This window comes from Solanum dulcamara, chromosome 10 (assembly GCF_947179165.1).
Source record: "Solanum dulcamara chromosome 10, daSolDulc1.2, whole genome shotgun sequence".
NCBI classification, from domain to species: Eukaryota; Viridiplantae; Streptophyta; class Magnoliopsida; order Solanales; family Solanaceae; genus Solanum; species Solanum dulcamara.
Window position 1 is genome coordinate 63669471 of NC_077246.1, and position 72089 is coordinate 63741559.

At 33.6% G+C, this 72089-nt stretch overlaps 3 protein-coding genes across 3 annotated transcripts; all 3 read right to left on the bottom strand.

Moving 5' to 3' along the window:
- Positions 1 to 20704: 20704 nt before the first annotated feature.
- Positions 20705 to 25150, bottom strand: LOC129871389 (uncharacterized). The gene is made up of 5 exons (XM_055946296.1): positions 24669 to 25150; positions 22828 to 22921; positions 21863 to 21900; positions 21651 to 21786; positions 20705 to 21206 (listed from the first exon to the last, which is right to left on the bottom strand). The coding sequence occupies exons 1-5, from the start codon at positions 25020 to 25022 to the stop codon at positions 20791 to 20793; spliced, it is 1038 nt and encodes a 345-aa protein (XP_055802271.1). The 5' UTR covers positions 25023 to 25150; the 3' UTR covers positions 20705 to 20790.
- Positions 25151 to 29465: 4315 nt separating this feature from the next.
- Positions 29466 to 44014, bottom strand: LOC129869989 (ubiquitin receptor RAD23c-like). The gene is made up of 12 exons (XM_055944544.1): positions 43855 to 44014; positions 40182 to 40343; positions 39081 to 39134; positions 34662 to 34732; positions 33795 to 33884; positions 33527 to 33704; positions 30717 to 30869; positions 30552 to 30620; positions 30413 to 30460; positions 30197 to 30306; positions 30033 to 30114; positions 29466 to 29932 (listed from the first exon to the last, which is right to left on the bottom strand). Exons 1-12 carry the CDS (start codon positions 43918 to 43920, stop codon positions 29816 to 29818), a joined length of 1200 nt encoding a protein of 399 aa, XP_055800519.1. The 5' UTR covers positions 43921 to 44014; the 3' UTR covers positions 29466 to 29815.
- A 22055-nt stretch (positions 44015 to 66069) lies between these two features.
- Positions 66070 to 66769, bottom strand: LOC129870388 (uncharacterized). Its single transcript, XM_055945160.1, has one exon. The coding sequence runs from the start codon at positions 66709 to 66711 to the stop codon at positions 66175 to 66177; it is 537 nt and encodes a 178-aa protein (XP_055801135.1). The 5' UTR covers positions 66712 to 66769; the 3' UTR covers positions 66070 to 66174.
- Between the last annotated feature and the right edge of the window lie 5320 nt (positions 66770 to 72089).

Consider the following 72089-nt stretch of genomic DNA (forward strand, 5'->3'; position numbering starts at 1 on the left):
TTGCCTTTTTGCATTAAGACACAACCTAAACCAATCTTTGAAGCATCACAATAAACTACAAATCCTTCTAATCCTTCTGGGAGAGTCAAAATAGGAGCAGAGGTAAGTCGATCTTTTAAGGTCTGGAAACTCTTCTCACACTCATCTGTCCATATGAATTTGGATTTCTTTTGGGTCAATTTTGTCATAGGAGATGAGATGGAAGAAAAGCCTTTGACGAACCGTCTATAGTACCCGGCTAGACCTAAGAAGCTCCTAATGTCTGAAGGAGATAATGGTCTAGGCCAATTTTTGACTGCCTCTATTTTCTTAGGATCAACCTTGATTCCATCACCGGACACTACGTGACCAAGAAATGCTACCTCCTTTAACCAAAATTCACACTTACTAAATTTTGCAAATAATTGTTTATCCCTCAATGTTTGAAGCACAACTCTCAAGTGATTTTTATGTTCTTCCTCACCCCGAGAGTAAATTAAAATATCATCAATGAAGGCTACTACAAAGGTATCAAGGTAAGGTTTGAACACCCTATTCATCAAGTCCATAAACACCGCTGGTGCATTCGTCAACCCAAAACTCATCACCACAAACTCATAGTGACCATACCTTGTTCGGAAGGCTGTTTTGGGAATGTCACACTCCCTTACCCGTAGTTGGTGGTAGCCGGACCGAAGGTCGATCTTGGAGAAGTGACTTGCCCCTTGTAATTAATCAAACAAGTCATCTATTCTAGGGAGTGGGTACTTGTTCTTAATGGTCATCTTATTTAATTGCCGATAGTCTATGCACATTCGAAGTGACCCATCCTTCTTTCTTACAAATAGAACGGGAGCACCCCATGGCGAAATACTTGGTCTTATGAACCCCTTCTCTAACAAGTCCTTTAATTGTTCCTTCAGCTCTTTCAATTCTGCTGGGGCCATGCGGTAAGGAGGAATAGAGATAGGTTGGGTATCGGGGAGGATATCAATACCAAAATCAACTTCCCTTTCGAGAGGGATACCGGGAAGGTCATCAGGAAAGACATCGGGGAATTCATTGACTATAGGAACTGACTCAAGAGAAGGACTTTTGGAGTCGACATCCCTAACCCTCACAATATGGTAAATACATCCCTTAGAAATCATTTTGCGAGCCTTAAGATAAGAAATAAACTGACCCTTAACCACCGAATCACGACCCTGCCATTCAATAACAGGCTCATTTGGAAATTGGAACTTGACTCGACGATTCCTACAATCTATGGAAGCATAAGATGCATGTAACCAATCCATCCCAAGAATGACATCGAAATCTACCATATCTAGCTCAATGAGATCACAAGGAATAACTTTATGCAAGATAGACACAAGGCAATCCCTATAGACCTTTCTAGCAATAACTGACTCACCAACGGGGGTAGACACCAAATAGGGCTCTAATAACATTTCAGGTAAAACATCAAATCTATTAGCAAGGAATGGAGTAACAAAAGATAAATTTGCACCCGGATCTAATAGTGCATACACATCAAAAGAAAAGACCTTTAACATACCGGTAATGACATTGGGTGCATACTCAACCTCTTGTCTCCCATGCAAGGCGTAAAAGCGGTTGGTGCGTTGGACACCTCCTTGGACTTGTTGACCATGAGCAATTTGGCCTTGAGTCCTACCACCACCATCTCTACAATCCTTAGCATGGTGGCCCAGCTTGCCACACTTAAAGCATGCATTGGAACCAGCTAAGCATTCCCCTTTGTGAGTCCTTCCATACTTCTTGCAAGCAGGGAAAGTTTGAGTAGCAACATTCTCTCTTGGAATCATTGGTTTACCACTCTTGTCCTTGTTGAACCTTGGAGGAGGAGTATTGGTGGAACCTTGTCCCACAAATCGTTGCCCACCTTGACCTTTGCCATTGTTACCATAATCGGACCTTTGAGGGTTAAACCCTCCACCATCCACTCTAGCCTTTTTGAACCCCCTTGATCTCTCTCTAAGCTTCTCTTCTTCAATTTGTTCTGCGTAAGTCATTAACCGAGAGATATCCATCTCCTTGATCAACATGGCCGTTTTGCACTCATTGGACACCAAGCTTGAGACACCGGAAATAAAATTGCTCATCCTAGCTCTTGGGTCGGAAACCATAAAAGGAGCATACTTTGATAACTTAGTGAATTTGAGAGCATACTCCCTCACGCTCATACTCCCTTGACGGAGGTTGATGAACTCTTGGATTTTGGCCTCCCTTAGCTCTAATGGGAAGAAGCGGTCTAGGAAGGCACCTTTGAACTCTTCCCATCCTATCGACCCTATTTCTTCATCCCTCTCAACAATCCATTGTTCGTACCATACTCGAGCCACACCTTTGAGTTGATAGGCCACTAGCTCGGCCTTCTCATTTGGTGGCACACCCATGATAGCCACAATCCGGTACACCTCATTAATGAACTCCATAGGGTCCTCATCTAGTTTAGAACCATCGAACTCGGGTGGATTCATCCTTTGGAAATCCCGAATCCTAGAGGCTGGATTTTGCATTTGGGGAGAAGGAACACCTAGATTCCCTTGGTTAGCTACGACTTGAGCTAACAAAGTAATAACACTGCGAAACTCGGCATGGGTTACCCCGTCCTCATGATGTTGGGCATTAGGAATCGGAGGAGTTTGGTCCTCATCGTCAACCCTTGCTCTTCGAGGTGGTCTTCCACGAGTCATTATCTAGAAAACACAAAATGGGTCGTTAGTTAAAGGAAAGCTTAGGACACTCTAAGGCACGACATGAATTTGAAAGAAGTGAAAATTTTCCTAAACGCCTCATAGTCTCTTATTCATAATTGTGGCGCGCTTCACAACCATGAACAAGACCCTATTCGACGCGGTATGTTGGACTCCAAGGATCATTCAAAACCTCGGGCTCTGATACCAAGTTTGTCACGACCCAAGCCTAGGGCCTAGACGTGACATGGCGAATGAGGAACCCGAAAGTACCTCAAACAAGCCTCTTAGCATTCTTTTAGCCTTTCATAGGTAATGATGATAAATAGACAAGCGGAAATCATAATAATAAATCTTCAACTTACATATGTCCAATAATACCTCTAACTATTAGATTTAATGGGGCTAAGACAAGTTCCTAGCTCACCCTCAATCATAATAGAAGAAATGCCATAATAAAATATCTTAGCATATCATAAGCTAGAAAGACAAAGGAGTATTGTTCCCGGAACATGGGAACTCACCAAAAGTAGTCTTCAATGGAATATCAACTAGCCACGTGGAGGAGAACGAGGAGGAGCACCGATCCCTACATGGTGATATCATGTAGGCAAAAGAGTATGCGTTAGTACTTTGAATGTACTAAGTATGTAAGGATGCATGAACATTGAGAAAATATTATAACATTTATGTAATATGGAACATAATGTAATACATGCATAATAAATCGTATATATATCCTTTAAAACATTCATTTTGTGGGAAGCTAACCATAACCGACATTTAAGACCATGCGAGCTATTACATGGAATCCAACATAACCCCCTACGTTGGCCGGGGAGACTACTTGCCAGGTAGAACTCCGTCAACTTCATTCATTTCTTTAACTTTAACTTTAAGGGCTATTTATGGATCCATTAGCCTAAGCCTACAAGGGCTCCTATGTTGGCACATAGTTAATGAGACAAGGGGTTGCTACTAGGATTCCCTTACCGAATCCCACCTCAATGCCTCATTCGGTGCTAAGTCAATCCCACGGAATAGTTTAATACTTCAAAATATTCATAGCATATAACTTGAGAATTCAAACATCATATTCGGTAGAATAGCTCATTAAAACATTTGATAATTCAAATATGCAAGAATTGTCCTTATTGCATAAAGAATTCATCATTCATATTATTTCATCATTCTTTCATTTCATAAGACTCCCTTTTTTATCATAGATATTTCTTTCATAAACATTTATTTGGAGTCAAAGCTTTCAAGTCAAACTTTATTAAAAATATAGTAAAACTAGGTGGGTTCAAATCACTTCAACTTGCAAATATGTATGTAATTAAATATACATAAATACTTTAAAATTCATTAATTAAAAATCATGCTTTGAACAACCCACCATGAATTTTAAGAACCTTTAAATAAATAAATAGAGGAATTACTTGCAAACTATCAATTCATATATATGAAATTATGTTGCATCAAAATAGATCAATAATCATTAATTTAACCATAATTCATACTATTAAGTAAAAATAAGAATTACTATAAGAAAATATTATTTAAAATCAAGAGACTTAATTGAAAGAGTTTTTGGACTATATGAATGGAATAACTCATGGATAAACACCAACATAACTTAGAGTAAAGCTTAAAGAAAATAACTATAATTTATCATATAATCAAAATAATTTAGACATGAGAGTGGAAGGAATACTCTCATTGAAGCCTTACATACCTGGAAACCGAAGCTTTAGTTGGTACCGGAAGACTTAATGAACACTCTTGAGTCCTAGCTTCTCTCCTTGCCGGAACGTTTTGTGTACTACCCGGAATATATGAATCACCGGAATAGTATTTCTTCACTACTAAGAACTAAAACTATATTTGAGAATGAGTATAGAGAGAAGATTTGCTTGAGAAAGCTTGATGAATAAAATGAGGAAATAAGGTGGGTATTTATAGATGGGAAAGATGACCTAACAATAAATAAAATAATTATAAATAAAAATCTGAAAATTTAGTGGAATATATTGATGTCATGGATGATGTTAAATGGAGGACAATTTATGTCATGAGTGATGTCAAATGTATCTAGATCTTTCTATGGTAGGTGAAATGAGTTATCTTTGACAGAATACTCTTTTTGGGAGCTGCGTTTGAATAAGATAAATTCCTTATTAGGATTTGGTGTCTTCATAAGAATTGTAGATATGGAAGTCTAGTTTCATATCGTTCAAGAATCAACCAATTTGGATAAACCTACAGTGAGATATGATTTTTCTTCTATAAACACTCATTTCCGTAACAGCATCCTACCTTACAAAGATTAATTTATTTGACCTACTTAACCTCCGAATCTTAAAATATGGTCTTCATAAAAGTTGTAGGTAATGCTCTTGTGGTTACTCAGAAATTTGAATCACTCAATTTGGATATTTCTATGAAAAGTTATGACCAAAATACAGAGACTGTATCATGTTTAGGCAAAAATTGAAACATCGTATACAACGTTTTTAGGGGATATTACAGAAGCATAACTCTCAAGTGATTTTTATGTTCTTCTTTACCCCAAGAGTAAATCAAAATATCATCAATGAATACCACCATAAAATTATCAAGGAAAGATTTGAACACCCTATTTATCAAGTCCATGAACGCCACCGGCGCATTCGTCAACCCAAAACTCATCACCACAAACTCGAACTGACCATACTGTGTTCAGAAAGCCATTTTGGGAATGTCATACTCCCTCACCCATAGTTGGTTATAGCCGTACCGAAGGTCGATCTTGGAGAAGTGACTTGCCCCTTGCAATTGATCAAACAAGTCATCTATTCTTGGGAGTGGGTACTTGTTCTTAATGGTCATGTTATTTAATTGCCGATAGTCTATGCATATTCGAAGCGACCCATAATTCTTTCTCACAAATAACACGGGAGCACCCCATGGAGAAATACTTGGTCTTACGAACTCCTTTTCTAATAAGTCCTTTAATTGTTCCTTCAACTTTTTCAATTCTGTCAGGGCCATTCGGTAAGGAGGAATAGAGATAGTTGGGTATCAGGGAGGAGATCGATACCAAAATTAACTTCCCTTTTAGGAGGGACACCGGGAAGGTCATCGGAAAAGACAATGGGGAACTCATTGACTATGGGAACTGACTCAAGAGGAGGACTTTCAGAGTTGACATCCCTAACCCTCATAATGTGGTAAATACAATCCTTAGAAATCATTTTTCGGGACTTAAGATAAGAAATGAACTTACCCTTCACCATCGAATCACAATCCTCACATTCAATAACAGACTCATTTGGAAATTGGAACTTGACTCGGCGAGTCCTACAATCTATGAAAGCATAAGATGCGTGTAAATAATTCATCCTAAGAATGACATCGAAATCTACCATGTCAAGATCAATAAGATCACAAGAAATAACTTTATGCAAGATAGACACGGGACAACCCCTATAAACCTTTCTAGTAATAACCGACTCACCAACGGGGGTAGACATCAAATAGGGCTCTAATAACATTTCGGGTGACACATCAAACCTATTAGAAAGGAATGGAGTAACAAACGATAAATTTGCACCCAGATCTAATAGTGCATACACATCAAAAGCAAAGACCTTTAACATACTGGTAATGACATTGGGTGCGTCCTCAACCTCTCGTCTCCCATGCAAGGCGTAAAAGTGGTTGGTGCGTTAGACACCTCCTTAGACTTGTTGACCATGAGCAATTTGTTCTTGAGGCCTACCACCACCATCTCTACAATCTCTAGCATGGTGTCCTAGCTTTCCACACTTAAAACATGCATTAGAATCGACTAAGCATTCCCTTTTGTGAGTCCTTTCACACTTCTTGAAAGCGGAGAAAGTTTGAGCAACAACATTCTCTCTTAGAACCATTATTTTAGCACCCTTTTCCTTATTAAACCTTGGAGGAGGAGTATTGGTGGAACCTTATCCCACAAACTGCTGCCCACTTTGGCCTTTTCCATTGTTACCATAACCGGACCTTTGAGGGTTAAACCCTCCACTATCCATTCTAGCCATTTTGAACCCCCTTGATCTCTCTCTCTGCTTCTCTCTCTATCTCCTTGACCAACATAACCATATTTCACTCCTTGCACACCAATCTTAAGACACCGAAAATAAACTTACTCATCCTAGCTCTTAGGTCGGAGACCATGAAAGGAGCATACTTTAACAACTTAGTGAATTTGAGATCATACTCCCTCACGCTCATACTCCCTTGATGGAGGTTGATGAACTCTTGGATTTTGGCCTCCATTAGCTCCAATAGGAAGAAGTGGTCTAGAAAGGAACCTTTGAACTCTTCCTATCCTATCGGCCCCATTTTTTCATCCCTCTCAACAGCCCATTGTTCGTACCACACTCGAGCCACACCTTTGAGTTGATAGGTCACTAGCTCGGCCTTCTCATTCGGTGGCACACCCATGATAGCCATAATTAGGTACACCTCATCAATGAACTCCATAGGTTCCTTATCTAGTTTAGAACCATCGAACTCGGGCGGATTCATCCTTTGGAAATCCCGAATCCTAGAGGCTGGATTTTGCATTTGGGGAGGAGGAACACCTTGATACCCTTGGTTGGATACAACTTGAATCAACAAAGTAATGATATTGCGAAACTCGGCATGGGTTACCCCTTCCTCATGATATGGGGCATTGAGAATCAGAGGAGCTTGGTCCTCATTGGGTCGTTAGTTAAAGGAAAGCTTAGGACACTCTAAGGCTCCGATAACCCACCTTTTAATATGGGTATTTTACCTTTTAAGTACATTTTACAAGCTAGTCGGAGGCCACTTTACATGCTTGCCCCGCCAGTCGAAGTCCCTTTGCATCACATTTTTGGCCCTCTATTTGTACTAAATTCCTTCTACCATTATCACATAGAAAACAATGTCATCACTATTCAACACTGGACAAATTTTGAGAGTCAATCAAAATTTATCGTAACTTTGTATCTAGAACTACACACGGCCTGATTCTCATAAAATCAGATATATGTAGGCGACTTCAAACCAAAGTCTTGGCCGTAACATTTTTCACAATCCCATATCATTCCACATGGTCACACCACGATTGTCTCGCAAGTCGGCCAAAATCGGCTAATCAATCAATGTCCTTGCCCGACAATTCATCATTCATCATCGAGCAAACAGGGGCAACTGTTGACACCCAATTTTGACCGACCTATAACCCATTTTGGACTGCTATTTAATTAAATATGTATTTTAATTTTTTTATTTATTGTAGGCTTAAGCTTACATTTAGCATAATATTAAAAACTTTATTATTTTCTATTTATTTCATGGGTTACTTATTTCGAATATTGATGTTTCATAATTTTTAATATTAAGTATTTATTTAGTATATTATTATTATTATTATTTTTATTATTCTTACTTATTATTATTATTATTATTATCATCATTTGTTGTTGTTGTTGTTGTTGTTGTTATTGTTGTTGTTGTTATTATTATTATTATTATTATTATTATTGTTATTATTATTATTATTATTACTATCTGTTGTTAGACCCCAATTTTCCTTTGCCTAATTTTTATCACACCATACACGTAGCAATATACTCATACTGCATTTCAGCACTAACTACCTACCAACCCATTCCTAATTTCCCCATTAATATACTAATCTATACTACAATCTCATGATGATCAGCCCACAACTTCACCCCCATATTCCCTATTCTTAATTCCCAAAAAAATAAATCCACAAAACAATACAAGAGACTACCAAACAAATTAACTCCAAAAATACCATTCTCTTCTCTTTTTCAACCTCACAAACACACCACCACCACAACCTGAAGAGAACCCATTTCTCCATCAGAGAACAACCCCATAAGCTACCATATCTACATCATAATCCCTCACAAAGTCTATAAGGAAGCTTGTCCTTTCATCTAGAACAAAACAACCCTTGTGGTAAGTAAACCAAATTCGATTTTGAAATTGTGTAGCTCTTAGTAATTTTGGCATATCTCGTTGTATAGAGCTTTGTTTTTAGTAAATAGATATCTTTTTGAAATCCAAAACACGTACCTACAACTCGTATGTTATGTTGTAGCCTAGATATGTTGCTATTGAGTCAAAAAATAGGATGCAACATGGGACAAGTTTTGTCCAGATTCTTGATTTAAAACTCTCACATATACAACTGTTAGTGTTTTGATTATATCTTTTGGTACAAATTTTATTTTGCGGTGATTCTTATTTGTTTGCAAACTTAAGACATATATCTACAACTTTTATGAAGGACATAAAGTTCAGTTTTGCCTTTTATATTTTCAAATTTTAGGTACAACATGAGGTACTTGGTTGGCCGGATTTACTGTTTTGATAGGCTTAAATGGAAATATGAAATTTTAATTTAAGTTTACATTATATATTATATTTTGTAAGTTGAAATGGTCAATTAAAAGTTGGTTTGCCATTTTATTCTACTTTTTCTTTCAATTATTGTTGCTACTTTTGCTAATATATATATATATATATATATATAGAGAGAGAGAGAGAGAGAGAGAGATTTATTAACTATTTATAGATCTTGTTGGAGAACTTGAAATTTTGGCAAAACTTTTGACTACATTGTTAATATTTGGTTCTCTTGTTTGACCTTGTTTGATGATTTCTTAAATGGATGTTCATAACTTTGTTATTGTGACCATTTTTTCAGATATTAGTTGTTGTTGTCCCATAGCAACCACGACACGTGGTGAAGCAGTCAGATCCGACTGATTTTTTTCCATGGTGACTTTTCTAATTTTTACATTTTTATTTTTATTTGGGCATCAAGTTCCTGTTGTTATTTTTTTTTTTGTATATAAATATCTCGTTGTTATTGTTTTTGAGGTTACTGTTTGGTCTCCAATTATTTTTTTATGTTTGTTGTTATTTGTCCAACTATCACTATGATCTCCTTTATCCTGGATTAGTAGATTGTTATTATTAGTGGTCATCATTTTCATAATTTTTAATTATTTGTTGTGCCTTTGTCTAAGTTTTATTGTTATTATTATTGTTATTATTATTGTTATTGTTATTATTATTGTTCTTTTAGAGTCGAGTTTACGCTCTTTCCTCCTCTTTCGATAAGCTTTTCATAGCCGTAGTATTATTATTGTTGTTATTGTTATTATTATTGTTATTGTTATTCTTATTCTTATTGTTATTGTTATTGTTATTGTTATTGTTATTGTTATTGTTATTGTTATTGTTATTGTTATTGTTATTGTTATTGTTATTGTTATTGTTATTGTTATTGTTATTGTTATTGTTATTGTTATTGTTATTGTTATTGTTATTGTTGTTATTCTTATTCTTATTCTTATTCTTATTATTGTTATTGTTGTTACTGTTGTTATTGTTGTTCTTATTGTTGTTATTGTTGTTCTTATTGTTGTTATTGTTGTTATTGTTATTATTATTGTTATTATTATTGTTATTGTTGTTGTTGTTGTTGTTGTTGTTGTTGTTGTTATTATTATTATTATTATTATTATTATTATTATTATTATTATTATCTATTACTAACACTTTTACTAAGTATCTTTACAGGTACTCAACGCATAGTTATTGACGTTAGACAAATATTATTATTCAACTAGCTACATTATTATTTTTCAACACCTATATACTACCAATTTTTCAATACCTACACATTATTTTTTCAAACAACCGGCCTACCAATTTTTCAATACCAACACATTATTATTTTCAAACAACTAGCCTATCAATTTTTCAATACCTACACATTATTATTTTCAAACAACTAGCCTACTAATTTTTCAACACCTATAAACTATTACTTTTCAACACATATATTACCAATTTTTCAAAACCTATGCACTATTACTTTTCAACACCTATATACTATCAATTTTTCAACACCTATACATTATCATTTTTCAAACTAACCTACACTTCAATTCCTACATGTCAAATTCTTACTAGCTAACTCATTCCCTACAATACACAACAATATCAATTTTCTTCTGCAACAAAACACAATTTCAATTACTATTTTTATTTTAATTCACCGTCCTTAATTCCCACAGCTTCAACAACATACCCATCTACACCTACATACATACACTCATTCACGCATCCTCCTCTGCCTATACACTTAGGCAAAACTTAGGCCATAAATACTTACATAAAAAATTTTAATTGATTTAACTATTTAATCAGTTAATTCATATTTTTAGATAAAATTTAATAATCTTTTTTCCTTTAAATATTTTTTCATAATTTATTCTTTCATTGATATTGTAAGTTTAAATATAATCTGAGATTACTTTTTTTCTCTTCTATTAAAGAAGTATTTTTTCTTTTCATACATTACAAAAGATGTTTTTCCTTTCATATGGTAAAAGAGTTTCTTTTTTTTTAATTAATAAAGGGCAATTCTTTTAATATTGCATAAAAACTATTTTTTATATACATGTATATATTCCTTCTCATATTTTCATACACCTAGTTGACAATAATATATATTATTTACTTGATACATACTCTGAAATATATATATATATATATATATATATATATATATATATATATATAGAGAGAGAGAGAGAGAGAGAGAGAGAATGTGTGTGTTAATACTTGCAAATAATAATTTTATCCCCTCCCTCTTTGATAAATTAAGTCTAGTCGGGTACCACATTTTGTGAATTTTGAAGGGTGTCTAACACCTTCCTTTTGGAATAATGTAAACCCTTGCCTAAAATCTAAACTAGTTTTTCGCAGATTAAAATGTGAGTCATACATGTTATGCATCAAATAGGTTTTTCTTATTTTCCTTAATAAATTAGGTGGAAACTCTATATAATAATTAATCCTTTTAGAGTCTCTACGTTGTGCTTTATATAACCTTGGTAAAAATAGGGCATAACAATTCTGACAGCAAGAAGGTATAAAAATATGTATGTGGCTGATCTGAATACTAATCAAGGAGATGATCTGACATGTCTTAATGCTCAAAGTGAGAATGCAAATATTTGACACAGAAGACTTGGTCATGGTAGTACTTCTCTTCTGAACAAACTTGTGTTAAAGGACCTTATTTGTGGGCTGTCAAAGATAAAATTTGCAGATGACAAAGTTGTGATGTTGTGTTAAAGGAAATCAGACCAAATCTTCTTTCAATCAGAAAAAGCAAGTCAGTACCACCGGGACACTTGAACTACTGCACATAAATCTTTGTGGCCCCGCAAAAATTCAAAGTAGATGAGGAAAGAAGTACATCTTTGTAATTGTAGATGATTTTTGAAGGGTAACGCCCCATATTTTGCATAGACTAGTTCTATGTGAGTAGTGATTGTTTGAAATAGGTTTGGAAGGATTCGAAAGGGGTTTAAGGCTAAATAGAGTAGTAAAGTATAATTTGTCATAATAATTGACCTACTTGCTTAAGCTACAGGTTCGGATATCTTACGTAATTAATCTACTTGATTACACGTCTAGCTTATGCAGCAAGGGTCATGCAGGTTCTTAAGGTAAGAAAAATTGCCAACCTACTAAAAAGAACAAGGAGGTGATGCACCTACTTGCTTAAAGTAAAGGACCATACTATTTCTCCAATTTATTAAGTAAAAAAGCGTCCAAAAGGGACCCCTAAAGAACTGAAGTAAATCTCATCTCCTCTATTGCTTATTCTCTAGCAAATTACTCCTAAAAAAAGCCATAGAAGCTCCAAGAGTTCTTTTCTACAACTTCGCCATTAAAATCTGAATCAAACTCTTTATATTTCAAGTACAAGTTGGTGGAATATCTCCCATCTTAAGAAATTTAAGTGAAGAAGCTGATTCACCTTAAGGTAATGTACTATCATATAGTATTTTCAAAAGATTGAATTAGTAGGAGTATGGTATGTTGGTTTTAGTAATTTCTCCCTTCTTCTCAAGATAAGTGGAGAGGACAACCTAAACCTTGAAGAACCCAAGTCTTGGCAAGGGAGGTTGTTGTCCAACAAGGTAAGTTACTGAAATTTTCATCCCTCTTTTGTGCTTGAATTGGTTAGGGGATTTGGTATGTATTAATGAGCTAAGAATTGTTCCTCTTATATAGCGTGAGCTTGGGGGATGTTCTTGTGGTTTGTGCATGTTGGGACATCCATGGAGGGGAGTCCCATTTAACTCAATTATCAGCTCATTTGAGATTTTTAAATGTAATGATAGTTGGAACTCACGGAATAGTGATCGGGAGCCGTGAGTTCATATTGCCCCTACCACATTGTGATTCTTAGGTATTGTTTTGTGTATACTAAAATAAGAGGGTATTGTTGAATGTGTGGAGGAGGTTATGAGAACTTTCTAAAGGGAAAAACGTTGAAGAGTGTGGGAATATACCACTTAATCGAGTGTTGCTTGAGCTTGCTACCCGCCATACTTGTGTATAATATTTTGTATGTGTTACAAAGCCCAAGGAGTTTGGGGGCTCCTTATAATAAGGTTGTATGGTATATAGACGTAATTAAAGGAGAAGGGATGGAAAAGATACCCTTGGTTTTATAAACTACAGGTTTACTGCCCGAATACTATTTTTCCAAGATTAAGTTGCCCAATCTATTAAGTAGCTACTAATATTATTTTTATTACTTATTTCATTGTAGATTAATAATCTGAAAAGGAGGAGGTTAATTCGTTGTACTATCCGAGTAGTATAGCAAGGTATGTAAGGCTATTTAATTTCATATTATTTGGCATGAAATCTAATACGTGTGTCACTACCTACAAGTGGGCTTCTTAAATGATCTTCCAAGTAAAAGATACATAGTGGCAGCATACAATTTTCAACGTAGATAACAATCTTATTCCCCCTTTCTTGTGTGTCAAAGTACCTCGATATGTGCTACCATTAGATCTGTGGTTTAATCTTCCAAGCGCTAGTATGAAAAGTGTACTTTCCACAACAAGCTTCGTGGAGTCAATTGTGTCATTTGAACTCCTAAGTTATTACGTCGATGCTACATTTGTTCCTTATATCGTTGTACTGCCTTAACTGATTATTCTCACGTCTTACACTATTGGTCCATAGTTCCAAAGATTAAAAATGATCATGACCACTAAAATAACAACCTTAAATATTAAAGAACAAGGTGGAGCAATATGTACAGTACGGGTGGCAGCCTAGAGGAAAAAGCCTAGTATGGATCGATCTCAATTTGTGAATAAGGGTGACATCCTAGGAGCGAAAGCCTAGCATAGGCCGATTCCAATTATATTTTTTTTAGGACCGCATCTCGAGGTATAAATGCCTAGCATGGGTCATCCTCTTTTACCACTGATTAGTTGGTCATTTGTATCACATGCCTTACAAAGATTATAAAGCACAAAAGTGTAAAGAGAAGGATGTAACATACATGATCCCACAAGAGTAAAAGGGTGGTCTTCTATTCTGATCTATGCATTTATATATTGATACTTGATTTCATTTGTGTCTTTATTTTACATATGTTATTGCCTTACATATTAGTACATTCTTTCGTACTGACCCCTCACGGGGGATGCCGCATTTCATGCTGCAGGCAGAGGTACTCCAGCTAGTAGACCTCCCAGTAGGAGCATAGGACACTCAGTTGCTATTGGTGAGCTCCAAATTAATTTGTGGCTATACTGAGTCTTTAGCAGATGCATTTTGATATTGTATAGTAGTTAAGAGTACGACGGAGCCTGTCCCTACCTAGATTACGTTTGTCTATCTTATAGAGGCTTTGTAGATTCATGTATAAATTAAAGTTTTGTTTGGTTTCTTAACAGATGTGGCCTCGATGGCCAAGTCACGTGCACAAGTTTTGTCCCTATATATGTTGGTCTTTTACTACAGTATCTTATATATGTGTGTCAAACTTTATGATTTTCATAATTATACGCATGGTAAGTACAGGTTGTAAAGTGCTTCTCTCGGGTCTTGAAGGCATCGGGTGCCTATCTATCTTAATGGGATTTGAGGCGTGACATCAAGATTCACCTGGACTATGTTTTTCTTAAGTCTAAAGATGAAACATATGATATTTGCTAAGATGATTCAGACGAAGCTAAACTGCAAAATTGCAGAGATCAGGTCGGACCATGACACTGAGTTTGAAAATGCTAGAGTTAAAATTTGTGTTGAACATAGAATACACGACAATTTCAGCTCCCAGAACTTCTCAACAAAATGGTTGAAAGAAAGAACAGAATCTTGATTGACATTGCTAGAACCATGTTGATAGATTCTGATCTCCCAAAAAACTTCTGGACTAAAACCATAAATACTGCTTGTTACGTTACCAACAGGTGTCTGATCAGATCAATTCTCGACAAAAGTCCATATGAGCTGCTAAACAATAGAAAATCAAAATTGAGTTATCTTAAGGCTTTTGGCTGAAAATGTTTTGTTCTTACTAATGGAAAGTATGATCTTGGGAGGTTTTATTTCAAGAGTAATGAGAGGTGCTTGTAGGATTCTAATTCTCCAGCAAGGCTTATAGAGTTTACAATAAAAGAACACTATGTATTAAAGAAAGTGTCCATGTTATTTTTTATGAATCAGAAAAAATTGAAGATACAAAATAGCAAAGATGATTCTGAGATTGAAAAGCTACTTCAGATTCAGTGGGACAGTCATATTAAAGAAACTGTTGGAAAAAATTCAAATCAGGAAAATAATGATCCTGAAGGAGCTAATGAAAATGGCAACCTTAATGAGAGATCTGGTCCGCAAGATAGTACTTAACAAAATGATGCAGCTCAGCCTAAGAACGTTGATCCTAAAAGTCAAGATAAAGAAGCAAACCAAACTCAACAAGTGATAAGAAATCTAGGATGGAAGCATAAGTTATCCCATCCACTAGATAATCTCATCACCCCTTTGGATTCTATAATGCATACTAGGTCCAAAATAAGAAATTTAGTTGCATTCTCAATATTTATATCAATTATTAAGCTCAAAAATGTCAAAGAAGCTTTGAAGGATGTTGATTGGGCCAATTCTATGCAAGAGGAACTGCACCAATTTGAACGAAGCAAGGTATAACACCTGGTTTCCAGACCCTGTGACATAACCATCATAGGGACCAGGTGGGTCTTCAGATTTTTTTTTTTATGAACATAGTCTAATTACAAGGAACAAATCAACACTGGTAGTCCATAAATATAACCAAGAGAAAGACATTGACTATGATAAGATATTTGCACGTGTGGCAAGGATGGAAGCCATTAGGATACTCATTGTGTTTGCACACTTCATGGATTTCAAACTGTATCAGATGGATATGAAGAGTGCTTTTCGAAATGGTTATCTGAAAAAGGAAATCTATGTTAAGAAACTATCAGGTTTTAAAGATATTGATCAACCAAATCATGTACGCAAATTAGACAAGGCTATGTATGGACTGAAACAGGCTACTAAAGTATGGTATGAAAGTCTATCCAAATTTCTTCTTGACAATCAGTTTAAAAGAGGAAAGATTGACAACACTCTCTTTTTAAAGTCATGAGAAAATGATTTTCTCATTGTTCAAATTTATATTGATAACATTATCTTTGGAGAAACATCCGAGTCACTGTGTGAGGAATTTGCTGCACTTATGAAAAGTGAATTTGAAATGAGCATGATGGGAGAATTAAGTTTCTTCTTGGGATTACAGATCAAACAAACTTCTAATGGAACTTCCATATGTCAAGAAAAATACATCAAGGAACAATTGAAGATCTTTCACATGGTTGGTGCCAACCAGTTGATACTCTTATAGGCACAAATTCAAAAATTGATGCAGACGGATCCGGTATAGAGGTGAATGAAATTATGTACAGGGGAATCATTAGTTCTCTACTGTATTTGACAGCAACAGACCTGATATTGTGTTTAGTGTCGGAATGTGTGCAATATTCAGAGCATGCCCAAAGGAATCACATATGAAAACTGCTAAGAAGATCCTCAGATATTTGAAGAAAACAGGGCACATGGTCCTATTCTATCCATTAGGAGACTTATTTGATATAGTGGGATATACTAATGCAGATTATGCAAGGTACTTAGTCGAAAGAAAGAGCAACTCAAGAATGATTTCTTTTGTGGGTTCATCTCTCATTTCCTGGGGAACTAGAAAGAAAAATTTATTTGTTCTTTCAACAGCTGAGGCAGAATATGTAGCAGCTGCATCTTGTTGTGCATAACTCCGATGGATTAAACAACAAGTTGAAGATTTTGGAGTAGTTACTCACACTATCCCTCTCTTATGTTAAAATATCAGTGCTCTCAATATGGCTAAAAAATTAGTTCAGCATAAAAGAACAAAGCACATTGATGTGAGGCACCATTTTCTAAGAGACAATGTTGAAAAAGTTAACATCTGCATACAATTCTGCAAGAATGAAGATCAAATTGCTAACATCTTCACGAAGGCTCTAAGTAGGGACCAGTTCAAGAAAAATAGGCTGAAGTTAGGAATGCTTAAACTTGACTGAGTTGATCCGGCTAGATGTAGTCAACCTCCTCCTTGACTATACCTAGGAAGCTGGTATTTGTTATTAGTTATGTTTTATTTTGATAAATTCAGTCTCATACCTTTTGTAGGTACACACACATGGTGGATGCACTTAAAGAAAAGGAGGCCAGGATAAATTTGGGCAAGTTACACTCAAAAGTGGAGAGGCCAGGATAAATTTGGGCAAGTTACACTCAAACGTGGAGAAGGACCAGGTCCTATCTCAGAGGTTGGCATTCTTAACACTGTATTTGAATTACTTGTGAGAACCGTTGTAACTGTCATGTGTTAAGTCATTCAGGTTTCTGACTGTTGTTCATTCTTCCGAATTCTAATGGACACTTCTTTTCAAGGGAACATATATATCCTTTCATTTCCTTTTATACTCCACATTTCCTCTATTTTTTACTATTCACGTTTCTTCTCTCCAAACGAATCACAACTATGTCTCAACAATTGTCGCCTACTGAAAAAATGCCAAACCTGGTGACCAAAGTTGATTCATCCACCCTAGCCTCCTCTCAAGAAAATCTTCTTCCTTCAACCTCCATTTCAACTATTCCTCCAATTGAAGAGACAAAAACTCCTGATACTGAGGTTATTGCTAACCCCAGTGCACAACTCATTCCTCAACCTCAGTGTTCTCCCACCCTTGTGTTGTCTCCTTCTCAAGGTTCCTCACCAGATGTCTCCACCTATTCTGAAGCACAAATTGTGCTCAAAGCCCCTAAAATTAATCTGTCTATGGACGATGTGACTAGCTCCTAATCTGGTTTTGTTTTATCTACTATGTCAGAGCAAAAATTTGATGTAGATCTACCATATGCAAGAAATATAGGTTTGAATATTCTTGTCGCTTGTGAAGAGATGGTGGTGCAGAGCTTGACGGAATAAAGGATAGAACCCCATTCTCAAAAAAAGAGGATAAGTCACCAGAACTCCCTGTTTTAGAGTCAGAACCTAGGTTTGACCAGACCCCTGAAACATGTCTACCATTTTCTCTTATTAAGGATGATGAGGAGGAAGACAACCAACCTCTATCATGGGGTATCAGGGAGAAGGATGGTTGCAAGCCTAGACAAAGGAAAAGAGAAGGTTATAGAGGAAGTTACAGTGAAACCAAAGCCCTATCCTACTCAGGGTTCTTAGAGAAAACTGTTGAGTGATGCTATGGCAGTAAGCAAGGTGAAAACAATTGAAAATAGGAGAAAAAAAAGTCTTTCTCTGATCGATGATGATCAAATTCCGATTGAGGTTATGGTTGATGTTTCAAAAGAAAAAAGGGGAAGTGAGATTGAGTCTGAGGATATCGTGGCTGCAGTCGAAAAAGAAAAGAAAGAGGAAATGAATGTAAAGCATAGTTCGATAATGAGAACTGGCAAGGCTTGAGCAAACAGAGTGGATGAACCAGAAGAGAAGAAGAAGGAAGAACCTAAGAAAGGGCAGAAGAAGGAATATGTGAAGTGGAAAAGAGAAGAATTTGTTGAACCTAGTTCTGATTCTGAGATGGGACGTGATTCGGATAGTAAAAAGAAGAAGGTTGAGAAGGAAATGACAAAGGCTGAGAGAATCAATGTACTAAAGACTCAGAAGGTTCTCAATGGGAGGGTCTTCGACCCTGAGTTTAAAGACAAACCAGGCATGAGGGACCTGGTTGATTATGTAGAGCTTTAGAGTTGGACTCATTTGTTTGAGTGACCTATGCCTGTGCTACATGAGAAAGAGGTTAGGAAATTCTACTATCACATGGCGTTCACGGAGGATGGAAGTTTGAACAGCAAGGTGACTGGGATCATAATCCATTTGAATGAGGAAATTCAAGGAGAGATTCTACAGGTTCCCAGGAATGGAATCAAGACAGTGGTCAAAGGGTCTCCTTCAAAACATTGTTCAAGATATTGATAAACTTTTTGAACTGAGATGTGTTGGCATTCCAAAGGAATATCCCAAGGAAAGATTGCAACTCTATTTTGAGAATGTAAACAAGGTGATTCTGCCTAGGTCAAAGAAAAGAACAATAACGCCTGCAGCCGACCTGTCCTAAAGAAGGCTCTCATCAAGGTTGAAGAGATCAATCTCCCTGCCATCATGCTAGAGAACACATGTTCAAGATCATTATCGCAAAAGACAGCAAACATGGAATGGGTTACGAGTACTTGCTGACAAGAGTGTTCAAACACTTTGAGATTCCTCTTGGCAAAGGCACTAAAAGAACCATCAAGTAGGTCATTTCTCTGAACACACTCATTGAGTGTGACTGTGTAGAAGGAAGGACAGGGAATAAGGGCAAATCTCAAGTGTATGAATTATTGGAACAATAGAAGCAATTAAAGCACGAGTTGGAAGAAACGACAGTGATCTTGGCTAAAATCTCAGGTGTATGAATTACCAGAACAACAGGAGCAATTGATGCAAGAGTTGGAAGAAAAGACAGTGACCTTGGCTAAAAGGGACGGAGAAATTGCTCACCTAAATGCTTAGTTGTTGAAGGCCCAAACAGAGGGATCAGATTTGGGTGATCTGGCTACTTTGGCTCAGAATGAGGATCTCAATGTAGTAGATGATCAAATGAAATACAATGTTTTGTTCCAAAGGCCAAGTGTTTTGTTCGGAAGGCCAAGGATACATGACATGAAAATTGTGCCCTCCACTGTATTTGTTACTGAAATTTTCAACCCCAAACGGAATTACACAAATCAGGGGCGAGCAACCAATAACAAAAATGTTCACAATGGACGAAACGACAAGTGAAGAAACAATCAGAAAACCTAAATAACAATTACAAGAATAATAGCCTTCTCTAGAAAATATCATTGAAAATAAAAAATCGAGGAAAATGAAGATGCTTCAAAAGTCAAATTAAGAAAAAAATGCATTCAATTTGTTTAAGAACAACAAAAACTTAGTTAAAATATCTAAAATATTTTGGTGACCAAGAAATCTTCGTCGTTGTTCTCTTCCCATAATGACGGAAAATTCCGAATTCCATTTTCGAAATTGACAGAAATTAGTGAAGATGGGGTAGAAATAAGGGATTAGGTTTAGGTGAGATTTTTCTTTTTTTTTACCCCTCTGCAGTAGTTTTCACCTTTTTGCTCCTTTGATCACTTGAACTCACAATCTTAGGGTTGAAAGTGAAAAATGCTTACCATCCAAACAACTCTCTCTTGTCGGTTTAAGTGGGATTTGATTTGAGAATTGACCATACATATAAGAGGGTCTCATTAAGGAATAATAGTCATTTTCCAGCTTTTTTTATTGTTAGGAACCTCAAATTGGAGCTCTAACGTGCATGAGGTCCGGTAGAAGAACTCACGTGAAATGTCATGTAGAATGAACGTGTTTACGGGGCCAACTTAAATCAAGTTCAAATGTCTAAATGTCACTCTCAAAATTGGAGAATGTTTACTTGTCAATTGACCCAAGTATAATATTTTCTCTAAATTTAAAAAAGACAAGAAAAAGAGATGAGGAATTTGGTGTGAGAACAAAGAGAGGATTCATCTGAACATGAAAATTATAGGTATTAAATACATGAATTGAGTCATCAAAACATACTAGCTAGTATTCATCTTCAAGATCCAAACAAAGGCAGTAAACAACTAAGCCTACAACTGGAACATATCTGAGATATCTCACTATTCCAACCTTATCTTTCTGGATGTTTTGCAAGTTATCTCCTATCAACCAAGGTTGGAAAATACTGTAGAGACAAATATCCCAGATGAAGGCATAAGCAAGTCTCTCAGAGGATAGATAGCTGAGCAAGAACTCCCACCTATCAGATATACTTCCAAAATCACCATTTTCTCTCCCATAAAAGGCCCAAAATATCGATAGCAAACAGACAGCTCCACCAACCAGTCCAACAATAGATGCACCACGAGTTATGGCTGAACCCAATTTCGAGGTTGCTCTTGGAGGGTACTCCGAGTCCACCTTATTTAGCCGAATAGCCATGTATGGAATTAAAAATGCTGCATCCAGTTCCAAAAAAGGTCAATAAGAAGTCTCTTGTCAAACCAAGATTTATTCACAAAAAGGAAGGAGTTTACATTTGAAGCGGACAGAAAATCAAAATCAGCAAAGAGAAAAATCCAGTAATATTGGGGAAAAAAATCAGTGTCAGAATATCAAGCTCTTGATTAAGAGAAATTCTAGAAAGCTGAATGCAAATAGTTAATAGCCATGCCATCTTAATCGCCTAGGCTCCTAGTCACTGATAGAGTTTTCACTTTAGCTCCTGAGCAATTTTGATCGAAGCAATTCGAGTATAACCAGGAAATCATATTATACAGATACCATTTATCATCCTATTTTCTTCAGTGGACACATTGCAGAGTTCCAACGGGATGTAGGACACTATATTTATCCACAACCTTGCACAATAATAAAAAAAAGGACTAGAAAAAAGTGCATACTGTTTGTGAGGAACATTTGAAAGCCCCATAGAAGATCTAGTGATCCCTTGAATCTGCCTCTCATACGATCAGTGAACAGTAAAGGAGAATACATGACCGTCCAGCCAATTACAAAATTAAACAGTCCTTCAGACATCTGGAATAAAAATCAGATCGGAATGTCAACATGAGATCCAAGCAATGAAGAAATTTGTACTTTACAAAGTACTTACTGGATGAAGCACTGGTGCCTCTATCAAGTGGATTCCCCCTACTCTGCCAAATGGTTTGTTGTTTCAATATCAAAATTATGGTAAGAGACAGATGGACAATTGAAACGAAACCTCTGAACTGAACTTATATAAGTAACTGCTTAATCTACTAAATTTTATGCATCTAAAACAAGTGATCAAGTTGATATGCAGTGGAAAATGATAAATTCAACATTGCCAGTGTATGGAGAACTGTGTAAATTCTATAACAAGAGAAGATGACCTTGAAGTCATGTCTTGACTAGAAAAAGAATCGTATGCATATTAAATTTTGAATGGCACAAGCAAACAAATTAAAAAGATATAAAAGTTGAAATAGAACACCCAATTAAGTCGAACTTTGAAACAACAAATAATTATGGTGGAGGGCCAAGGCACGGTCATTGTTTAACAATCAAACATTTCTGGTTAATATGTTTCAATATTGAGAAATGTAGATGATAAAATAGGTTTATTAATGACTAAACCAAAGGGAAGTTGAGCAGTTAACCAGAGTTAGAGATTTCACCAGCAAGTATAAAGAAAATAATACTCCCTCCATTTGAGTACTATTTTGACTTGGACGGAGTTTAAGAAAGTAAAGAAGACTTTTGAATCTGTGGTCTTAAATTAAAGATATGTCAAATGTACCAAAAGACTCTTTAATCTCGTGGTTTTAAACATGTCATGTGGAAAGTTGGAATTAAAAAGTTGTTAAAAAAGGAAAGAGGCATTCTTTTTGAATCACACTAAAAAGGAAAATAGGATAAACAAATTGAAACGGAAGGAGTATATGTTCAAGAATGAAGCTAATTGATACGAGTGCCAATTTATGCCACCAATTGCTAAAAAGAAGCAACGAAATTAGCATCCACTGACAATAAAAGAGTGCAGGTTAAATTTTTGCGTAAAATTAATCTGGTATAACTAAAAAGAATTCAACATACCAGCATTCAGAAGAGGAAGGATGAAGAAGAAATTGAGGGAGAGACCAACCAGATCATTGACTGTTTCTGAACTAATTGCCCACACAGGATCTCCCTGCATTATATATCAAAATATTTTCAAGTAGCATGAAGTTCGTGGAGGTGTATCAGCAAATTGAAGTTTATGAACCACACATTTCATGTCTCCCTTTTCATGAGCAGCAAATGGGGAGAGGTGGAGGAACTAAATTTACATGTCTTGCGTGTGATGCTATCATCAATTATAAAGGAGAAACACAGTCATTTGGTAGAAAAATGAAAAACCATAGCAAGTTTCTGAAAAATGAGTAACAAAAGAACATGCAGTCACAATGGGCCTCACCATGAAGAAACTGTGAATTTTTACACAATTCTGTCGTTTGAGAATTATCAGAAAAGGAGATACATTTTAAATAGTATGAAATGCAGGCACAACAAGATCGAGATGCCAAGAAATGAAGAAAATCAGTCTCCACAGTATGGTGTAAAAGGTTTTCTGCATATTCGAGAATTTGCTTGTAAATCATTTAGTCAAGTATCTTTCTAGGCTCTAGCTTGCTTTTCCTTTTCAATACTTTCTGGCAAATGGCAAGAGTAAAGTTAATTTCCAAACATCTAACAGATATAAGCCGTGCGATGAACTTAACTTTAAGGATGAATTTAACGATACAATACAGTTAAATTCAAGTAAAAATGAAACAAATATTGTATTTAATATAACAATACAATACAATAGGTAACAACCATCCAATCAAGTTGTAGGGGTGTGACCCAACAGGCAACGAAGTTGGAATGAAAAATATAGGAGACATCCTAGCGGAGAATGAAAAACATTTTTGTAACTTCTTTCACAGCCTAAGCCTTTTGGTGGACAAAGCTTCCCTATACCCGGTGATAAGAGCAACTTGGAAACAAATAACTGCTGGCTTTTATATACCCTGATGGCAAAATTTCACTATAGAACAGGCCAAATTAGCTTCAGAATGGTAAAAACACCAACAAAAGAATGATTACTCCTACACCATCAGATATATCAGAGGAGCTAATTTGGATGCTCCTACAATCGCATCCATAAAACACACAATTATACATCAATGAGAAGCATATCATTACTCATTAGTAGTCCAAAGATAAATTTCAGTTTACATTTGTATGAATCCCTCAATCTTAACATAAAACTTACATATTTGAAAACTACCTAAAAATACTTGAAGTTACGGTCTTTTTAACTAAAACTATTTTTTAGAAGAATCTGAAAATCGTAAATAAATAAATAACAAATGATCACTTCCCAAGAGTAATACACTACTCCCTCTAACCCAAAAACTTGTTACTTTTGCTTTCTGAGAGTCTAGCTACATAAAATTTGACAAATATTTTAAAATGAATTTTTTCACAATATCAAATTTAAAATAAGCAAGCAAAGTAGTCAAGCCAAAGAAGAAAAAAAAGAAGCAATAAACTGTTTTGGCATAATACATAAATGTGTCATTTAACTTGGTTTAAATGTGAACAAGCAGACACTTAAACTTGTATAAAAGTGAACACGTAGACACACGTGTAGTATGCAAATTGCCACATAGGATGTCAGGTAGGACACATGTATCAATTCTATACAAGTTTTATGCACATCCAAAGTTGAAGCAAATAGCTATCAACTGAAAACGATAGAAAACGATACATTTATGTTTTCGTTCGATAGAATCAATCTAATTCAGTTCCAAAAATTAGTCAATTCGACTCTTGAGAACAAGCTAAATATGACAACTATTTTGGAACGGAGAGAATACTGTAATATGAAATGAAAGAGATGAATTACGTACAGGTGCATAGGGAAGTAAAAAGAGCCACAACACATAAACGCCCTCTGCTGTCCACAGTATAGACTGTGTTAATTTCCTCAATTTATCATCCCTTTCAATAATTGAATCCACTCCTCCGCTGCCGCCGCCGTCAGCTCTAGTGGTAAAAACCAGTCTCCGGCGACCTATACCGCAAAGACAATGTCTTCCTAATTGCATACTCCTCTTCACTTTAGGCCTCAACCCCAACCGTGCACTTGTCCCGGACCATTTCGCATTCTGGCCAAATGACGAATTATACTCCTGTCTGCCATGGATAACAGATTGATGTCCGTATATGAAAGTCTTTGTGCATAGCAGAGTTTCCGCCGACATTTCCGAAGTTCGCCGGAAAATGGCTTCTGTAACAAGTTCTGGACCGGATGGGCGATAAGTGATGTGAGATGAAACTTTACGTTCTAGAGGATGCTGAGGAAACTGATTATTTTGAGAAATACTTGTTATTTAGGAAAAAAGGTCAAAAATATATTTCTATTTTCGTTTATGAGTAAAGTTTTCTCTAATTATATTATAAAGTTAATTTTATCCATATTGTTATTAAACTTAACAATATATATTCTCAATTGGATGAATTTTCTCAAATCAATTAAAGTTATTCTTTTAACTAAATTTAACATACATTCATTATACATGTATATTACGTCAATTAAAAAAATGAATTACATAAAATAAAACAATGGCATTAAATAGATGTAACTCCATTTAAAATAAGAAAGGACAAGGTTTGTCCGGACACCATGAGCCTGTTTTTGGATTGACCTATTTTTAGTCAATTTATGAGTTGAAAAGTGCTTATAAGTTAAAAAAAAAATAGGTGTAAATCAATTTATTTTTTTTACTTATAAGCTATTTTCAACTTATAAACTGTTTAAAATAAATTCATCCAAATAAATCCAACTATTTATTGGATATTATTTTAAGCACAAAATAACTTTAAATTGACCAGCCAAACACTCAAAAAACAGCTGAAAACAGCTTATAAGCCAATCCAGACGGCCTCATATCTGTTTCTTCACAGGTACTTGTAGCGTAATTTTAACTCAAAATTTCATCCGTAAAATAGAAAATTTACCCTCAGTTTCTTACTGCATCAAATTCTAAATTACTTATGCATATTTTTTAACAAATAAAAATAAAATCTTTATGCGATTAGTCAGTGAAGTTGTCGGTGGTGTTTGAGGTACCACTATTCATGCGACAGATTTATTTATTTAGTTGCGGAAGGAAGTGATTCATCACCCTAAATACGATGAGGAAATTAAATTTTTTAAGGACACATAATAAATTTTGTTATCTCGAATATTTTCTTAAATAAAGTTTCTGTTTTTTAGTTTATAAAACTTTTCTAATTTACTAATTTAAACAGTTTAATAACAGGAAATGATAATACAGGGTTGAGATTAGAAAAGAATATTTTATGCCATAATTTTTTAAATAATATAAATTGCTAGCAAATATTACATATTATACATAATAATGGATAACACAAATAAAAGTGAAATCATTATCGAAATATAATTAAATAAATAATTACTAGTTTGTTGAATGTTTATTATTTTTGATAATTCTAAAGTACATTATATTATTTGTCCACCTATTTATATTTTTTCCTATTTAATTTTTATGAAGGTTAATTGTACTTATATCCAATTAAAATTTATTGTAGAATTAAAATAAATTAATTTTAAAAAAATTCAAGTATAGGAAAATAATTTATAAATAATTAAATTTTTAATCTAAAATTAATATTATGAAAATATTACTTAAAAATAATAAAAAATTTAATTAAAACATACAATTTATATAATATTTAATTAAAAATTAATAAAATATTCAAAAAGTACAATTGATGTGATGAATAGTGTTACACCAAATTTGATGTAACACTATTCACACACCAAATTTGGTATAAAATTTAGTGTGGATCAGAGTAATTTTACCCCAAATTTTACACTAAATATAATATTTGGCCTAAAATTTAGTCTGAATTGGAGATGGTCTCAGAATTTCTCTGTAATTCTTCCGACAGAGAGAATATTTTACCATGGTTAAAACTATTTGATCTACTAGATATTTATGTACGGGAAAAATGGAGAGATATTTTAAAAAATTAATTAATTGAGTGGCCACTTAAAAGATAACGCGTGGCAATTTAGTTAGATTTTTAACTCTATTTTTTTTCAAGTTCTCACGAGCAAATCCATGGCTTCAAAAATTAATTAAAATAGCCGTGTTTGTGTATGTTAGCAAAAAGTTAATTAAAATAGCTTTTGAACACGAAAGTTGAATATGGAAGAAAATATTTTTTGTTTTTTCATATTTAATTTGTTAATTTTTTTAAAAAATATTTTCTATAGATAAATAAACTACTTAAAACATCTCATCTTCACCTCAAGACTCGTAGCCTCAATCCTTCCCCACCTTCCATATTATTATTTTTAGATAATATATTAATATTTTTAGAATAATATTTATTGTTTATAGAATAAATACAAGAAAATAAGTAAGAAATCTACTTATTTTTTTAAAAAAAAATATTTTCTAAGAAAATAGTTTTTCTTTATATGTAGGTGAGCCAAATCTTTAAAAAAAAAAATCAATTAATTGAGTGTTTAGTTCAAAAATAACATGTGTCAATCAAATAAATCTGATCACGTGTTAAAATTTCAAGATCGAGAAAATGGAGAAATTTGGTTCTTGAGGTGAGCCAAATCCTACAAGTTTAATAAATATTTTTATGCAATGCATGCTATTTTTAATACATCAAATCAAATAATAAATAAGAAATAATCTATATATAATTAATGCAATCATAACCAATACAAACACTACTAATACAATCTATTTAGCATTATTTTTATACATTATATCAAACGACTCGGGAATAATTATTCCACTCGGAGAATGAATAATGCATTAATTAAGGAGATAGACATAAAATTTTAAGTGTATAAATACTATTCATTACTAGTTTCAGGTGAAAAAATATACATTTTCACTATACCTTATTAGTTGTAAACGTATTTTCATCGTCTTTTATTTCCATGATCAGTACACAAAATTTTATTGTAAAAGACAAATTCATAACTAACTAAAATTCAATTATATATATGTGAATTAGATGACCATTCAACTGTGAATTTTTTGCTCAGAAAGTCACTCAACTTTGGTTTTTAACTCAAAAATTACTCAATTATGAATTATTTTCTCAGAAAGCCACTCAACTTTGATTTTTAACTTAAAAGTCGCTCAACTTTGTATATGTTGAGTGACTATGAGTAAAACACTCATAATTGAGTGACTTTTGAGTTAGTAATCAAAATTGAGTGACTTTCTGAGAAACAAAACTCATAGTTGAGTGACTTTTGAATTAAAAATCAAAATTAAGTGACTATCTAAGAAAAAAATCTATAATTAAATGACCATCTGAGATATTATCTCATGTGAATTAACACTGTTAGTAATATGTGATATAGATACGTGGTGGATAATGTTTTCTACTAGTTAGCTTCTCACATCTAATTGTAATCTATATAAAGACTACAAGTTCTAAACATTGTCTCACCACTTTCTTTTCACAACTTATAAAGTTCTAAACATTGTCTCACCACTTTCTTTTCACAACTTATAATTGCTATTTTGAGAAGAAGAAAATATGGGTTTGAAAGGTAAGTTGATTGCTTCAATGGAGGTTAAGTGTGGAGGACACTCGATTCATGATATTCTTCACACCAATACGCATCATGTACCCACTATAAGTCGTGTTATCAATCAGTTTGAAATTCATGAAGGTGAAATCATAAAGATTGGTTCGATTGTTAGCTGGAATTACAACGAGGGTAACACACATTTTCCTACACCCTCCCCCTCCTCTCAATATGATTTACTTGCATGTGATAGTATAAAAGTTATTTTTCACAAAAATGATCATCATAAAAAATTTATTTAATGGGGTTTGATTACCATATATATTTCAAGGAAAGCCTTCTTCTTCAACAAAGGAAAATAACTTCTTTCACTTGTAGAGGAAGTAATTTCTTAATTAAAATTACCTTGACTTGAAAATTTATTTTATTTGCTCCAACTAACGCTAAGACGTTATTTACTAATATCTAACTACGTAAAAGGTTTGTCAAATTAAAATATTCTTATGATTTGTTAATATACTTATTAATATTTATAAGTGTATGCTTTAGGTGGTATATCATTCCACCAAATCAAATACTAAAAACTCTTTAATTTTGCAAGAAAAAGAAATCCATGAAATATTACTTTTGCTATACTAAGGGTAACATCTCTTGTATTATTTTATTTTAAGGATTACAGCTGGACAAAAGAAATTTACGAAGCCATTGATCCACACAAGAAATCAAGCCGTTGGAAAATCATTGAAGGAGATGTGTTGGAGATGTATAGTTCTTTTACTATTGTAACATCGTTTGAACCTCAGTGGGCAACCCCAGAGCCCCTCATTGAATTGGGTATTATTCTTGACATATATAAGGATATAGAGGGTCACCTTCACAAGTACAAGACTTAACGTTCCTCTTTTTTGAGCATCAACAAGTACAAGACAACCTAGCGCCATAATCACGAGATGGATCTGGATCTCAAATATTAGCTCCACTCTAGCACTATGTTGGGCTACATCAAATTTACCCATATTCTTTTTTTGTTCATCAATCATCCCCACAGCCACACAGATATGAAAGAGGAGATGGTGAGTCATCAAGTAAAAAAAAACAGAAAGCCTCAAAATTGAAAATGGAAATGCATGCAAATACCAATAGCTTCTGACTGTCCACATTAAAAGGTTTTCCCTGGGTCAAACAGTCCAGTTTCAACAAAGGGAAGATTTTTTTTTTTTAAATGGGTTGGGGGTAGAAGGGGGAGGAATTGACAGACTATGTATAAAGACAATCCTAATGGGGTCCAAGGAGACACTGGGAGAAGAGAAAAAACAGGATAACTAGTTATGCTTTTCCAGTTCACCAATCTCCAGCACTCGAATAGCGAAGAACCCACACCATATATGGAGCTGATGTTTGCAGTAGGGCCAAGAGAGGGAGGCAAGGGAAGCTACACAAAAGAGCCATCCAACCCCCATTTCACTCTTCAAACTCGTGCATGTGATCTAAGAGGTAGTTAGCAGCGAGCTCCTCATTTTTGTTGCAGGCAAAGAAAACCTCCAGTACAAGGTCATGATCAAAGCCCATTTGCTCGAGCTGCAAAAAAGAGGGGAAAGCAATACAAACCAGTCCTCAAATAAAGGAATGAAGCATATAGATACAAAAATACACCAGCATCATGTCAGCGATCACTTACACGTTCTATGGCTTCACGCTCTTCGGGTGTTACCGATATAGCCTGTGGCATTGCTGCTGCAAGCTGGCCCAATACGTTGTTTCTGATATCAAAATAGGGAAACACGAATTAGTACTAAACATAACCTTGTATCAAAATCATTGAATGTAGAAGAGTGAGCATACCCTTCTCCTCCTTCAACAGGCTCATTGATAAGGCGAAGAAAATCAGCGTGGTGCTCCTGTATAAGCCTCATTAGGTGGGGATTCTGCTTGCCTAGCTCCTGAAGCATGGGCTGCCAACAATGCAAAGAATGAAAAGAGAACCTACACAATTTTTTTACAGGTAGTCCAAACCAAAGAGAAACTCAAAAGACAGATTATTTCTGTAAGGAGTGAAACCTGCAAAATTTGTGGATTGGCCTGAACCATTGCCCGTAAAGCTTGGAACTGAGGATGACAATAATTAAGATGAACTTCACTCTAATGGACTTTACAGAATGAAATAAAGGAAGGAAAATGCAGGTAGTCTCACACATACCTGCTGACTGTTCCTTAGAAAGTCTAAGGTGTTCGCACCAGCAGTATTAGATCCCACACTGGGAAGACCCTGCGTGAACAAGCAGTCAAAAGCTTACCCTGAAATAATTCGCCCCACCCCTCCCCTTGAAAGAAGAAGAATAAAAATAAGAATTAAACTGTCTACCTGAGGAAAGAGATTCAAAGGATCTGCATTCGGTCCGCCTGCAGGAACAGGTGCTGGTTGTGCTGCAGGTTGAGGCTGAGACGGTTGATTACCTGCCTGCACGCTTGGTGGACTTCCGCCAACAGGAGGGACCTCTGCCGCCTCAGGGATACCCTGTTAAGTAGAATTTAAAAACTTGATCAGCAATAGATATAACCAGTAAGACGAGGTATTCGAGCAAAGCTTAAAGCCTTCCCCCATATATTAATGGTTTGATGCAAACAAAATTAGCCGCAAAACAGGAACTACAGCAAATTAAATCAAAAAATCAAATATGACTACAAGATACACAACTACCTCTCTACCATCATTTTCAGACAGTACGCACCAGCTAATTGGTTGTCAGTACGCCCCAGGTGGTGGTCAGACTAACTCCACATGAGTGATCATGCAAGAATGCACGGTAAAAGACAGATCAGCAGACAACCTGTGGTCCATTTTCCCACATATAATGCCCAAGTTCAAAAATACCATCACCCCCAAAAATGGTAAAAGCCATCATGGCACCAGCATCCATACATCACCAGTCCGACAGAAATAACTTTCAGAAATCAGATAATGGGAGAGGGAAAGAAGATTTAGCATCAGCAACTCGCTGATCCAGAGAGGGGAGGTTGGGGAACCGAGAAGAGAGAGAGGATGAAGGAACCAGAGCTCGGAAGGGAAAAGTGGCTTTTACATTCTTTTGGTTGGGAAGGAAAGGGGATTTAGTAAAAAGGCGTGGAGAGCAAAAGGATGCAACAACAAAAAAAAACTCAATGAAATCCCACTATGTAGGGTCTGGGGAGGGTATAGTGTACACAGACCTTACCACTACCTCTCTATCTATTTCCGAAAGACCCTCGGCTCAAGTACATCAAACCAAGTAAAATAAAAGGAAAACAATGCAAAAAGCATAGTCATTAATAAGAAAAACAGTGCAAAGTCTACACCAAAAAAGACAAACAACAGTAAAATAATGATAATCATACACAATAACAACATATGACAAGAACTACAAAGGTACAACTACTACTACGATAGACACTAACAAGCCTAAACCTTCGCAAGTCAAGACACCCTCCACCCTATTCCTCTACCCTAATCGGCAACCTCCACTCCTTCCTATCTAGAGTCATGTCCTCGATAATATGACGTTGCGCCATATCTTGTCTAATTACCTCTCCCCAATACTTTTTCAACTTAATTCTATCCCTCCGCGAATCCCCATCAACCAGCCTCTCGCACCTCCTCACTGGGGCGCGTCACTGCACCTCCTCTGTACATGCCCAAACCATCTAAATCTCGCTTCCCTCATCTTTTCCGCCACAAAGGCCACTCCCACCTTCTCCCGGACAACCTCATTCATAATCTTATCGCCTCTCAAATGCCCACACATCCATCTCAACATCCTCATCTCCACAACATGCATCTTTTGAACATGTTAGTGCTTGACTGACCAACACTCCACCCCCTACAACAAGGACAGTCTAACCACCATTCTGGAGAACTTACCTTTTAAGTCTAGGTGGTACCTTCCACACAAAACTCTAGAAGCCAGCCTCCATTTCATCCATGGCGCCCTAATGCAATGTGTGACATCATCGTCGATATCCCCATTACTCTGGATTATGGACCCAAGATACAGAGGCAAAAGGATGCATGCTTTAAAAAAAAGGGACCTGCCAGGGAGGACAGCGTCTGTGCTTGTGGAACAGAGACAGAAGCTGAGGGGGTCTATTGCTTTTTTATTTAATATATATAAGAGGGGTTTGATGGTTTTGAGTGGCTGCCTCGTCATTTTGGTATATTGTACTAAATCCAAAAGAATAAAGTGTTGAGAAGAGGCCTTTGTTTATGTCTAAGGTGCAAGCCAGATTCTTTTTCTTGGAGATTTGGACTAAGCAGGTAAGCATATTCTACTGTTGGGTACTATGAGTCAAAACCAGGATCTCTGGCTGCGGCTGGATACCCTACCCCACTACGTGAACCGTATTAAAGCTAAAATTGCTAACAAGGGAGGACAAACGTTCATTTAGTTGAACTCCAAACAGTAGCTCAAATCATGTATCACTGTACAATTAAAAAGGTGGTAGATTCTAGTCAGGGGCGGACCCACGTGTAGTTGAAGGGGTTCATCCGAACCCCCTTCGTTAAAAAATTACACTGTATATATAAGATAAAATTTTTAATTTATATGTATATATTTAACATTGAACTCCCTGAGCATAAGCCAAAGGACTAGCTCAGTGGCAAATGGGGTTCAATATTTCGCCTTAGCTTGTCTCAGCTCGCGGGTTCGAATCCGAATAAGCACATTTTTTTTCTGATTAGCGTGTTTAATTTTTTTTGAACCCCCTTCATAAAATTTCTGGGTCCGCCACTGATTCTAGTAATACATCTTGAACACTATTTGAATTTTGGTAATTAGATGAGAGTCTGAGCAATATTATAGTATCTAAAGGGCAAGAAATCCTTCTAACTTGACTAGGAAAGCAATCGGAATACATTCATGTTCTGTATCTGGACACACAAGTAGCTTAGGAAAGAACGGGTCCAAAGATGGCAAGCGAACAGTGATCCCCAAGCCATAAATGCACATAATCTACATTATATTTAAAGCACAACGCCTTAACAAAATGTCTTTCGCCTTTTAAAATAAATTTTACATTGGATAAAATTGTCCTTTGATTATTCTGTCATTGAATTATAACCAAAAAATTCCATCTTAGTAAAAATAAAAAGAAAAATTGACAAAAGACTAGTACGTCAATAAGGACTAACAAACTTACAGAGTATAAGTATTCAACAGCCCTCTCGGGATTGTTAAAAGCTGCCCGTAGGGCTCGAACAACTGTCTCCCTATCCCACGTTCCACCACCCATGTCAAGAATCTGCTGAATTGCTCCATCAAGGTTGTTACCAGCAACCAAGCTTGAAGCAGCTTGGCCATAGACATCAGATCCCGGCCTGGCATATAAATAGATCATTTGCGTAAAAGGTCTCTTGCAATTTAGCAGAAAGGGCAAGGAGAATGTGTTTCTTGAAGAATATACTTACACAACAGTTGATGCAGGAGCTGGGGCTGGGGCTGGGGCTGGGGCCGGGGCTGGGGCAGGGGCTGGCGCTGGGGAGGCAGCTGCTGCAGGCCTGAAAAATAGCAAGCAATCGCAAGTGAGGAGTATGAAATGTTTTCACTATTCCCATAAAGGTTAATGGAGAGATAAAACAATACAAAAAAGGGTTAATGAAGAGTCAATTAAAATGTAAGGCACTAGCCACAAAAAAAATGATTTGAAACAAATACTATTTCCAAATGTTAAACCTAAACTCAGACATCCTTCATATTTTTATTTATTTATTTATTATTCCCTCAGATTCATTTTATATGACACCCACCCCTTTTAGTTTGTTCCAAGAAGAATAACACCAACCTATATTTTTTGGCATATAAATACCTGCCTATATTTAAGAATCTCTTTCACTTTATATACTTCCTATTACAATAATGATATGCTCATATATCCACAAAAACATCATAGCATGTCTAAGACAAGTGCCAACGGTAATTTTAATATGTCTCAAAAGTCTTTCTTAAAATTGATGCCCGACTAATCATCAAGGGAGTAATTTTCACAAATAATATTTCAAAAATTTAAGAGGGGCATATGAACTTCTCATCATGTTTAATCACAAACATTGTTCTGGGTCTTCATTCTTCAAACATACATATACCAGTGTGATTCCACAAGACCTGGATGCCTAAAGCTCATCAGCAATTATATCCCAATGGACCAATTTAAACATCACGAAGTTACTGTTAACCGGAATAGTAGGGAAAACCCCCAAATTGCATGGCCAAATATAAATGATGCAGAAGTAGAAAAAATGTTTGACAAAATATGATATTGAAGAAGGAAAACTCACGATGCAACTGGGACTTGAGCAGCTGTAGATGCAGGAGTTGAACTAGGTGTAGTGGTACTTGACTGTGGTGTCTACAAGTCCAAATCAAATATCATTTTAACTGAAGTGAACTTGTTAGAGCAGTAACAGCATTATAGTAAGCGCATGGGCACATGCAGAAGGCCCTTTCACACTTCCTTGAAGATCAAACTATTCTTGAAAACATTTTTGACAATGATGTCGACATTCACCACAACCCAGAATGGGCTAGATTCATCTTGCTGATCAAAGTCAAAGTATCCTTTCGTACTTATAGAATTGAACTCATTTCTGACATATAAAACCTGAATAGTCGAATTGCTCAGCCATTGCAAATAAAGGAGAAACCACTTTTCACTCACATAATGTTAATTATTAAGGTGATATTTGGTCGGGGGTTTGAAGGGATTTAATCCTTACATTAAATCGAGCGTTATTTTATACAACATTTGGGTACTAGTTTTGTTTTCCTCATAAATAATACCCACACAAGTTATGTCGAAATCTATGTACTCCCTCCGCTTCAATTTAAGCACTTGTTTAACAAAGAAAACTTCTTTCTCTATTTGGAATCTCTCTAATTCCAACATTCTACATTGCTTGTTTAAACTACAAGATTCAAAGGGCATTTTGGTACATTACACAAATCGTGTGGTCTTTACAAGATTCAAAAGTTTCCCCTATTTTTCTTTAAAATGTAGTGCCAAATCAATTTTATTAATTTTGATAAAATAGAGGTCTCGCGCCTAGCCGATCGGAGACACTTAGATTGAAACATAGGGATTACTACAATGAATAGAATGTGGACTAAGATCAAAAACTTTTAACAAAACCCAAAATTCCATCCATTTTCTCCATATTCTAAATGCATTTCTTCCTCTTTCTCTGTTCTCCTCTCCTCTCTTCTCTTCTCTTTTCTTTTCCTCAATTCTTTCTCCTTTATTCGATTTTCTCTGTTCTCCTCTCCTCTCTTCTCTTCTCTTTTCTTTTCCCCAATTCTTTCACTCCGATTTGATTGTGAAAATTATTAAAAAAAATTAATGAAAAGAGAAGAGAAGAGAGGAGAGGATATGTTGTTTATATAAACAGGAGTTGTTCAAGCAACCAAGAGATGTTGTTTAAACAACCCTAAATTGTTTTGTTTAAACAACAGAAGTTGTTTAAACAACCAAAAGTTGTTTAAACAACCAAAAATTGTTTAAACAATCAAAAGTTGTTTAGTTCAAACAAACAGAAGATATTTAAACAACCCTAAGTTGTTTAAGTGTTTTTTATGATTCTTTAATTAAAACAATGAGAATATTTTAAATATCAGCTAGTTGTTTGGAGAAATATGAAAATATTTACTAATTGTTTTGGAAATCGAGATATGAAAACATTTGTTAGTTTTTTAGATAAATGTTTAAACATTTGCTAGTTGTTTGGAGGTGATGATGACGTGGAGGAGGGGAGGATGGGGCTAAGGGGTGGATGAGGGGCGGGGGGAAAAAGAGAGGGAGTCTTTTGTAAATTAAAAAAACTTGTGGGTTCTTAAAATATGTGTCATTATCACTAATTAAAGAAGAGTACCTTTTACTTCATTTTCAAGACTTGTGTCCTATTTTTTTTATTTACACTCTCAAAAGTCTCTTTTAATTCACGTCGAGATATGAAAACATTTGTTAGTTTTTTAGATAAATGTTTAAACATTTGCTAGTTGTTTGGAGGTGATGATGACGTGGAGGAGGGGAGGATGGGGCTAAGGGGTGAATGAGGGGCGGGGGAAAAAAGAGAGGGAGTCTTTTGTAAATTAAAAAAACTTGTGGGTTCTTAAAATATGTGTCATTATCACTAATTAAAGAAGAGTACCTTTTACTTCATTTTCAAGACTTGTGTCCTATTTTTTTTATTTACACTCTCAAAAGTCTCTTTTAATTCATTCCCCCCTTTTATTTCATGTTGTTGTTAGTTCCAAAAATATATTTTTCAAAACTTACTTATCTTCAGGAGAATATTTTCCAAAAGAATTTCCTTTCACTCCAAACACACAAGCAAGACCCTAATCACATACGAACCAAGTGTCATCATACTGAACGTCACCAGCTTTATAACAACATACCCAGTGAAATCCCACAAGTGGGGTTTGGAGAGGGTAAGATGTACGCAGACATTACCACTACCTCATAGAGATAGAGAGGTTGTTTCCGAAAGACCCCCGGCTCAAAAGTCACAGTCCCAAGTAAAAGGAAAAAACACTATATATATCATAATGGCACAAAAAACGAAAAGCGATGCAAATTTTACAGAACAAGAGCAATAATGATAGCAAAGCAATGTGATTAATGTGATAATCAAAGGCAGTAACAACATAACTAAAAAGGCACGCCTAGACCTACACCACCCTAAACCAACACACGGCCAGACACCACTCCCTACTAGCCTTCTACCTTAATCCGCGACCTTCACTCTTTTCTATGTAAGGTCATGTCCTCGGTGATATGGAGTAGCACCATATCATGTCTAATCACCTCTCTCCAATACTTTTTCGATCTACCCCTACCCCTCCGCATAATCCCTAAATCCAACTGCTCGCACCTCTAACTGGGGTGTCGACACCCCTCCTCTGCACATGCCCAAACCATCTCAGGCTCGCTTCTCTCATCTTGTCTGCAACAGATGCCACTTCCACCTTCTCCCCGAATAACCTCATTCCTGATCTTATCACTTCTAGTGTGTCCACACATCCATCTCAGCATCCTCATCTCCCACATGCATCTTTTGAACATGAGAGTTATTTACTAGCCAACACTCCACTCCATATAACAATGTTGGTTTAACCACCGTTTTGTAGAACTTACCTTTAAATTTAGGTGGTACTTTCTTATCATACAGGACTCCAGAGGCAAGCCTCCATTTCATCCACGTTGCCCCAATGCGGTGACATCATCATCGATAGTCCCCACTACTCTGGATGATGGATCCAAAATATTTAAAGCTTTCTATCTTGGGGATAGGTTGAGTGGCAAGCCTCACTTCCATGCCCTCTTCCTCCATCACAACACTGAATTTGCACTACAAGTATTTTGTTTTGGTCCTGCTCAATCTAAACCCTATGGACTCTAGCATTTGTCTCCAAACCTCCAATCTATCGTTAACTCCATCTCGAGTTTCATCAATCAGAACTATGTGGTCCGCAAATAGCATACACCATGAAACCTCCTCCTGAATAGACCACGTCAACTCATCCATCACCAAGGCAAAAAAAAAGGATTCAACATGGATCCTTGATATAATCTCATCTCAACAGGAAAATGCTTTGTCACCTCCCACCGTCCTAACCCGAGTCTTGGCTACAGCATACATGTCCTTTATCGCCCTAATATACACCATCGAGACACCTTTAGCCTCCAGACACCTACAGAGAACATCCCTCGGAACTTTGTCATAAGTCTTTTCAAGGTCAACGAACACCATATGGAGATCCCTTTTTCTTTTTCTAAATTACAACCGTCAAAACTTACAAACATAATCTCTAAATATTCAAGTAACTCACCAAGAACCACTAATAGAACTAATATTCACAATAAAACTACGAAACTACTAGAACTAATTTTCACAATAAAACTAAGAAAATTAAATCCCAAGCAGTAAGGACTACAATCACATTCATTTTGAGAAGAAATAACTTCCTGCAGTGATCTGTACATAGTCTACACCTGAGTGAATATATAAGCTTCTATAGGCATAACAGCCAAAATCTCACATGGAAGGCTTCACACTAACAAAGCATTACCACCAAATCGTCACTACCACACTGACAAAAGTAGGATCTGTACAGGTAGGTCTGTTTACTGTCACAAACTATGACCACATGCAGCACATGCATAATTAGTCAGTAATCAAATATCAGGAAAATGCACCAGATATTAAATCACAGAACTAGTGAGGACAAACCTCCCCACCCACTCCCCAAGGGAAAAGCAAAACAAGTTATATGTGCCAGTACACTTACTAGAAATGTATTGTTTTGTTCCTGTGCAAAATTTTAACCTAGTTCAAAAGTAAGAACACATGATGATTTACTCAATAGTCAATCCTAGTTCGGCAATCCAGTAATCCACATCTATTATACATAAGACCTTGATAGCGAAACATCAAGCATACCATGGTAGGAGAATGTCTCTGAGAAAACATATCAAAAGAAAAATTTAGGAGAGTGAGCTTTTCCAGTGTGCAGTGTCTTTTGGGGATTAAATACTCAGCTCCTCATAGTATGGAACTAATCCAGATTTTGTCCCTTCCTCTTATCATTATGATCCCAAAGTGTTAGATTTGATCTTTACCAACCTTGGATAAAGAACCAGGACAAATGCAAGACCAACTAATTCAATTGAACAACGAAAATGCTATCACACTGCAAACCTTAGCTGTTGCTGCAGTTGACGCTGCTGAACCTTCTCCAGATGAGCTCTTACTCTAAAATTCCATGCAACAAAGATAAGAAACGAAAGTTACAAATATAAATAAAAACAAATATAGTATCAAAGTCCTCTGAATATCACAACCTTATTCGCTAAGTTTTGATAGGTATATACCTATGAGACATTTATTTAAAAAATCGCGACACATGGCCATGTTTACAGGTATGAATCCAAAAGAGGGTAGGTATGCGCTGTTTTTCATAATTTTAGTATGTGCAGCAATTACCATCACTCAAGACCTTTATGAACCCATTTGTGTGCCCTTATATGCACAATACATTATATTAATCCAACAAACAAACAACTTAAACATATCATGGTTTATAAAACAACACTATTTGACAGATGCCACAACTCATCCTCCAAATACATTAGTATTAGCTACTCCCTCCATCCCATTTTATATGAGTTAGTTTGACTTGGCAGGAAGTTTAAGAAAGAAAGAAATACTTTTGAAATGTGTGGTCCAAAATAAGTGATAGATGTTTGTGTGACTATAAATCATTTCATTAAGAGTAAAGTACGCATTTTAAAGTTAAAATATTACTTAATATAGAAATGTGTCATTCTTTTTGGAACTGACTAAAAAGGAAAGTGAGTAATATAAAATGGGATAGAGGGAGTATTAATTAATACACATGGAATTAACATAAATGGGCAATCCTGAACCAAATCCACTTTTTAAAAACAAAGGTTCAGAAAAATCAAGGAAAGGTGCAGAGGCTTGAGGGTAGCTATTCTAACAATAGAGTTGAAAGAGTTAGGTAGAGGAATCTTTACATCAGACCTTCAAAAAGAAAAAATAATAAACATATATACATGCATATTGAAACTACATCAAATGCTCAATGACAAGTCCGTATTTTTTCTGTTACAAAAAATAGAAGAATTGGTGTGAATAGATTCTTTTATCCCGCTCTATCCCCAAGAAAACCCCTGTACATGGTGTAAAACTTAGATCCAACATGATGTCTATGTTCACGCAGTTAACTATACAATAGCACTGAAAATTAGAAGAAAAAAGAAAAAGATTTATATTTACCTTCGTTAGCATGATTACTATAAAGTTGTTTTCAGCAACTTTATTTTCTTCTAGTGTTGTCCCATCTTTAAGTACCTTCCCCTGGTGGATAAGCATCTGCTGGGCAGCAGGATAAACATCTGAACCCTGAACTGTTTCTATGTTCTTCTTCACATCGGCAACCTAAAAAATACAGAAAATTCAAGCCTTGAATGATAAGTTCAACCCAGCTAACATCTTTGTCCAAAAGTTTGGTCGAGAGAGTGCATCCAGGGATGCTAAAAGTAAAAAATGCAAAAAAGTAGCTAGGTCCATGAGTCTTGAAGAAAAGCGAGATATGAAGTACACGGTTTATTAAATTAGAAAGTACCACATGTATATGAATTTAGTGCTATAAAATCAACTTGGAATTAAAATAACTAATTACTGCATCCAATATATAACATTGTCAATGTTAATCTAATCCTACCCTAAAAGTAGAGATACAAAGAATGGACGATTGGTTCAGATCACTTTGTTCGTCATCAGTTGATGAACACACTTCTCTGAAGCGCATGAGTTCACCATTGAAATTGTAACAACTCGCTATACAAAGGTACATTGATTAAGTTACCAAATAATGGCTTTTAATAACATAAGTGAGACCAAATATACTTGAGGATCATATGCCAAAGCCAGGCAATTGTATGATCTCTGAAATGTCAAAGCCTTGAATAGTTGTGCTTATTTGCTCATTCTGCTTTTGTTATCATACCTTTTGATTCAATTATCTACCTCATTGGCGGGCCTCATAGTTGCATACAAACTTGTAAATTGTTACCTACTTGCTGAATCTATATATCGAAACGTATCCTGCTAATCGCACTTGATTATTGAGAACACTTTTATGTTGAGCCTAAGAATTTGTCCAAACCCCTTAGTTTTGATTGGGCATTAAGAGCAACTATGGCTGACAGCTCCAGTTTTACACCAACTATCAGAACTCTCATTTGTAAACAGCAACTTTTTTCTTTCCCTCACCTACTCTTTCTTTATCCTTTTTCTTTTTGTTTGTTGGAAAAAAGGGTAACCACACTCATCAATATATAACTGAGAAGCTGAGCAACTGTAACAACCCAACCTCTCGTATTGAGTATTTGCATTCCAAGTTGTGTTTTTTTTTAGACAAAAAAAGTGAAGCTTCATTGCAAGTTGTGTTTTGAGAATGTATATAATTTTTTGTAGCTATTTAACATTTGTTGGCATGGTCCGGGTTGAGACCCGAGAAGCTCAAGGTTGTTTCAGACAAATTGGAAGTTGAAGAACTGTTATGAATCAAATGATGATGATTTGCACCTCATAGGTGCTTGATGTTGCTATGTTGGTATACATATCGTGATTGATTGGTCGAGCAGAAAATCTGTGAGGGCCTATGTTTGGACTAGCGTCTAGCTATCGACGAGGGCTTATACTTTCTGGTCTAGTAGCCCTACCTACGAGGGCCCATGAGTTGGTCTAGATGTTTCACTACAAGGCCCTAGTGTGCATGAGTTGGATGATGTTTATGCTTATCGATGTCTTACACTAGGTCAATGATCTTATTGGTTCTTGTGGCTCACCATTTACTCCAGTCTCCACTATACAGATCCTACTAGCACTTATGCAGGTCCAGTCTGATCTTGTTTGTGGCATTCACTGAGTTCCAGCAGAGGTGAGCCAACTACATCTATTTGTAGTAGTGACTTCTTAAGCTCTATTTTCAAGCTGTGTCCCAGACTTCACACAAAATCCTTTAGATACTCCTTGACTTAATTTGTGGGTATTGGTTTGTTTTTTGACGTTTATCGTACTTGCGTTATTTCTGCTCTACAGATATTTGACAGATTATACAGATGTTGTGGTTTCATTATCAAGTTTTAAAAACCAGTGTCATTGGGTTACGATGATGGAAGCAAGTCATGACCATCTCACAACTTCACGAAGGATAAGAACTACCCAAAAAGGATCAATTCTAACGAATGCTCTCTTTGTATATATTGCCACAAAAGTGCTTCTGTTTTGCCTTCTTTCTTTTTTCTGTTAGTCATGGTGTCTAGGCTTAGCTTGTCCCCACCAATGTTGTCAAAGGCGCGCTTAAGCCCTGAAGCGAGGCTCAAAACGTGTTGAGCGCTTCGCCTCGCTTTGTGCGCTTCAGTGTGATCATCAAGGTTCTAAGGCAAACTTTTCCTTGCCAATGAGCCTCTTTTGAAGAAGTGATACTAAACAATTGATGTTTCACTTTATCATACTTTTTTTTCAATTTCTAAGTCATATATTTGTCATTCATGTTTATAATGATTGGTCTTGGACAAAACATATATATTTGTATCTTTTTCTCCCTTTACGCCTTTTTTCATTAAAGCCCACACTTTATTTGTGCTCTGCACTTAAAACCCCAATGGACCTTAGAGTTTTTTTGTGCTTTTCGCCTTTGATGACACTAGTGCACACCTTGATTAATTCCACGGAGTACCTACCTCCCACCAGCACAAGAACCAAGTAACTCTATCCAAGGCAATGGGAAGAACCCACCTAGTGTTTCAAATAATCAATAAAGCCAACAGACAGAAAAGGGGACAACCATGAACTACATATAAGTTTCTGAACTAATAGCTAAAGGTCAAAAACTAGACAATACTGAATATATACCGATATTTCTCCACCAAATTAAAAAGTGAGAAACTAGTCAAACTCATAACAAAATCTAATGAAGGCTAGTTTTCCAAATTTTTCCAATTTCTAAACTACAAAAGGATCTCATGCAACTTCAACCCTATTAGCAAAAACAGTTCCAACTTCACAACTTCATCCGAATGTCACCCAATTTCAACCATATTAGCAAAAGCCAAAACTTAGTTTCTCCCCACAGATAAAACCATCCCTTCCATGTCAGTCATTGGTTTCCAAGAGTACACCAACTCAACAACTTAATTCCAAACCAATTGGAGTCAGCTATATCAATATTCTATATCCACCTATTCTATTCTTTTCTTTTTTTAAGTAAGATATCCATCCACTCTGTTCTACACAGTTTCGAGGATTCATCAAAGTATATCAACTCAACCCAACCACACTTCAATCCCAAACTAACTGCAGTCCCCTACATGGACCCTCTGCAGCCGTCCTCTCTAATATTTAGTATTCAAGAGATTATTAATTTAACTATTTTCCTTTATCTTATTGCACCCTCTTCGATTATCCAGGCTTTTAACTGTCTATACCTTGGCAAGCAGCCCAAGCTCAGACAGGAAGTGTTTCCAAGAGTACATCAACAGAGAAAGTACTTTAAACTTCCATGGATGCACCATCCAACAAAAAAAACAGCCTCCTTTAAGAAACAAATAACCAAGGCAACAACACCAACACTATAGCACAATCTCAAAACACTTAAAAGAATCCACAATTTATGCCCAATCAGACACAAAATCTGAAACCCCTCAAAATTCAAATCAAAACGAAAACCGCTTCAATTCAAACCTCAACATCTCCTAAGTTGGAATCTAATCAACAAATTAGAGCACAAACCGACTGAATCAGTCATTACTGACAGTCACATCTATGCATCACAAAGTACACCTCAATTTTGAACAAAAATGATAAAACAAAGTGAATTCGAAAAAACATCGATGATATCATCAGCTCATATATATTCAAATAAAGAGTTGAAAAAACGGACCGTATCTTCAGGTTTGACTTCTATTTCAAAGTGAGAGCCTTTGAGTGTTTTCACGAAAATCTTCATATCTGTTTTTCCGTCACCGGAAAAGTTTGATCGCCGGAGACGGAGAAGGAAGAATAATGTAGAAAGGACCGTAAGGTGCAAGTAAACGATTAAAAGAGTAAAGGCCTTTTGTATATTTAAATCTAAAATAACACTAATAAGGAGTCGGAGTTTCAGAGTTACACGCGTATGATAAATGCGGGTAAGACACGCGATGGTGAGTTCAGTAGTTTAGATGGCGCGTGTGGTAAAAGGTGAAGGAGAAAGGTTGGGATTAGGTTGGATCAGCCAGCTAGATTTTTGTGATACGGCGGGGGTTTAACAATTTATATGATATTTATCTCATAATACGTTTCGTTCATTATATCAATTTTATTCTAAAAATAATTAATTTTAGAATAAGTTATTTTGTAATTATATTCTAATCAAACATGAAATAAATTAATTTTAAAATTAGTTATTTTTTATTTTTTGTACCAAACATGCCCTTAAAAATTAATAATTTTATAAAATTATAGTATTATAAATTCTCACTAAATTAATATAGGTGGTACCATGAAATATTAGTATTTGTAGATGTATTATTTAATCGATAAATTAATATTTATTAATTTAAAAAGTGATTTGAGATTCAATAAAGGTTAATTTTAATTATAACAAAATCATTGTATCTTACTAATTTATGTATCATATTTATTGAATTCCCATAAAAATAAATTTATTATATATAAAGTACAATGAATATATAAAAATCATTGTGTTTTACTAAATTATGTATCATATTTATTGAATTCATATAAAAAATAAATTTATTATACTTAAAGTACAATTTATGTATATGATTCATTTTAATATATTTTTTTGTTAAATGATTCATTGTAAAATAAATTCAAGAATTCAATGCTTCATTGTAAAAATAAATTCATTATACATAATATTCATTATTTCTTAATAATCAAATATTATTCATTGTATTTTTACTAAAAGTACTCAATGTATAATGGTGAGAGAATAAATTATATAAGCAACATAGGAAATTTCTTGAAACCATATCCAAAAATGGCTTCCATTTAAAAGGTGTAACAAATGTAATAATGACAAATCAAATACTTAAAGCATTATGTGAGCATAAAAGAAATTATTCCACATGCACTTAAAAAGATTTGCAGTCGTGCCAACACCAAAACTTTTGAATGTAATAAGAAAAATTAGAGATAAGTTTCAACTAGATTTAAATTTTAATAAAATATAAAAGACAACAGAATCATATTTCACTAAATTGTCTTAGATATATTTGTACTTTAAAAGAATTATTAATTTATAATATTAATGAGACCATATATTTATGAAAAAATTACACAATATAGCAAACATCAATATATATTTAATATAAATAACTATAGTTTATCTTGTCTTATATTATATTGAAACAATTAAATATTAAATAGCAATGTTAATTATACGCAAATAATAATTTATTTTATATACATAATTAAATAATTATTTAATTCAAGACAATTAATGCACTCCCAATTCTAATAAATTAAGGATTAGCAATTAATGTATTTACTTTAATTATTTTATCTTTTTTCTTCTCTATCAAAATTAGTGTATAACCCCAAATTAGCACATTTCATCCTCTTTCATGAATATTATTTTTCTTCTTCTTTTCTTCCATGGACGATTCTTTCAAATAATTTTTTTTCAAATTCAAACTTAATGACATTGCGCTTCATCTCTCTTTCTCCAATAAAGTGTCATCATCATTGGCTCATGATTTACAAAATTTTATTATCAGCCATGACAGAAAGTTTTGAAGCTTAAGTTCAAATTACGGATTTATGAAATTGTTATTAAAATTAACGAGTGATGTTTTGAAAGATTGAATATATTACGAGGATTTTATATCTCGAATTTGAGAATTTTTTTGTGCGAATTTGGAGACTTTTCGAAGAATCAAATGCATGCATATATGCATTTTATTCATGTATCAATTTGTATCTGCAGTATATTCATGTAGTTGGTGTATTTAGTTCATTGTTATTGCATCAAATGTATTTATTTGTATCTGATGTTGATTATATATTTGTATCAATGTATCAAAATATTTATATTCCTTGTGATTCATTTTGTATCAACGTATTGTGTATATTGCAACTTGTTTTACGTTTGTATCAATGTATTCAAATCTATTAGTTTCTTATTTTATATATGTATCATGTATTTGAGTGTATTTTTGTTCACTATTATATATTTATATCAATATTTTTGAGTATTTCTATAGTGTATTCATCAACAAAATACATTTATATTATAATATTAATATTGTACCAATATATTCAACTTTAAAAAGGTCTAACAACAAAAAATTATGTATCAATATCGTACAAGTAATAGTAAGTGATGCAACAAAATCAATGAAAAAAAATTTTGTAATGCAATTTCTTTGTTTATTATGGAAAACAATATTGTGAGATTTCATAGTCCCATTGATTATGGAAGATATTATGCTAAATTTTCTTATTAAAAAAGATACTACTACACAATTTATGCACTGCTAATGGAAAGTTGAGAGTTTTAGGAACGTAAATATAGAATTGTCAGTTATACTAATAAATTTACCTTATTTAGTGCATTATAATTATAATTGTATTAATGTATAAATAAATAAATAAAAAATTATACGCACATCAGCTAATTATAGATAGAAATTGTAGTCATTTTTAGTTAATAGCATACTTATAGGCTATAGCTATTCAAATTCAATAACCCTATAATTATAGCTATTTATGTAAGTTCTATATTTATATAGGGGTCTTCAGAAAATATATTATTTTATCGAAATTGATATTTTTTCCATTGCCTAAGGAACTTATAGTGACCATACCGAGTTCTGAATGTCGTTTTAGATACATCCTCAGGCCTAATCTTCAACTGATGGTAACCAGGTCTTAGATCAATTTTAGAAAATATTGATGTATCCTATAATTGGTCAAAGAGATCATTTATATGAGGCAATAGATACTTATTTCGGATAGTGACCCTATTCAACTGTCGATGGTCTATGCACATCCTCGTACTACTATCCTTTTTCTTAACAAACAAGATCGGAGCACCTATTATATCGGAAAAAGACGATTTTAAAATTAATTTCAACTTTATAAAGAAAAAAATAATTTTAGAAAAGAAGAGTCGCCACTTAATTTTTTAAAGAAATTAAGAAAACTTAATTTAAAAGACCCTAACAAATTTAAGTCTTAAAAATTCAGAAAAAAAGGTACGAGGTTCTTATTTCCACTTTGAGAAGGTATTAAGCATTCAAAGTGGCCGCTAACGCACGGTTATCCGGCGATTTGAAAACTTTGAGTTTGACTAACTTTGAGAAAATGTGTTTAACAATAATCAGAGCATTAAACAGTTTGAAAGAAATATAAACTTTAAAATATTTAGGATAATTTATAAGAGAAATAGACTTGGTATAAAAATGAATAAATAAAGGAGGGATAATTTAAATAAATCATTAAAATGAAATAAATGATCATAACAATGGTCTCTTTTCAAGGGATTTAATTAAGTTAAATTAAACAATTAATGTTAGAATTAGCACAGGATAAATGAATATCATCAACTAATTCAAATAAGAGTAAGTGCAAGCGAAATAATAGAAATTAGTGATGCATAAAAGGAATCATTTTAGTTTTTTTTAAAAAATATTAAACTACCCCAAATATATACAAACGAAAATATTTTTAAAAAAGTAGACAGGATAAAAAATATTTATGTACTCATATTTTTTGTATCAGCGCCGGCTTATTAATTGGGAGACAAAAATATAGTGTTTTGTCACTTTTATACTCGGATCGACTTCCATTATTTCCGAAGGGCCTATCTACCCACCCCTCCTAGGTTTATTTATTGTTATAATCCTAAACCGATCTAAAAAAAATAAAAAACTAACGTCCTAAAAGGTGTCTAACGCCCCAACTTAATGTCCAAAAGGTGTTGGACGTACTATTATGATATGTTTTAGACTAAAGAAAATATAGGCATCCTAATTAGACACATCGTCAAATAAAACAGGTAGGACAAACAATTAGCAAATAGAATCTCAAGTAAGCTTCTAGATTAATTAATTAGCATGTTTGAAAACACAGATAAGTTGTGAAAGTCATATTAATATCTGTGTGCATACATAATCAAATACATGCATCATAACACGAAAACTTAAATAACATGAAAAAGATTAATTATTAGACATGTGAGGCAATCTCAATTGATACACTTAAACATAATAAAAAAGAGATATTGTTATTTCATTATTAACTAAAGACATTTCATAAAATTCTATTAAAATGATTTCTAGTTAATAGCATGCTGAAAATTTATTAAAATACTATCTATGGGCATGGTATCTCAATGAAATAATATGCTGAAAATTTATTAAAATTGTAGGCATGATTTCAAAATAGAATAACAAAACAAATATTTGTCAGGATCCTATATGCATGATTTCTCTCCCTTTCTCTCTCTCTATATATAACATCACACTATAGGAGACATGATTTTAACCAGCAAGATCAATTTTAATCTATGGGCATGGTTTCTACATAAAACGACATTCTTAAAATATTTTACATCTAAATGATATGTTGAAATTAGTATTAAAACCTATGGACACGATTTCTAAAATATAGAAATATTCCTTAAGTCCTACAGACATGGTTTCTAGATAATTTTAGCATGCAAAAGAATGTTAAATAAATCATATAAAATATAATTTCTAAGTAATTGTGACATATTGAAAATATTTATAAAGATCTTATAGGCATAATTTCTGTACAAATTGATATTCTAAAAAAATATATGAGATCCTATAAGCATGATTTCTATGACATAATATACTTAAAGATATAATTGAATTAAATGGACATGATTTCCACATAATTTTAACAGGTTAAAAATAGAATTAAATCATATTGGTATTTTTTTTCTAAGTGGAAACGTATATAAAGCTAAATTAATTATGACTTTATTAACCTAGGAACTAGCATATTACCTGATAATTATTTAAAAGGGTTAAAATATGTTAAAATTAAACAATTGATGGTAGACAAATGAGTGATGTCCAGATTACATTATCATCATTCAAACAAAAGATTGATCTCTTTTAATCAACTAAAATTAGTGACAACTGTAAGAAAAGAAAATCATTTAAAATTATCTAAGCATGACGATAAAGACATGATTTAAATAACTAAAATTATTTAATTCTCATAGGCGTATTTATCTAGCACACATGCACAAATTATGACAAAATAAATGCAAGTAGAACGTAAGTTTCCACCCCCCATAAATAGTTCCTAAGTAATTTCATTATATAGTGTGTAGTGTACAAGATTATTACAAATCGAATAAAAGGAGTAAATAAATAAAATAATATAAATAAACAAGTGTAAAACGAAAAGTGGCATCCTAACTTTCCATGTCCGGATGACTCTTCATGACTTCGAACTTTGAAGTTCAAACCTGCTGAATCATAAAGAAGAATACGAACAATATACAAATACTATAGAGATATATCATAATTATATAATTTTCATCTCAACAAAACAATCAAACAAAATAAAAACACATTTAAAATAATAGACCCACACATATAAAGAAAAAATTGAAACTAACCTGGATGCTTCTAGGAAGAATAAGCAAATGAAATCCGACTATGATGCCAAGAACTAGAAAAAAGAATATTAAAATATGCAAGAAAATTTTTCTTATTGTTTTTATTTTCGTTTGAAGTGTTAAATGTTTTCTTTTCTTTTCTTTCTCTACTCTTTTTTTTGTGTGTTCTCCTTTTTTTCTCTGTCTGTGTGTCTGTTCTCCCTCTCTAGTGAAGATAGGAGGTCTTCTTTTATAATGATCAAAACAATCCTCTAGCAAAAAAAATCAACAGACCACTATTTTAATAAGACTTTTTCTCTCAAAATAGTCAATAAGAGGAGCCAAAAATTTTCAAGAGGCACCAAATTTTAACAACAAAATCAAATAAAATTTCAACCATAAAATTTGTTCAGATTTTCAACAACAAAATCAATTTGATCAGATGTATTCAAAAAAAATGGTGGAAAAGTCAGAAAAAGCAACTCCATTTGTCAGAAAAAGTCTCAAATATCATGCCAAGAGAAATCCATTGTCAATAATTGTACAAGAAATTATTCAAACTTAATTAGAGAAATAGTCAAATTATAAGCAGAAATAAACCTAAAATTAATGTTCACTAACAGATACTGAGATTTACCATAATAATCAAGTGAAGCAATCAGATCTATTAAGGGTAAAACCAAATTAGTGTACAAATATATGAGTAATGGTAACACCGAATTCATTCAAATAAAGGGAGAATCTTATAAAATATGCCAAGTTAATTCACCAATGTATTTAGCATCCAAGATTATAGCAAATTAACCACAAAGAGATGAGTAACAGAAAATGAAAACCATTCAACCAGAAGACTGACTCAAAAATTAACGGCAGAAAATTATTCATTAAGGCTAATTAAGAGTAATTACATTAAGTAATCAAAAATCGCGAGAATCAATCAATTGTTACATTAAAATCACTAAATCAAATTGAACACATAGCCATATCAATGCCGAAAATTCCAACCAGTGTAAAGGAAAAGTTTAAGGACATACTAACACCCATTTCATTCAAGCAAATATCAAAATATAGGGCTAAAAATACACAAGTCCAGAAGCTCATAATCATAAAGAGTTCTTACTCAAAGAGAAATTTCACAACCACTATAGATTTTCAAATAAACAAACATGCAAGGAAAATCATAAATCTTATACTGAAAATTCAACAGTAAATTAAAATTTGTTAGAAAAATAAGATCATAACTTAACAAATAACTAACCAAGCACAGATCTGTTAAGATCTGTCTCTAGCGACTAAGACCTCAAAACTCCGTCTGATGGTCTGTCGTTCTCGCGGTTGCTGGAGGAGGAACTGCTACTATATGTTCGTGTTGCTGCTCCTGCGTTGCTCGTTGCAGCTGAAGGTAGCTGCTGGTGGTTGTCTCGCTGCTGGTTGTCTCGCTGCTGTAGCCGTTGGGTAATGTTGCTACTGTCTTTGCTGCTGGTGGAGGAGAAGCACTACAGCCATGGCTACTCGCACGTTGCATCGGAGAGGGGAAAAAGAGCAGCTAGCTGTTGTGTGTTGTTGACTGGTTGCAGGGATGGAGCAGCAGCGATGGCTGCTCTTCCAGGCATCTTCGCCGGAGGGAGGCGCGGTGAGCGGCGGCGTTATGTCTTCTCTTCTCTTTGGAGAAGATGAAGAGTAGAGAGAGAGAGAGTGTGTGGTGGCGTGAGGGTGGTTTCGCCGGAGGTGGAGCAGCGGCGGTGGGGAAGAGATAGTAAGAGAGAGCGTCGGCGGCGTGGTGGTTTTTCCTTTTGGAGAAGAGAGAGATCGGTTCTCCTCTTCTCTTTTTGTTTTTGAGAAGATGAATAATGAACGTCTTCTTAGAGTTTGGGTGTTGGTGTATTGAAAATAGAAAAATAAATATTACGATTAATTATGGCCATTGATCAATATAAATGAACCGATTGAAAGAGGAATTTAAAATTAAACCACATTGAATTCAATTAGGCTAGAATTGAAATGAATTGAAAGTGGATTGATTAGAAATTTGATAAAAATGACTTGCTTAAAATAAAATTGAGGAAAATTGAATAAATTACAATCTAATTAATAACTATAATATATATATTGAATACGTAAAATCATAAACTTTATCAAGTAATATTTTTTATATATAAAGTACTACTTATGTATATGCTATGTAAATATATATATATATATATATATATATATATATATATATATATATATATATAACGCATGTATGTATATAATACGTACTAAAATAAATGTATAATATATATACTAATATAATTAAGTAAAATATATAATAAACTTAATTAAGTAATAACTTTTTATATGCACATGTGTTTAAGATGTATTAAAAGAGATATGTAATATTATATATTGATATGAATAAGTAAGTTATAAAATAAACTTAGTTAAGAAATATTTTTTTATATAAAGAAAATACACACGCATATATAATATATGCTAAATAGACACGGAAAAATATTGGAACGTATGAAGCTTGTTATTTAAAAATAATAAAATGATAAAGATAATAGTAATAATATTAATAAATAGCAAAATATTATAAATTATGAATGTCAGAATATATGATTTATTAGTTAAACTAAATATAAACTTATTTATTTAATTAAAAGATAATTTTAAAAAATGCCTATCTATTAAGATAGCAATTCAAAAAGTAATTATGGATTGGTCAAAATTGGTGTCAACAGCACCCCTATGGGGAAGCACTAAGACGGATGAAACCTTTATCAAGGAGCTCTTGGATTTGAGTTTTAAGCTCTCTTAATTCTGTCGAAGTCATAAAATAAGGAGGGATAGAGATTGGGCGAGTGCCCGGCTCCAAGTTAATACAAAAATCTATATCGCTATCCGGAGGCATACCAAGCAAGTCAGTAGGAAACACCTCCTTAAATTCAGATATTACTAAAATAAACTCAATAGAGGGGGACTTTGCATCAATATCCCGAATATGAGCCAAGTATGTCAAACAACCCTGCCCCACTAGTATATGATCTTAGCTGGCTTAGGCTTGTACATCCCTTCCTACTTTAACTGTTTCCTATTTGGAATCTCTAAAGTCACAGTCTTAGCATTAAAGTTAAGCAAAACATAATAGGGAGACAACTAAGTCATGCCTAAGATCACATCAAAATCAGTCATATTGAAAATCAGTAAATCAGCACAAGTCTGAAAATCCATAAATAGAATAGAACAAGCATGGTAGACGACATGATTAACTACAACAAACTCTCTAACTGAGATAGAAACATGAATTGGGGCATCGATCATATCACAATTCACATCAAAATACAAGGTAAACTGTACTGATACATGAAAGTAAGTAGAACCTGGATCAAATAAGACAGTAGTCATCCGATCACAGACAATAATAGTACCTATGATCACTGAATCAGACGTATCAGCCTCTGTCCTACCCAAAAAAGCATAAAATTATGCCCTGTCATCCTGACGGGCAACCTCTTTACCTAACTGTAATGCTCATTTACCTGCGTTACCATTTTTCCGGCCTCCATAGCCTCTTTGATTTCCTCCTCTCTCACCTTGTGGACGTCCTCTGCCACTATTACCTCCATCTGCTGGTACTGCTACTCTGGTCTGCTATTGCGCGGGATCAACTATGCGGGGGTAAGGACAATCTCTCCTCATATGTCCTAGTTCTCCAGAATCATAACAACTGCAGTCAAGGAAGGCCTGCTGTCTGATGCAAAAGAAGCTACTTGACCATCCTGAGTGAAATTTTGTTGTGGAGTCCCTGAGTAACACCCGTAAAAGCAGGCATAGCTGAATGAATTGATCGGGCTGTAATTGTTGGCCTACCTGAACTTCTGGAGTAGGAGCCATTAAGATTACTTGCATTCTTAGGCTTCTTAGCCAAAGCCTTGGCCTGTCCATCCCATCAAACTTCTTCCACTTTCTTAACAAAGTCTATCACTTCATTAAAGCTTCTACCTTTAGAGGTCATGTAGTAGACAAAACTTGCAGCTCGAGATTTAAACTTTTGACGAACAGACAAATCCTCTCATCATCAGTAATCACCAACTATGTAGCATATCTGGACAAGGCATGGAAACTTAGCCTCATAAGCAGCTATAGTCATGCCACCCTGCTCAAGATCATAAACTCATCCTTCTTGCGATCTCTCAAAGTCCGGGGCACATACTTCTCCAATGAAAAACATGGAACTGAACCTAAATGAGTGGAGGCAAATCTGCGATCAACATTCCACAAAGGCTCTACACCATTGCTTAGCCTCATCTTGAAGCATAAAAGTCACAAACTCAACTCTATTTTGATGTATAATCCCCAACTTGTGAAGTATCTCATAACAATCCAGGATGAATTTATAGACATCCTCATTCTCAGAACCATAGAACATTAGAGGCTTCAACTTCAAAAACTTGGTCAGCATCTCATTTTTAGTGAAAGTCATCACTAGGACCATAAGTGGACAGAAGAAAGCATCAGTATCCAATGCTCCATCCATCTTAGGGATTGTAGCTGCAATAAGGTGAGTTGTTGGGGCTTGAGCAACGAGCATTTTGGGAATGGCTCTAGATCCGTACAATCTACTTAGAAAAGTCAAAACCTATTGAGCTATCGTTGGATCCAAAGGGGGAAGTCCTGCAGTCTCAGCCTACCCGTGTTTTGTCCTCTGGTTCAGCATCCTCCTCAATCTCGATCTCCATATTCTTCTCTACCTCAGCCTGGGGTGCGGAAGGGACCTCTTCTCTCAGAACATTCTCAGCTTGAGCTTCACTCATGGCAGGTGTTTCCCTTCCTCGGCCTCTACCTCCCCCTCTCCATCTACCCTTACCTCGGCCACGTCCTCTCGATATTGGCTCCACTGTTGGCTCATTAATTAGAGGTACAGGCCTGACGCCATTGTATCGCATGTTAACCATCTATGGACAAGAGAGTAAAAGAGGTTAGATACCAATTTAGATCACCAGATACCAATTGGAATCAAGTTATAGCACGAAGGGAGAAGAAGAAAGAGAGTTTTCCTAAAATCATGTAGCCTCTAGAAGAAAAGTACATACGTCTCTGTACCATTCTGCAAGACTTTACTAGACTTGTTTTGGTACAACGAGATCAACAAATTTAGGGCTCTGCTATTAACTTTGTCAAGATCTAAATCGTCCATGAATGAAACCCACACTAACCCTCTGGTGGGAGAACCAATATTATACCCCAAACTAAACATCCTAATACGGAAACATGCATTTAAAGATGTGGAATAATAATAATTTTAAAATTGAGTTCCCATAAACTCAGAAAACTAACCAAATAACATAAACATGCAGAAGTTAATCCCTATAACCTGAAAGTCATCATACCAAAACTACTAAGTAACAAGTCTAAGATAAGGGGATGCAACTCTGAAATAATAAACTCTGAATGAAATAGTCTAAGTCCAAAAGGATGAACTAATAGCTAAGATGGATCCACGGAGGCCTGAAAGAACTAGCTTACCCTTGAATACGACAAGTAAATGATCTCCTAAATGAGGTCTGTCAATAGCCACCTGAAGATGTCATGTACTTAACAAAGAAAGAGTAAGTATAGTATCTGTACACAAAACAACAATGTACTTTTAGGATCACATGGTCATTCCAGTAAATAAAATATATACAAGTAACCAAAATATAGTAAACCACACATATAGAAAATAAATTATCCAGTTATCAGTTCATGATCAGTACACAGTTTCACAATGTCAATAACAAATGCACCAATCAAAGATGGTCTTCTCATGGAACCCATTCCCTATCTTTTAGTGTGCCGACTTGACACTCGTCCCAATAGTTAGTGTGTCAGTGTGACACCCATTCTAATATATACTAGTGTGGTACCCAATTTAATATGTACTGTTGTGGTACCCGATCAAACAACTACAATCACAATCACAATAAATAGTTCACACACATGCATAATCAAATAAAAGTTCATTACATATAATTGATCAAAAAATAGTCATTTCATTAGGTTCATTCTATCTTTTCCTATTCACATACATACATGCAATACTAATGATGCAGTTAACATGCATATATAAAATGTACAGGAAAGTAAACCATCATCTACCTCGAAACCAAGCTTAAATATTCTTAAAGAACTTGCGAAATCTCTTGGCTTGTTCTTGGTCTAATACAAATAATCAATGCGAGAAATCAATGAAAATGACATAATTTACCCCAATTTAAAAACAAGTTCTTAAGCTTGGCCAAGTTCATGGTCCTATCCCTCAACTAGGCTGTTCCTATTATTAATTTTAGGTCAAAACCTTCCCAGGTTACTTTCTATAGATTCTAATGACTAAAATTTGGATTACACGTTAGAGGAATGAATTACTTACATATATTGAAGAGATTAGTGGAAAATTAAAAAAGTACAGCCCTAACTCGCCCTTAGCTCTCCAAAAATGAAATTGTAGAAATAATGACCTTTTGAGATTTTTACCTGTTAAATCCACGACAGGCCGGCCATGGCAGGACCATCTCGCCATAGGTGCCCCTACCATAGTGGGATTAATCCCGTCGTGGAGGGTTGCACGAAAATAGAAGATGGAAATTTGTGTCTCAACCCCAATTTCACAATACACCCTCAAACCTTGACGTTCTAACATTACTCTTTCACTCCAAGATCAATTTTGAGATATCTACTCTCCCGAATTTGATTTTGTAAAGTCGTGTAGGCTCCTTAATGTCTTGAATATCAACTCAAATGATCAAACTAATAATTTAATTCCTTATCTATTGCTGGACTACCCCAGACTTTACCTGACTCGGATTTCGTCCAAGTCTAGACTAGCTTGAAATTTTCAAGTTGCTACTCAAAAATTTTCTGGCTCAAACTCCTTCCCCATTGACTTATCCATAATGATGGGAAAAAATTGTTACACACCCGATATATGCTATTACACTTAAAACAAATTATTTGAATCTTTAATGTATAATTTATGAGGTGTTATAAGCCCAATATATTTCCATATGTCCTATTTGAAAATAATTGTAAAATTATAACCCCTCATGTGCAGTAATCCTTATTACCTTTTGTTCTTGTTTTTATAGAAAAGTAAATATTGTTATAAAAGAAAAAGATTATAAAGTAAATGCACCAAAAAAAAGTATATAGAGAGAGATTGATATCTTATTCACTTCAAAACTCAATATCAAAATGAACTGAAATGACTTCCTATTTATAGAAGAATTTAAGCTACAGACAAAGCTACTTATAGGAACCTGCTTGCAGAGCTACTTAAGGAACCTGCTTGCAGAGCTGCTTATAAGTTGCTTAAGAAACTTGCTTGCAAAACTGCTTATAGAAATAATAATAAATAGACATCCACAATTAAATGTGTTCATAACACTCCCTCTTGAATGTTCATTAATAGATAATGTGCCTCGTTAAAATCTTACTAGAAAAAATTCAATGGAAAAAAGTCCTGCTGAAGGAAAAAGTGTACACGTATCTAGGGTTATGCATTTGCTAGTTGCCTCATTAAAAATCTTACCAAGAAAACCCAATGGGAAAAAATTTGGTTAAGAATAAAAGAGTACAATGTATATTTTACTCCCCTGATGTTGACCGTGATCCAAGGGTGGAGCCTTCGCATTCCAATCTTGTGTACCATCTTCTCAAGAGTTGAAATTGATAAAAATTTGGATAAGTCCGCTGGATTTTCACTTGAACGAATTTGTTGTACATCAATATCACAATTCTTTTGGAGATCATGTATAAAGAATAATTTTAGTGAAATGTGTTTTATTTTATCTCCTTTTATGAAGCCTCCTTTTAATTGAGTTATACATGCAATATTCTCTTCAAAAGTTTTCTGGACCAAACTCCTTCCACATTGACTTATCCATAACGATAGGAATAAATCGTTACATACCCAATCCATGCCAATATGCTTAAAACAAATTATTTGAATCTTTAATATATAATTTATGAGGTATTATAAGCTCAATATGTTTCCATATGTCCTATTTGAAAATAATTGTAAAATTATGACCCCTCATGTGTAGTAATCCTTATTACCTTTTGTTCTTGTTTTATGGAAAAGTAAATATTGTTACAATAGGAAAAAATTATAAAGTAAATGCACCAAAAAAAAAGTATATAGAGAGAGATTGATATCTTATTCACTTCAAAACTCAATATCAAAATGAACTGAAATGACTTTCAATTTATAGAAGAATTTAAGCTACTGACAAAGGTACTTATAAGAACCTGCTTGTAGAGCTGCTTATAAGTTGCTTAAGGACCTTGCTTGCAAAACTGCTTGTAGGAATAATAATAAATAGACATCCACAATTAAATGTATTCATAATACTCTCTCTTGAATGTTCATTAATAGATAATGTGCCTCGTTAAAATTTTTCTAGGAAAAATTCAGTGGAAAAAAGTCCTGCTGAAGGAAAAAGTGTACACGTATCTAGGAATATGCATTTGCTAATTGCCTCATTAAAAACCTTACCAAGAAAACCCAATTGGAAAAAACTTGGTTAAGGATAAAAGAGTACAATGTATATTTTACTCCTCCTGATGTTGACCGTGATCCAAGGGTGGAGCCTTCGCATTCCAATCTTGTGTACCATCTTCTCAAGAGTTGAAGTTGATAAAGATTTGGATAAGTCCGCTGGATTATCACTTGAACGGATTTGTTGTACATCAATATCACAATTCTTTTGGAGATCATGTGTAAAGAATAATTTTAGTGAAATGTGTTTTGTTTTATCTCCTTTTATGAAGCCTCCTTTTAATTGGGCTATGCATGCAATATTCTCTTCAAACATGACCGTGGATACTTTGATATCATACTCAAGGCCGCATCTTTCTTTGATGAATTGTATCATTAATCTCAACCACATACATTCTCTGCTTCATGATTAGTTATTATCTCAGCATGATTTTAAAAAATAGCAATAATGGATTGCTTCATAGTTCGTCATGATATAGCAATTCCTCTGTATATGAACTGATAGCCTGTTTAAGAGCGAACTTTATATGGGTCCGATAAATAACTTGCATCTGCATGACCAACAAGATCTGCACAACCTTTGTTAGTATTAAATAGACATATATCAATAATCATCTTTAGATATCGCAGAATATGCTTGACACTATTGCAATGTCTTCGCGTCGAGGAAGAACTATATTTCACAAAAAAATTAATAGAAAATGCTATATCATGTCTGATTATGTTAGCAAAATACATAAGTGCACCAATAGCATTGAATATGGTACTTCACGACTAATAAGTTCTTTATTTCCTTATGGAGGTCTGAACGGATATTTATTCACTTCAAGTGATCGAATAATCACTGGAGTACTTAATGGATGTGTTTTTTCCATGTAGAATTGTTTTAAAATTTTCTCAGTATAGGCAGATTGGTGGATGAAGACCTCGTCTGCTAAATGTTCAACATGCAGATCGAGACAATATTTTGTCTTTCAAGATCTTTCATCTCGAATTCTTTGTTAGATATTCAATTGTCTTTTGGACCTCTTCAAGGGTTCCAATGAGGTTTATGTCATCAACATAAACGGCGAGTATAATCTTCATTTATCAAGTACTCACTAAGGCGATTATACCATATAAGTCCTGATTATTTTAGTTCATACAATGATCTATGTAATCTAATTGAGAACATCTCCCGAGACTTAGAATTACATGATTCAGGTAATTTGAATCCTACTGGAATTTTCGTATAAATTTCATTATCAAGTGAATCATAAAGATAAATTGTAACCACATCAATTATATGTATTTCAAGATTTTCATGTACAGCTAAACCGATGAGATATCAAAAAGTTATTGCATCCATAACAGATGAATATATTTCATCATAATCGACGTCAGGTTTTTGAGAGAATTCTTGTGAACAAGGCCTGCCATATATCTTACAATTTTATTTCTCTCATTTCATTTTCGCACAAAAATCCATTTATAGACAACTGGTTTACATCATCAGGGGTTTGGACTACACGTCCAAAAACCTTATCTTTAGCAAGTGAGTCTAATTCTGATTGCATTTCTTCTTGCCACTTTCGCCAATCACATCTTCGTCAACATTCTTCAATAGATTTAGGCTCAAGATGTTAACTGTCTTGCATAAAATTAAGTGCAATAATATATACAAAAATATTCTCTACTATAGTTTTTGATCGATCTAAATTTACCACATCACCAGTAGAACTTATTGAAAGTTCTTCATTTACTTGAGTCTCCAGTTCACTGATTTCTTCAGAAATATCAGGATTAATCACATCTTAAACTTCTTTATGAGATTCTTCTATAGTGTCATTTTTATCAATTCTCGCACTTTTTTTTCTAGAATTTTTATCCTTTGAACTCAATGATCTACAACGCTTCAGACGTGTTTGAGATTCAGAAGCTATCACACTAGTAGATGGTATTTTTGGGACGTCAATCCGGATAAGCACATTCACTGCAGAGATATGTCACTTGGTTATCCATTTCAAATCAGTACATGCATCTGACATTTAATTTTTTATTATCTATATGTGGATGATCCGCTAGATCTCCTGCTCACATATAGGGGTACATGGATCAAAATGAGATAGTGATGAAACTTTTCACTCAATTTTCCTTTTTGGTTCATTTTTCTCTCTCTCTAATTGCGAAAAATTTATTTCATCAAATCGATAATGTGCAAACTAAGCAGTGAATAAATCTCTCATTAACGATTCAAGATGAGTCAAGCCCAATATATATGCCCAACCTTCGTTGAAGGCCAATATTAGTACGTTGTTGTGATGCTACAGGCACGTAAATGACACAATCAAAAATTCATAGATGAGTTATACTTGGTTCATGACCAAATACTAATTGTGACGGAGAATATTTATTATAATTAGTCGATTTGAGATGAACAAGTGACGTTGTATGTAAGATAGCATGACCCCAAACAGTAGTGGATAATTTTATTTTCATAAGTAGTGGTATTGCTATTAATTGTAGGTGCTTAATAAATAACGCTGCGAGGCCATTATGAGTATGAAGATGAGAAACAAGATGTTCAATTCTTACTCCAATTGATAAGCAATAATTATCAAAAGCTTGAGATGTAAATTCTCCAGCATTATCAAAGTGAATAACCGTAATCAGATAATATGGAAATTGCGCTCTTAATATTATTATTTGTGCTAGTAACCTCACAAGCACCAGATTGCGAGATGATAAGAGAGACACACACGAGATCATCTTGAAGATGCATTTATTAGAATCATAAAATAGCTAAACAATCCACTAGGTAGAAGAATAGGTCCACATATATCTCCATGTATACGTTCTAAAAAGTTAGGGGATTCGATGCCAACCTTCAATGATGATGGTCTGGCAATTAACTTGCCTTGATAACAAGCAACACAAAAAAATCATCATTTGTAAGAATCTTCAGGTTCTTTAATGGATGTCTTGTTGAATTTTCAAGAATTTGCCTCATTATTATTGATCCAGGATGACCTATTCGATCATGCCATAGAACAAAAGCATTTAAATCAGTAAACTTTTGGTTTACGGTCGAATGTGCTTCGATTGTACTAATTTTTGCATAATATAGTCGAGAGGATAAAGTTGGTAATTTCACCAAAATATATTTTTGGCCTGAGACACTCTCGGTTATACCAAGATATTCAATATTCATTTCATTTAGTATCTCAACATGACATCCATTTTAGAGGATATCTTTGAAACTTAACAAGTTTCTTGAAGATTTAGAAGAGAACAATGTATCTTTTATAACAAGTTTTGTCCCCTTAGATAGAAATATAGTAGCTCTTCCGAAACTTTCAATCAATTTCGAATTATCAAAAATTGTAGTAACATTTGTTTTTCTTTTAAGTAAGTAAGAAAAATATTTCATATCTTTGAATATGACATGTGTTGTTCCACTATCAATCATACAAATATCTTCATGATTGATTATTGATCCAAACAAAATTTGACGCATATCCAAGAAGATATAAATAAAGTAAACATTACTATTAAACATGACTATTATACAAACTTTATTTACTCACAAGGATTAGAAAAACATAAACATACCAACTAGCACAAACAAATAGATAAGAAAATATCTAGATTACAACATGTTCATCACTGATCATTTTTCTTTCAGGGATTTCAAAAAAATCAGCTACATTCAAATACATAGGCTCAACATTGTTTTCAGAGATAAAATTTGCTTCAGCATTATTATCACTCTTTTTCAAGAATGCCTGATATAGCTGAACCAGACATGTTGAGGATCGACAAATACATGACTAGTGTCTCATTCCTCCACATCTATGACATACACTTTCTGAATTTCTTTTTTGCATAGCTTCCTATTTTTTACCTTTCTTTTTATACCGTTGGTAATTTTTTGGTTCAAGACGACCATCATGATTATAATTTTTTTTACAACAACGACTGAGGCTACGACCTCTTTTTCGTTGGTAATAATTTGTCTGATTCACTTCAGGAAATGGTGTAGAACCAACGGACAGACTTTCATGATTTTTCATCAATAAGTCGTTATGTTGTTCAGCATTCAGAATATTTTTTAAAACTCATTTCATGATGTTGCTGCAGGAGCATATTCGCGGGAGGGAATATGGAGTATGTTTTCTCAAGTCTAGCATCCTAGTGACCTCTTCTCTGCATAAATTTAACTATAATATAATTTTACACATGGAAGAATTATATTTAGTTATACTTTTAAAGTCTAGTAACTTCAAATTGAATTAATTATGACGTGCTTCTGGAAGAATGACCAACTTCAGGTGGTCATATCTATCTTTCAAATTATTTCATGGTATAAGGGGGTCTTAAATGGTGAGAAATTGCATTTTCAAACCCTCGTCAAGATGGTGGCGAAGAAATATCATAGCTTTGGCATGATTTTGGCTAGATGCCTGGTTATTATTTTTAATGATGTCTATCAGACCCATCGAATTCATATGAATTTCAGCATCTAGTGCCCATAACGAGTAGCATTTACTCGATATATCCAGGACAATAGATTCAAGTTTAGAAATATTAGAAATTTTAGAAAAATAAAATTCTTATCTTTTTTTAACCTGTTAAAAATAGCTTGAGATGAAGGAGTCTCGTGCTGATAACGTGTTATCAAAGAAAAGACTATAAAGTAAATGCACCAGAGAAAAGTATATATATATAGAGATTGATATCTTATTCACTTCAAAACTCATTATCAAAATGAACTGAAATGACTTTCTATTTATAGAAGAATTTCAGCTGCTAGCAAAGCTGTTTATATGAATCTGCTTGCAGAGCTACTTGTAAGTTGCTTAAGGAACCTGCTTGTAGAGCTGCTTGTAAGTTGCTTAAGGAATCTTCATGCAGAGCTGCTTGTAGGAGTAATAAATAGACATCCACAATTAAGTGTATTCAATGGGGATGACAATGGGGCGGGGTGGGGCGGGTTAAGCTCAACCCGCAAAAATTTTAAACCGTTCCTCCCCGCTCCGCATAACAATTTTTTTTATTTTCAACCCGCCTCACTCCGCCCCATCTAGACCCGCCCCATATAAACCCGCCTCACATAAATTTTTATGTGTATTTTTAATTGAGTTTAATATAAAAAATAAAATTTAAACAGCTAAAACATGTGTCTACATTTAATTTCAAAAAGTCAAATATCTTTCTATATTAATTTTTTACGTAACTCTACGAGCCACCACATAACCCTCTTTATTTTATTGTTCTTTATTTACAAATTTCTATAACATAATGTATAATCGTGTATATACACTCTTATATGTTATGTGTTACATATATAGCATTATAAATTGGGAAACTTACATAAATATATTATATTAAGAAAATATTTATATTTATAGTAATAATATTTTTTTTACTTGACACTTATAATATATTTATAATACAATTTTAATACATATTAGTGAGAATAATTTATAAAGTTCATATAAAACAAGTTTTATTCATAGATAATCTATTTATCACACACTTTAATACACTTATAATACATTGTGTTAATTTCTTAGCGAACAAGTATAATGTATAATAAAATATTTACAATACATTTATATTGTATGCATAATTCATTTTTAATACATGACAGATATATCATAATATTTCTATGTATTGCTATAGATGGTAACAAATAAAAAGTATCGCTAAAATCAGTAATTATTTATTAAAAAGTATTTTCTATGATAATTTTTCCTTATAAATTATTGCATTACATATATAATTATACATTATATACAGGATATAAATCATGTTTCTATTCTGTATAGCTATATATTACCAATGTATATATTTGTATAACCATATATAAATAGATCATTTTATGTTCTTATACAATGCACCATTAGTAGGATAACTAACATTTCTCGTAATCTAGGATAAAGAAAAAAGTTAGCAAATTTTTCATGAACATAAACAGTAAGGTCTATAAAAAGAAAAAAAATGACCACTGATTTTAATATTAATTTAATGATGATAAAAAAAATTATTGCGGCCAATAAAAGGAAGTGCAAGTTTTAAGTTCGATTAGTTAAGTTGACTATCAACAAATTTATTGAGGCAAATAGGATAAAAAAAAATTTATGTTCTTTCTATCATTATTTTTTAGGGGAAAAAACCAAGAGACAAATTAAGAAGAGTACTTTTAAGGGAAAATTTCAGAAATGACAAACATATTAAGCTTAATAATTCTCTATGAGTATAGTTTCCCTAATTATTCTCCATAACTATATTTATGTTTGCTATGGTCATTAACGTTTGCATATCTCGATGCATTATACAAATTGAGCTTTTCTGTTTGTATATCTCACTGCATTATACAAATTGGGCTTTCAAAGAGATTGGATATATTCGCTTCCAGATTTATATATTCGCTTCCAGATTTGCTTTAGAGATTTATATATTCGCTTTCATATTTGTATATAAGCCTCCAGATTTATATAATAGTAAATTTCATTAAACTATAATCAATTTGTGTAATTAATTAAAACTATATCCTTATCACATAATTATAATAATAATATTTGTCATTTCGCGTAATTTTCCCTATTTTGAAACAAGGAAGCAGGGTCCTCATTGAAATCATGTGAAACAAGTATGGCCCAATACTATAGAGCCTACAGGGTAATATATACGAATTAGACTAAAATGGATAGTAAAACAAGGAAAAATCACCTCACATGAGTATTTAAGACTATATATTACATCTTATAAATTTATTATTTAATAACTTGTAATACTTAATCTTATATTGTACCTTTATGTTATTTACTCATAAAATAATAATTAGGATAATTTCTCTAAACTAAATGGGCAAAGGGACATAGACCTTAATTTTCTCAAGGGACTGATTTATGAGTTATGAGGTACAAGTTTTACCGACCCAAAAGGTGTGTCATAGTTAATATAACTTCTTAAATCATATGACTATTTTATGCCAATGCCATTTTCCCCATTTTTGGATTAAAAAAAAAGAGAGAAGCCTTTTAACTTAAATAATATATTATATTACCTTAATTACAAATTATAGTATTATTTTTATCTTAATAAAAAATAGCCTTATATTTTTTTAATCAAAAATAGTTAAATACTATATAATATATTTCTAACATTGTTTTAATATAATAACACATAAACTAATTTAAATAGTATTTGGATATTTGAAATTCAGGTATAATATATTTTAAATATTGTTAATAAGAGATAAAAATAATAACAATTGTATTACATTTTGAATTCAATATATTATACATATTACAAACATGCTTCAGTGCACGGTGAATATATAACTGAAACATTTTTAATACAAAAGTATTATAAGTAATATATGTGAAGTTCAAATATTTTAGTGTTATTTAAATTAAATTATGTTGTTAGAAATGTATTATATTTGTTATGAAACAATAATTATCGAATTCATAATAATATATAATATCGAATTCAAATTATATTACAACTATCGTTTATATTTAATACATATTTTTTTACTACTTTAATATAATTTTTCAGAACTTCACTTCTTTTTCAATAAATTACCACACAGTCCACTCATCACAAAGCAAGTACCAAACTCTCCTTTCCCCCTACCAAGTAAATTAGGTCTAAATAGCAAAGATACTCTAATCCAATAAAAATAATGATATATTGAAACTTTAAATTTGATTATTACAATTTTGTATCGTTATTTAATATTAAGAATAATATGAAGAAAAATGAATTTTTAACTTTTTAAAAATAGATAAATAAAATATCCATTTTATTTTTATTAATAGAATCATTAAGTAAAAACGAGAGGAAAACACGATTTCCTAATTGATGAGAAAAATAGTTTGGTTTGAAAATTTTGGTTTCCATCACCATTAAGACTCAAGGTACAACATCCAATTATAAACATAATATTCCACAATATTACTAACTACTCTTTTGCTTCAAACTTTAATATCCAGAACTGATAAATCCAGCTCATCAAATTTGTATGCTCTGTTCTTGCTTTATAATTATAAAATTAAATAATAAATTAAAAGAAGATTTTAAAAAAAAAAATAGATTTACATTTCCTAGTTTGCCGGTAACGTCTCGGGTCTCCATAGAAAATCGGGTGACCCGAAACCAAGATCCGAATGATCAAATAATCCATCTAGCGCTACGTATTCACAAACACTATCCTCATAATCCACCAAATCAGCCATTCCCAATTCGAACGAATCGTAATTCGGAATTCTCTCTTCCACTTCCCATAACTCACTTCCCATCAACTCAATCTCCGTCTCACTTTCCACCGCCTTCGCCGCCGGCGGAGGAAGTCCAAGCTCATCATCCGACGCCTCCAGAAGATAGCCTAACTCCGGCTGAGACTCATCGGAATCCACCGTCAAATCCACTATTTCCGTCTCCGTCGCCTTCGCCGGCGAAGCTGTGATTTCTTCTTCGAAGCTCTTCATGAACGAATCGAAATCGTGACTCGTGGTGCAAAACTCGTCGTCGGTGAGATCTTCTAAGAGGTTCTCCCTGAGTTTCTTCACTTCCGGTGAGTTATATTCTGAGTCGTCCGAGTCAACTCGGACTCGCTTCTTTCTACTCATATTATTTTCCATAGAGATTGTAGAATGCGTGCAATACACGTGCTTGTATTTGGAAGTTGTGAAAAAATGGGATGAGGAGAGAAGGAAGAGAAAGGTTTGTTTATATAGTGGAGACAAGGAAGAGAGAGAAAGTCGAGTAATGATGTGACGTCGGCGCGTGGGTGGGAATACCTTGTGGGGAGCAATTATGGTCGCCTCTAGATTTTTCTTTCTTTTTTTTTTAAAAAATAATATATTTTTAATTTAGAAACGTTATGTTTAAACGTGTTGGTTGTGTGTTGTTGAAGATTATTTTTTTCTAAAGTGGTGGGGTGGGGGATTTGAGACTATATAGTATAATATAATATAATAATATTCCGTGATTAGCTGGTTTTGATTTCAGACTTGGAGTACCGAATGTGTCGCAGGCGTCTACTTGGGTTACTCAATTATTTATTTTATTTTACTCAAAAAATGCTACAAACCTCTTAAAAAAAACAAGAAACTTACCGAAATTCTACTGGAAGCTATTTATTTAAATATAATCTAAATTATAATATTATGAATTTTATCAAATTTTATTGTATTCAGATAAATATATTTTAGAATACATTTAATTAAAATTAAGTCTAATTTATTATAGATACACTGTATTCAAGTGAATTTATATGTATCTAGAATACATATACAAATCTCACTCGCCTCCTTTGCTCCCTCCAATCTCGCTCGCCATTTGATATCGTAGATACATGCGAATTATATCAGATACATGTAAATATATGTATCTAGTATGATTCATTGTATCCGGAATACATGACCATCTTGTTTGTCTCGCTAGACCCTCTTCCTATTTTTAGTGTATTTGGAAATAAACATATATGTATATAGGTGTATCTTTCTCAATATATGATAGAAAATTTTAATTAATGATAAAATACATAAGTATATATATATATATCTAATCGGATAGTTTCTCCTTAAATAAAATAAAATAATATGTATAATACGTGATCCAAACAGGATCTAAGTCCCCTCTGTTGGCTGTCTTTGGTTGTTTTATTAATCCACTAGGCTCAACTTGAATATCAATGTTACCTTATCTCAACAACAACCACATAAACAATAGTATATTCAGTATATTTTTAAAAATGGAGTCAGAAAATTGTGAAATATAGGTAAAAAAAATAAATTTAATTTCTTATCCGGTGTTTAAAGATTGTAAAGTTTCGATTAAATTTGAATTGCACACTACAGAATTCATTCGGAGTTGACGTTCGCAATAAAAAAAAATTCATTCCTAAAGCTCGAACTCAAAACCTTTGATTATTTACTGATAAGGAATAAAAAGGTTATTAGGATTAGACCCTCGACTAAATAAAAAACATTTAACAAACTTTCTTTTACTTATTTTTTATATAATAAAAGGATATTAATCAACACCTCTCAGACAAGGTTTTTGACTTCTAGTTCTGCTAATCTTTTTTTATGTTTTTTTAAAACAAATAAACTTGTTATATTAATGCTTAAAAAGGTTCAAAGAGTTGAATGATATGATAACATCAGTTACAATCCATTTAGAAAAAGCATAAAATCAAGCAACTTTACACGACATAAATTAATAATTGAGCTTCTTTAATTTTAAATATTTTGAATTAATTATTTTTAAAAATAAAAAAATGAAGTTATTTTAAAGTATATTTGTCATTTTTATAATTTTTAAATGATTTATATAGTTTTATATAATTATTCTTATAATTATAATTATTAGCTTTTATGAATGTTCAAAAATGATCTCAAAAAGATTTTAATTTTAGTAATTATTTTATAAATTAGTAGCTTATATTTTTGAATTAATTAGTTTATAACTAGCTTAATTAAGTTATTTTGTTAGAATTAATCATTCCAGACGCACAAAACCTGATTTTGGGCCCAAAATAGTCAACTTTGGACATTCGTTAAATTTTGATATTTATTCTTACTTTGTTTGATTGTTATTTGTTAATTCTAACTTTAATTTTAGATTAACCTAATTAGTAAAAGAGGAACTAATTCCTTTTATGAGAGTGCATTTAGATTTTATTGACTCCTTATTCTTATTTATTCAAATATTTGATCTAAAATCTTTTACTTATTTAAAAAATTCTCAAAGTTACTTTTTTAGAAATAATTCAAGTTTTTTTTTCTTACTTAATCATATTTTAGTCAAGTTTTAATTACTCTTAATTTACTTAAAATATTTTAAGTTTATTGCCTTTCTTCAAATGATTTTTAAAATATATATGTTTAGTCAATTTCAATAAAATTTACTTCCTTTATAAATTATTCTAAATGTTTTAAGTTAGTATTTCTTTTAAATAATTTAAATGTCTTTATTATTTTCAATTAATATTTTCTTAAAGTTAGTCAAATACTTTTTCAAATCGACGGATAATCGCACGTTAGCGGTCACTTTGAATGCTTAACACCTTCTCAAAGTAAAAATAAGACTAACAAAATAGAAAACTTTGCTAAATTATGCTGAAGGAAAGTTTTGACATAATTAATGAAGTTGTTGTAATTCAATCCTTCTTCAAACCTAGTGGATAACGATAATTTAATGCACCTAAGTTATCTTCTTCTTTTTTTATATATCGAAAAGAATTTAGCATTTGTCAAAACAAATCATAACTTAGTTTGATAAATTTGGTCCTTGTTGTTATTGGACTCCAACGTGAATAAATAAAATAGTATAGATGATGTCAATCGATTTTATATATCTTATTTGAAATTAAGACGTAATTATTATTATTATTATTTGTATTTGGACATATATTCTTTTTGGAATTATTCAACTCATTGTTTTTTTTTCTTCATTTGTAGTGAGTGATTAGGTATTAGGTCCGTGATGATCATGTTCTTAAGAGAAGATAAATTACACTCTCTCCTAACAGTCTTAACACAACAATTTTGATGTTTATTTGGTACAAATACATGAGAATATTAGGAGATCTGTCAGTAACTTTTTTGTAAAAGTGAAAATTAATATTTGAAGTTCTAATTGATTATTTTACCAACCTTCCCATTCTCTTGTAGTAACAACTAACAACCACCAACACCATATTTGGTAATGTTAGGCTCAATTTGCCACCTCTTATTTAGATATGATAGAGTTAGAAATTCTAATAAGGAATTCAGGAAAATATAAGATGTAACTTAAATTCAAGCTTCCGATCTAATAAAATTTTGAGTCATATTTATCACTATACTAGAACTATATTAAGACGATTTTATATTTTATATTTTAATAGCCAAAGAAGTGAGATATTTTTTTTTATTTTCAAAAATTGAGGTACAAATAAATTTATTTCGCTTCCTATTGCGAGACTTCAAGAAACGGTTGGCAAACTACTGTCTGTTTGAGCTGCTTGCAAGTTGTTTGTTTGATGCCAGCTTGAAAAAGTTGTCGCAAAACTTTTCACGAAGCTGCTTGCAAGTACGGATGCTTGATTGCAAGTATGAAAAAGTTACTATAAGATTTCTCAAGAAGTTGTTTGCTTGATAGCAAGCCGAGGCGGATCTGAGATTTTGAATCTCTGAGTGTCATTAGTGGTGTTCAAAATCGAATCGTAACCGATAAGTCAACCGCAAAATTGGCTTATTGGCTTATTGGTATTGAATTATCGAATAAACGGTTGGAAAACATATTAAAACTTTATAATTAACGGTTTATTGGTGTGAGGGCGGATTATTAAATTTTCTTATCGAATAAACCGTTAATTCGTTAAGAATTACCATATACTTATACTTCTTTTTCAGTTTTTAGCCAATTGACATGAGTTTTTACTCTGGTTGTGTGCAATTCTATAAAAATATGAGTCATCAAGTTGAAGTCAATGTATCCTTGACTTTTGCTTGTATGGTATATCTTCTCTTCAATCAGCTCCACCCTTTCAATGTCAACTTAAGTTCTTTCTCGTTATCAAATAGTCTACGAACTTTTTATACGTTATCCGATACACTGCCCAATAATCGTCCGATAATTGGTAATCTGTTACCGAACCAACCGATATCTTATAGGTTGGCCAGCGGATTAGTAAATTTAAAAATTGATATTCGATAGGTCAAACCGTTAAATGAAATTATTCGATCAATCCGCCCGATAAGCAGCCCTAGGTGTCATACTGCTTTGAACAGTAACTTATGGCAAAAACTCCAGCATAGAACAAGATAATATTTGATATTTATTAGCAAATTTGCATATAAAATTTAGATTTGTTCCGTTGATTTAGTTAACATTTTACTTATAAGAGGTCTAAGATATATTCTAATCTACTTATTCACAATCCTTTTTACAATAAATTATCTATTGATGTCTTGCATGATAAAAAAAGTTTTAAGAAAATATACCCCACAGCAGGGCTCAAACTTGCATCCCTATGGTGCTAAATCTGAGCTTTAACCATTGATAGCACAAGACTCATTATTTCTAAGGGTGCCACATTTAATATTTATATTTTTCTTATAAATATATATACAAATATACATGTATATACCAATTTTCAATCGAGACTACGGGGTGGCGTGGCACCCCCTCCGATCTACACAAATCCGGCCTTGATTGCAAGTCTGAGAAAATTGTTAAAAGACTAGTTGCTTGCTAATTGTTGCGTGCTTGAGCTACTTACAAGTTGTCTGCTGGATTGAAGTATGAGAAAATTATTGTGAAGCTTTTCAGAAAGTTGTTGGCAAGTTTCTTCAAGAAATTATATGAGTACTTAAATGGACATCCCCAATAAGTGTATCTATAACATCTTTCATCCAAGGGCTAATCGGAGGGGGCAAGCATGTTCACCCGAACCTCCTCATCAAAAAAATTACATTATATATGTTAGATATTTTTTAGTATATATATACTTTTAAATCTCTTAAATACTAGACTAAAAAATTACTTAGTAATTTAGGGGTCCAAATTTATCTTGAGATTCCGAATTCAAATTCCAGACACCATATTTTATTTTTCAAACCTTCTTACTGAGATCCTCGATCCACCGCTGCTTACATATTACTTATTATTTATTTTCAATTTGCGCAGTATAATACTTCGACAAACCATATAGTACGGTTGACAACATGATAGATTGTATTTTAATTAAACAAAATTTAGGATATTTATTTTGGTTAAAATATTCCGTAATCCGTATGTCTTTTTCTTACCTAATAGGTCTGACATAAAACATTTCTTAAAGTCAAATTAATTCATCCCTTGCTAATTAAGGTTGTTGACAAATATTAGGTTGAATTAGATTTGCCCACTTTTCTATAATTTTTTTAATTATTTATGTATTAGCGTAAATCTACCATTTCTCATTCAACATGCTAGACGAAAACTTCTTAAATGCTACTTTAGTTCTAAGTTCTATTTTTTTAAATAC

Coding starts and splice junctions, on each gene's coding strand:
- LOC129869989 (XM_055944544.1), bottom strand. CDS start 43,920: ATGAAGATTTTCGTGAAAACACTCAAAGGCTCTCACTTTGAAATAGAA. Junction 40,344..43,854: donor AAGTCAAACCTGAAGATACG/GTCCGTTTTTTC, acceptor TGTATTTTTTAG/GTTGCCGATGTGAAGAAGAA. Junction 30,307..30,412: donor CCAATCCACAAATTTTGCAG/GTTTCACTCCTT, acceptor CATTGTTGGCAG/CCCATGCTTCAGGAGCTAGG.
- LOC129871389 (XM_055946296.1), bottom strand. CDS start 25,022: ATGTCGGCGGAAACTCTGCTATGCACAAAGACTTTCATATACGGACAT. Junction 22,922..24,668: donor TTTTACTTCCCTATGCACCT/GTACGTAATTCA, acceptor TATATAATGCAG/GGAGATCCTGTGTGGGCAAT. Junction 21,901..22,827: donor CCTTCCTCTTCTGAATGCTG/GTATGTTGAATT, acceptor TTGGCAGAGTAG/GGGGAATCCACTTGATAGAG.
- LOC129870388 (XM_055945160.1), bottom strand. CDS start 66,711: ATGGAAAATAATATGAGTAGAAAGAAGCGAGTCCGAGTTGACTCGGAC.